Source organism: Miscanthus floridulus, chromosome 7 (genome assembly GCF_019320115.1).
Source record: "Miscanthus floridulus cultivar M001 chromosome 7, ASM1932011v1, whole genome shotgun sequence".
Classification (NCBI taxonomy): domain Eukaryota; kingdom Viridiplantae; phylum Streptophyta; class Magnoliopsida; order Poales; family Poaceae; genus Miscanthus; species Miscanthus floridulus.
Window position 1 is genome coordinate 62,522,402 of NC_089586.1, and position 72,089 is coordinate 62,594,490.

Here is a 72,089-nt window from a genome sequence, read left to right on the forward strand (position 1 = left end):
TGGTGCAAGATAGGTGTATGGTTCGCACTGGACATATCATTGGCTCAGAAATCATTTTAGACGCACTCGATGGTACCACTAGGTGACGAGGCTCAAGTGGTAGCTCATTTCGGTCCTTTCGGACATAGTGCTAATCTTGACACAAGATAGGTGCATGGTTTGCGTCGGACGTACCATAGGCTCGGACATCGTTTTGGACGCACCCGATAGAACTCTTAGGAGATGTGGGTCGTGTGGAATCTTACTTCTTCTCGTTTGGAGACTATGTTAGTACCGGTGCAAGATAGGTGCATGGTTTGTACTAGACGTACCATAGGCTTAGAAATCATTTTGGACGCACCTGATGGTACCACTATGTGATGAGGCTCAAGTGGAAGCTCGTTTTGGTTCTTTCGGGCATAGTGCTAATCCTGACGCAAGATAGGAGCACGGTTTGCGTCGAACGTACCATAGGCTCGGAAATCATTTTGGACACACCCGAGGGATCTCCTTGTGGACGTGGGTCATGTGGAATCTTACTTCTTTCTCTTTGGAGACAGTGTTAGTGTCAGGGCAAGATAGGTGCATGGTTTGCGCCAAATGTACCATAGGCTCAGAAATCGTTTTGGACGCACTCGATGGTACCACTAGGTGATGAGGCTCAAGTGGAAAGTTGTTTCGGTTTGTTTAGAGATAGTGTTAATCTTGACGCAAGATAGGTGCACAGTTTGCGTCGAATGTACGATAGGCTCAAACATCATTTTGGATGCACCCGATGGAACTCATAGTTGATGTGGGTCATTTGGAATGTCACTTCCTTCCATTTGGATACAGTTGTAGTGTCGGTGCATGATAGTTGCATGGTTTGCACTAGACATACCATTGGCTCAGAAATCATTTTGGACGCACTCGATGGTACCACTAGGTGACAAGCCTCAAGTGGAAGCTCATTTCGGTCCTTTTCGGACATAGTGTTAATCTTGACGCAAGATCGGTGCTTGGTTTGCGTCGTGCGTAACATAGGTTCGAAAATAATTTTGGACGTACCCGATGGAACTCCATGGTGACGTGGGTCATGTGCAATCTCACTTCTTTCTCTTTGGATATAGTGTTAGTGTTAGTGCAAGATAGGTGTATAGTTTGCGCCAAACGTACCATCGGCTCAGAAATCATTTTGGACCCACCCGTTGGTTTGCGTCGAACGTACCATAGGCTCGGACATCATTTTGGATGCACCAGACGGAGCTCCTAGGAGGCACTCGATGGTACCACTAGGTGCATGGTTTGCGCTAGACGTACCAAAGGCTCAGAAATCATTTTGGACGCACCTGATGGTACCACTATGTGATGAGGCTCAAGTGGAAGCTCGTTTCGGTCCTTTCGGACATAGCACTAATCCTGACGCAAGATAGGAGCATGGTTTGCTTCGGACGTACCATAGGCTCGGACATCATTTTGGACGCGTTCGAGGAACTCCTAGGTGATGTGGCTCATGTGGAATCTCACTTCTTTCCATTTAGAGACAGTGTTAGTGTCGGTGCAAGGTAGGTGCATGGTTTGCGCCAATAGTACCATAGGATCAGAAATCATTTTGGACGCACTCGATGGTATCACTAGGTGATGTGGCTCAAGTGGAAAGTTGTTTCGGTCCGTTTGGAGATAGTGTTAATCTTGATGCCAGATAGGTGCACAGTTTGCGTTGAATGTACGATAGGCTCGAACATCATTTTGGACGCACCCGATGGAACTCATAGTTGATATGGGTCATTTGGAATCTTGCTTCTTTCCATTTGGAGATAGAGTTAGTGTCGGTGCAAGATAGGTGCATGGTTTGCACTTGACATACCATTGGCTCAGAAATCGTTTTAGACGCACTCGATGGTACCACTAGGTGATGAGGCTCAAGTGGTAGCTCATTTCGGTCCTTTCGGACATAGTGCTAATCTTGACGCAAGATCGGTGCATGGTTTGAGTCGAGCGTAACATAGGCTCAGAAATCATTTTGGATGTGCCCGATGGAACTCCATGTTGATGTGGGTCATGTGGAATCTCACTTCTTTCTCTTTGGATATAGTGTTAGTGTCGGTGCAGGATAGGTGCACAGCTTGCGCCAAACGTACCATCGGCCTAGAAATCATTTTGCATGCACCCGTTGGTACTCCGAAGTGACGAGGCTCAAGTGAAAGCTCGGTTTGGTCCATTTGGAGATTGTGCTAATCTTGACACAAGATAGGTGCATGGTTTGCGTCGGACGTACCATAGGCTCAGACTTCGTTTTCGACGCACCCGATGGAGCTCCTAGGAGACGTGGGTCGTGTGGAATCTTACTTCTTTCCGTTTGGAGATAGTGTTAGTATCGGTGCAAGATAGGTGCATGGTTTGCACTAGACGTACCATAGGCTTAGCAATCGTTTTGGATGCACCCGATGGTACCACTAGGTGACAAGGCTCAAGTGGAAGCTCATTTCAGTCCGTTTGGAGATAGTGCAAATCTTCATGCAAGATAGTTGCACGGTTTGCATCGAACGTACCTTACGCTCAAAAATCATTTTGGACACGCCCGACGGAACTCCTAGGTGATGTGGGTCGTGTGGAATCTCACTTCTTTCCATTTAGATACAGTGTTAGTGTCGGTGAAAGATAGGTGCATGGTTTGCGCTAGATGTACCATAGGCTCAAAAATCATTTTGGATGCACCTGATGGTACCACTATGTGATGAGCCTCAAGTGGAAGCTCGTTTTGGTACTTTCGGACATAGCACTAATCCTGACGCAAGATAGGAGCATGGTTTGCTTCGGACATACCATAGGCTCGGACATCATTTTGGACGCACCCGACGAAGCTCCTAGGGGACATGGGTCTTGTGGAATCTCACATCTTTCTCTTTGGAGACAGTGTTCGTGTCGGTGCAAGATAGGTGCACGGTTTGCACCAAACGTACCATAGGCTTAGAAATCGTTTTGGACGCACTCGATGGTGCCACTAGGTGATGAGGCTCAAGTGGAAAGTTGTTTTGGTCCATTTAGAGATACTGTTAATCTTGACGTAAGATAGGTGCACAATTTGTGTCAAATGTACGATAGGCTCAAACATCATTTTGGACGCGCCCGAAGGAACTCATAGTTGATGTGGGTCATTTGGAATCTCGGTTCTTTCTATTTGGAGATAGTGTTAGTGTCGGTGCATGATAGTTGCAAGGTTTGCACTAGACATACCATTGGCTTAGAAATCATTTTGGACGCACTCGATGGTACCACTAGGTGACGAGGCTCAAGTGGAAGCTCATTTCGGTCCTTTTTGGACATAGTGTCAATCTTGATGCAAGATCGGTGCATGGTTTGCGTCGTGCGTAACATAGGCTTGAAAATCATTTTGGACGTACCCGATGGAACTCCATGGTGACGTGGGTCATGTGCAATCTCACTTCTTTCTCTTTGGATATAGTATTAGTGTCAGTGCAAGATAGGTGCACAGTTTGCGCCAAACATACCATCGGCTCAGAAATCATTTTGGACCCACCCGTTGGTTTGCGTCGGATGAACCATAGGCTCGGACATCATTTTGGACGCACCCGATGGAGCTCCTAGGAGGCATGGGTCATGTGGAATCTCACTCCTTTCCATTTGGAGATAGTGTTAGTATCGGTGCAAGATAGGTGCATGGTTTGCGCTAGACGTGCCATAGGCTTAGCAATCATTTTGGATGCACCCGATGGTACCACTAGGTGACAAGGCTCAAGTGGAAGCTCGTTTTAGTCCGTTTGAAGATAGTGCAAATCTTCATGCAAGATAGTTGCACGGTTTGCATCGATCGTACCTTATGCTCAAAAATCATTTTGAACGCGCCCAACGGAACTCCTAGGTGACGTGGGTCGTGTGGAATCTCACTTCTTTCCATTTAGATATAGTGTTAGTGTCGGTGCAAGATAGGTGCTTGGTTTGCGCTAGACGTACCATAGGCTCAGAAATCATTTTGGACGCACCTGATGGTACCACTATGTGATGAGGCTCAAGTGGAAGCTCATTTCGGTCCTTTCGGACATAGCACTAATCCTGACGCAAGATAGGAGCATGGTTTGCTTCGGACGTACCATAGGCTTGGACATCATTATGGATGCACCCGACGAAGCTCCTTGGGGACGTGGGTCATGTGGAATCTCACTTCTTTCTCTTTGGAGACAGTGTTAGTGTCGGTGCAAGATAGGTGCACGGTTTGCACCAAACATACCATAGGCTTAGAAATCATTTTGGACGCACTCGATGGTGCCACTAGGTGATGAGGCTCAAGTGGGAAGTTGTTTCGGTCCATTTAGAGATACTGTTAATCTTGACGCAAGATAGGTGCAAAGTTTGCGTCGAATGTACGATAGGCTCAAACATCATTTTGGACTCACCTGATGGAACTTATAGTTGATGTGGGTCATTTGGAATCATGGTTCTTTCTATTTGGAGACAGTGTTAGTGTCGGTGCACGATAGTTGCATGGTTTGCACTAGACAGACCATTGGCTCATAAATCATTTTGGACACACTCGATGGTACCACTAGTTGACGAGGCTCAAGTGGAAGCTCTTTTTGGTCCTTTCGGACATAGTGTTAATCTTGACGCAAGATCGGTGCATGGTTTGCGTCGTGCGTAACATAGGCTTGAATATCATTTTGGACGCACCCGATGGAACTCCATGGTGACGTGGGTCATGTGCAATCTCACTTCTTTCTCTTTGGATATAGTGTTAGTGTCAGTGCAAGATAGGTGCATAGTTTGCGCCAAACGTACCATCAGCTCATAAATCATTTTGGACCCACCCATTGGTTTGCATCAGACGTACCATAGGCTCGGACATCATTTTGGACACACCCGACGGAGCTCCTAGGAGGCGTGGGTCATGTGGAATCTCACTTCTTTCCGTTTGGAGACAGTGTTAGTATCGGTGCAAGATAGGTGCATGGTTTGTACTAGACGCACCATAGGCTTAGCAAACGTTTTGGACGCACCCAATGGTACCACTAGGTGACGAGGCTCAAGTGGAAGCTTGTTTCAATCCGTTTGGAGATAGTGCTAATCTTCATGCAAGATAGGTGCACGGTTTGCGTAGAACGTACCTTACGCTCAAAAATCATTTTGGACGCGCCCGACAGAACTCCTAGGTGACGTGGGTCGTGTGGAATCTCACTTCTTTCCATTTAGAGACAGTTTTAGTGTCGGTGCAAGATAGGTGCATGGTTTGCGCTAGACGAACCATAGGCTCAGAAATCATTTTCGACGCACCAGATGGTACTACTATGTGATGAGGCTCAAGTGGAAGCTCATTTCGGTCCATTTGGAGATAGTGCTAATCTTGACAGAAGATAGGTGCACGGTTTGTGTCGGACGTACCATAGGCTCAGACATCATTTTGGACGCACCCGATGAAGCTCCTAGGCGACATGGGTCATGTGGAATCTCACTTCTTTCTCTTTGGAGACAGTGTTAGTGTCAGTGCAAGATAGGTGCACGGTTTGTGCCAAACGTACCATAGGCTTAGAAATCATTTCGGACGCACTCGATGGTGCCACTAGGTGATGAGGCTCAAGTGGAAAGTTGTTTCGGTCTGTTTAGAGATATTGTTAATCTTGACGCAAGATAGGTGCACAGTTTGCATCGAATGTACGATAGGCTCAAACATCATTTTGGATGCACCCGATGGAACTCATAGTTGATGTGGGTCATTTGGAATCTCACTTCTTTCTATTTGGAGACAGTGTTAGCGTCGGTGCACGATAGTTGCATAGACATACCATTGGCTCAGAAATCATTTTGGACGCACTCGATGGTACCACTAGGTGACAAGGCTCAAGTGGAAGCTCATTTCGGTCCTTTCGGACATAGTGTTAATCTTGACGCAAGATCGGTGCATGGTTTGCGTCGTGCGTAACATAGGCTCGAAAATCATTCTGGACGTACCCGATGGAACTCCATGGTGACGTGGGTCATGTGCAATCTCACTTCTTTCTCTTTGGATATAGTGTTAGTGTCAGTGCAAGATAGGTGCACAGTTTGCGCCAAACGTACCATCGGCTCAGAAATCATTTTGGACCCACCCGTTGGTTTGCGTCGGACGTACCATAGGCTCGGACATCATTTTGGACGCACCCGACGGAGCTCCTAGGAGGCGTGGGTCATGTGGAATCTCACTTCTTTCCATTTGGAGACAGTGTTAGTATCGGTGCAAGATAGGTGCATGGTTTGTGCCAGACGCACCATAGGCTTAGCAAACATTTTGGACGCACCCAATGGTACCACTAGGTGACGAGGCTCAAGTGGAAGCTCGTTTCAGCCCATTTGGAGATAGTGCTAATCTTCATGCAAGATAGGTGCACGGTTTGCGTCGAACGTACCTTACGCTCAAAAATCATTTTGGACGCGCCCGACGGAACTCCTAGGTGACGTGGGTCGTGTGGAATCTCACTTCTTTCCATTTAGAGAAAGTTTTAGTGTCGGTACAAGATAGGTGCATGGTTTGCGCTAGACGTACCATAGGCTCAGAAATCATTTTTGACGCACCTGATGGTACCACTATGTGATGAGGCTCAAGTGGAAGCTCATTTCGGTCCATTTGGAGATAGTGCTAATCTTGACACAAGATAGGTGCACGGTTTGCGTCAAACATACCATACGCTCAAAAATCATTTTGGACGCGTTCGACGGAACTCCTAGGTGATGTGGGTCGTGTGGAATCTCACTTCTTTCCATTTAGAGATAGTGTTAGTGTTGGTGCAAGATAGGTGCATGGTTTGCGCCAATAGTACCATAGGTTCATAAATCATTTTGGACGCACTCGATGGTACGACTAGGTGATGAGGCTCAAGTGGAAAGTTGTTCCGGTCCGTTTGGAGATAGTGTCAATCTTGATGCCAGATAGGTGCACAGTTTGCGTTGAATGTACGATAGGCTCAAACATCAGTTTGGACGCACCCGATGGAACTCATAGTTGATATGGGTCATTTGGAATCTTGCTTCTTTCCATTTGGAGACAGAGTTAGTGTTGGTGCAAGATAGGTGTATGGTTCGCACTGGACATATCATTGGCTCAGAAATCGTTTTAGACGCACTCGATGGTACCACTAGGTGACGAGGCTCAAGTGGTAGCTCATTTCGGTCCTTTCGGACATAGTGCTAATCTTGACACAAGATAGGTGCATGGTTTGTGTCGGACGTACCATAGGCTCGGACATCGTTTTGGACGCACCCGATAGAACTCTTAGGAGATGTGGGTCGTGTGGAATCTTACTTCTTCTCGTTTGGAGACTATGTTAGTACCGGTGCAAGATAGGTGCATGGTTTGTACTAGACGTACCATAGGCTTAGAAATCATTTTGGACGCACCTGATGGTACCACTATGTGATGAGGCTCAAGTGGAAGCTCGTTTTGGTTCTTTCGGGCATAGTGCTAATCCTGACGCAAGATAGGAGCACAGTTTGCGTCGAACGTACCATAGGCTCAGAAATCAATTTGGACACACCTGAGGGATCTCCTAGGGGACGTGGGTCATGTGGAATCTCACTTCTTTCTCTTTGGAGACAGTGTTAGTGTTAGGGCAAGATAGGTGCATGGTTTGCACCAAACGTACCATAGGCTCAGAAATCGTTTTGAACGCACTCGATGGTACCACTAGGTGATGAGGCTCAAGTGGAAAGTTGTTTCGGTTTGTTTAGAGATAGTGTTAATCTTGATGCAAGATAGGTGCACAGTTTGCGTCGAATGTACGATAGGCTCAAACATCATTTTGGATGCACCCGATGGAACTCATAGTTGATGTGGGTCATTTGGAATGTCACTTCCTTCCATTTGGATACAGTGTTAGTGTCGGTGCAAGATAGGTGCATGGTTTGCACTAGACATACCATTAGCTCGGAAATCATTTTGGACACACTCGATGGTACCACTAGTTGACGAGGCTCAAGTGGAAGCTCATTTCGGTCCTTTTGGACATAGTGCTAATCTTGACACAAGATAGGTGCATGGTTTGCGTCGAGCATAACATAGGCTCAGAAATCATTTTGGACGTACCCGATGGAACTCCATGGTGATGTGGTCATGTGGAATCTCACTTCTTTCCCTTTGGATATAGTGTTAGTGTCTATGCAAGATAGGTGCACAGTTTGCGCCAAACGTACCATCGGCTCAGAAATCATTTTGGATGCACCCGTTGGTACTCCGAAGTGACGAGGCTCAATTGAAATCTCGTTGCGGTCCATTTGAAGATAGTGCTAATCTTGACACAAGATAGGTGCATGGTTTGCGTCGGATGTACCATAGGCTTAGACATTGTTTTGGACGCACCCGACGGAGCTCCTAGGAGACGTGGGTCGTGTGGAATCTCACTCCTTTCCATTTGGAGACAGTGTTATCGGTGCAAGATAGGAGCATGGTTTGCACTTGACGTACCATAGGCTTAGCAATCGTTTTGGATGCACCCGATGGTACCACTAGGTGACGAGGCCCAAGTGGAAGCTCGTTTCAGTCCGTTTGGAGACAGTGCTAATCTTCATGCAAGATAGGAGCACGGTTTGCGTCGAACGTGCCATACGCTCAAAAATCATTTGACACGCCTGACGGAACACCTAGGTGACATGGGTCGTGTGGAATCTCACTTCTTTCCATTTAGAGACAGTGTTAGTGTCGGTGCAAGATAGGTGCATGGTTTGCGCTAGACGCACCATAGGCTCAGAAATCATTTTGGACGCACCTGATGGTACCACTATGTGATGAGGCTCAAGTGGACGCTCGTTTCGGTCCTTTCGGACATAGTGCTAATCCTGACGCAAGATAGGAGCACGGTTTGCGTCGAATGTACCATAGGCTCAGAAATCATTTTGGACGCACCCGATGGAACTCCTAGGGGACGTGGATCTTGTGGAATCTCACTTATTTCCAATGTTTTCCCAAACGCTAAACGATAAACAATCGGTCACCTACCATTTAGCCTTTATTCGGGCTAAACAGTCCATTAAACGGGCTAAACGAACAATTAAACAGGGTAAATGGACGAATAAACGGACACGGAGCACCACCGTGTAGCGTTTACACGGTGTTTAAACAGGCTAAATGGCTGTTTTGGCGAACAGTGCTTATTTATCTTTGGAGACAGTGTTAGTGTCGGTGCAAGATAGGTGCACGGTTTGCGCCAAACATAACATAGGCTCACAAATCGTTTTGGAGGCACTCGATGGTACCACTAGGTGATGAGGCTCAAGTGGAAAGTTGTTTTGGTCCATTTAGAGATAGTGTTAATCTTGATGCAAGATCGGTGCATAGTTTGCCTCGAATGTACGATAGGCTCGAACATCGTTTTGGACGCACCCGATGGAACTCATAGTTGATGTGGGTCATTTGGAATCTCGCTTCTTTCCATTTGGAGACAGTGTTAGAGTCAGTGCAAGATAGGTGCATGGTTTGCACTAGACATACCATTGGCTTAAAACTTGGTTTGGACGCACTCGATGGTACCACTAGGTGACGAGGCTCAAGTGGAAGCTCATTTCGGTCGTTTAGGACATAGTGCTAATCTTGACGCAAGATAGGTGCGTGGTTTGCGTCGAGCGTAACATAGGCTCAGAAATCATTTTGGGCGTACCCGATGGAACTCCATGGTGACGTTGGTCATGTGAATTTCTCTTTGGATATTGTGTTAGTGTCGGTGCAAGATAGGTGCATGGTTTGCGCTAGACGTACCATAGGTTCAGAAATCATTTTGGACGCACCTAATAGTACCACTATGTGATGAGGCTCAAGTGGAAGCTTGTTTCGGTCCATTTGGACATAGTGCTAATCCTAACGCAAGATAGGAGCACGGTTTGCGTCGAACGTACCATAGGCTCGGAAATCATTTTGGACGCACCCAATGGAACTCCTAGGGGATGTGGGTCATGTGGAATCTCACTTATTTCCAATGTTTTCCCAAACGCTAGACGACAAACAATCAGTCACCTACCGTTTAGCCTTTATTCGGGCTAACTAGTCCATTAAATGGGCTAAACAAACAATTAAACGGGTTAAACGGATGAATAAACGGATACGGAGCACCACCGTGTAGCGTTTACACGGTGTTTCAATAGGCTAAACGGCCATTTAGGCAAACAGTGCTTATTTCTCTTTGGTGATAGTGTTAGTGTCGGTGCAAGATAGGTGCACGGTTTGCGCCAAACATACCATAGGCTCAGAAATCATTTTGGATGCACTCGATGGTACCACTAGGTGACGCTCAAGTGGAAAGTTGTTTCGGTCCGTTTAGAGACAGTGTTAATCTTGACGCAAGATAGGTGCACCGTTTGCGTCGAATGTATGATAGGCTCGAACATCATTTTGGTTGCACCCGATGGAACTCATAGTTGATGTGGGTCATTTGGAATCTCGCTTCTTTCCATTTGGAGACAGTGTTAGTGTCGGTTGAAGATAGGTGCTTGGTTTGCGCTAGATGTTCCATAGGCTTAGAAATCATTTTGGACGCACCTGATGGTACCACTATGTGATGAGGCTCAAGTGGAAGCTTGTTTCGGTCCTTTCGGACATAGTGCTAATCCTGACGCAAGATAGGAGCATGGTTTGTGTCGAACGTACCATAGGATCAGAAATCATTTTGCACACACCCGATGGAACTCCTAGGGGATGTGGGTCATGTGGAATCTCACTTATTTCCAATGTTTTCCCAAACGCTAAATGATAAACAATCGGTCAACTACCGTTTAGCCTTTATTCGGGCTAAATAGTCCATTAAATGGGCTAAACGAACAATTAAATGGGTAAACGGATGAATAAACGAACACGGAGCACAACCGTGTAGCGTTTACACGGTGTTTAAATAGGGTAAACGGCTGTTTTGGCGAACAATGCCTATTTATCTTTGGAGACAGTGTTAGTGTCGGTGCAAGATAGGTGCACGGTTTGCGCCAAACGTACCATAGGCTCACAAATCGTTTTGGAGGCACTCGATGGTACCACTAGGTGATGAGGCTCAAGTGGAAAGTTGTTTCGGTCCATTTAGAGATAGTGTTAATGTTGATGCAAGATAGGTGCATAGTTTGCATCGAATGTACGATAGGCTCGAACATCATTTTGGACGCATCCGATGGAACTCATGGTTGATGTGGGTCATTTGGAATCTCGCTTCTTTCCATTTGGAGACAGTGTTTGAGTCGGTGCAAGATAGGTGCATGGTTTGCACTAGACATACCATTGGCTCAGAAATTGGTTTGGACGCACTCGATGGTACCACTAGGTGACGAGGCTCAAGTGGAAGCTCATTTTGGTCGTTCCGGACATAGTGCTAATCTTGACGCAAGATAGGTGCGTGGTTTGCATCGAGTGTAACATAGGCTTAGAAATCATTTTGGGCGTACCCGATGGAACTCCATGGTGACGTTGGTCATGTGAAATCTCACTTGTTTCTCTTTGGATATAGTGTTAGTGTCGGTGCAAGATAGGTGCATGGTTTACGCTAGATGTTCCATAGGTTCAGAAATCATTTTGGACCACCTGATGGTACCACTATGTGATGAGGCTCAAGTGGAAGCTTGTTTCAGTCCATTTGGACATAGTGCTAATCCTAACGCAAGATAGGAGCACGGTTTGCGTCGAACGTACCATAGGCTCAGAAATCATTTTGGACGCACCCGATGGAACTCCTAGGGGACGTGGGTCATGTGGAATCTCACTTATTTCCAATGTTTTCCCAAACGCTAGACGATAAACAATCGGTCACCTACCGTTTAGCCTTTATTCGGGCTAACTAGTCCATTAAACGGGCTAAACAAACAATTAAACAGGTTAAACGGATGAATAAACGGATACGGAGCACCACCATGTAGCGTTTACACGGTGTTTAAACAGGCTAAACGGCCATTTAGGCAAACAGTGCTTATTTCTCTTTGGTGACAGTGTTAGTGTCGGTGCAAGATAGGTGCATGGTTTGTGCCAAACATACCATAGGCTCAGAAATCATTTTGGATGCACTCGATGGTACCACTAGGTGATGAGGCTCAAGTGGAAAGTTGTTTTGGTCCATTTAGAGACAGTGTTAATCTTGACGCAAGATAGGTGCACTGTTTGCGTCGAATGTATGATAGGCTCGAACATCGTTTTGGATGCACCCGATGGAACTCATAGTTGATGTGGGTAATTTGGAATCTCGCTTCTTTCCATTTGGAGACAGTGTTTGATGTGCACACGCCTATGCAACGCGTGTAGCAAGTTTTGTGGCCCGATCTTCTCGTAGGATCCGCGAACTTGATAACTTGTCGCTGCGTGACCTGGTGAAGAGGCAGTGCACCGCGAGGCTGTCCACGCGACGAACTACCGAGACAATCACCCTTCCACGTACCGACGAAACAGCCCACGCAATCACGCCCTATAGACGTGAAGGCACGAACTGGGTGAACCGCGGTTCGGCGTTCTACAACTCCCTCAGGAATCGAAAGAACAAGTTTGCAAGCCTCTCAAGACTCACGCATAAACAAAACTCCACGAGTTTGTGTATTCTGAATTCAGCTAATCAAGGTCTGACCTTTCATTGTCTAGTACAAGATATATATAGGGATAGGGACGTTCAGCTTGGAGTAAATGGCAGCATGCGCATGCACCAGTGGATTTCGTGGCTGGTTCGCGCGTCTTTCAGCTTCTGATAGCAGTTACTAAAATGAGCATAACTCTTTATTGGGAAGTCCAAATAATGAGCCGTTTGATGGGCTGGAAAGTAGACTTGAAGACGCTTCCATCCACATATAGAACACCGTCTAACTCCTTGTATTCTGTCCGCGGTGATGCTTGGAATTCGTACCATGTATCAGTCATCTAGCTTCTGGTTGCATTTCCATGTAAAGGTGATGAACCACCATTTTATTCTTGCGCACCATAGGCTTCTTGGTTCAAATGTCTAGAGGCTTGAATCCATCTTCATCCCATGCTGGTTCATACACTCCATCATTCCTAAGGACATTGGAACAAGAACTCAAAAGCATAGGCTCATTCAACATAAACTGATTATTAAACATAAGGTTAGCGTTCACCTGAGAATGAATTTCCTTCTCCAATTGTTTAGCTCTACTTCTTGTAATTGGACCAGCTTTATCAAGTGGAGTTTCATTTGAAGATGAGTGAATGCTAGGAATGTCCTCATTAGCCTCCCCCTCTTGAGAAGGAGTCATCCTCGACTCAGGCTCACCAACAAATGGAAGCAAGTCTTTGACATTGAATGTTGTACTCACATTGGAATATTCAGGTGGCAGCTCAATTTTGTAAGCATTATCATTTATCTTGTGTAAAACCTTGAACGGACCATCACCCCTAGGAGATAACTTACTCTTGCGCTGTTGGGGAAATCGATCCTTGCGTAGATGCAACCACACGAGGTCTCCGGGCTGGAATGTAACCTTCTTACCTTTGTTCGCTTGCTTTGCATATTGTGCAGATTTCTTCTCGATATTCCTTCTTGTCTCATCATGTAGCTTCTTGAGAAAATCTGATCTCTTTGCTGCATCCAAGTTAACTTGTTCCTGTAATGGTAAAGGCAAAAGATCCATGGGAGTATGCGGTTTAAACCCATAAACAATTTCAAATGGACAAAAGTTTGTTGTGGAATGGATTGCCCTGTTATAAGCAAATTCAACATGTGGAAGGCAGTCTTCCCACTGCTTCAAATTCTTTTTCAACACAGCACGCAACATGGTGGACAAGGTACGGTTGACAACTTCAGTTTGCCCATCGGTTTGCGGATGACAAGTGGTGGAAAATAACAACTTTGTACCAAGTTTAGCCCATAACGTCTTCCAAAAATAGCTTAGAAATTTTGTATCCCTATCTGAAACAATAGTCCTTGGTACTCCATGTAAACGAACGATCTCCCTGAAAAACAAATCAGCAACGTGTGAAGCATCGTCGTTCTTATGACATGGAATAAAATGTGCCATTTTAGAGAATCGGTCAACAACAACAAAGATAGAATCCCTCCCCCTCTGAGACCGAGGTAACCCCAAAATAAAATCCATGGATATATCTTTCCAAGGTACATTCGGAACTGGTAATGGAGTATAAAGACCATGGGGATTAAGGTGGGACTTAGCTTTCAAGCAGATTATGCAGCGTGCAACATGTCGCTGGACATCACGTCGCATATGTGGCCAAAAGAAATGATTGGAGAGCATGTCCAATGTCTTTTTGATGCCAAAATGACCAGCTAAGCCACCAGCATGTGCTTCCTGCAAAAGAACTTGACGAATCGAGCAGGCTGGAATGCATAGTTTGTTAGTGCGAAATAAAAAACCATCATGCACATAATACTTGTCCCAGCCTTTTCCAGAAATGCAATGAGAGAAAGGTTCTTTAAAATCAGAATCAGCTGCATAGAGTGTTTTAATGGATTCCAAACCAAGCACTTTTGTATCTAATTGTGTAACCAAACCACATCTCCGTGATAAGGCATCGGCAACAATGTTATCTTTTCCATGCTTATGTTTTACAACATAGGGAAATGTTTCAATGAACTCAATCCATTTAGCATGTCTACGGTTCAGTTTGCCTTGACTTTTTAGATATTTCAAAGCTTCATGATCAGAATGGATGACAAATTCTTTAGGTAACAAATAATGTTGCCAAACTTCCAAAACTCAAACTAAGGCATAAAGCTCTTTATCATAGACAGAATAATTCAGATGTGGACCATTCAACTTTTCAAAAAAGTAGGCAACAGGTTTACCTTCTTGAAGTAGTACACCTCCTATGCCAATACCACTTGCATCACATTCGATCTCAAATGTCTTACCAAAATCAGGAAGTTGTAGCAGCGGTGCTTCACAAAGCTTTGTTTTCAGCTCATTGAAGGCTTGGTCTTGTTCATTACCCCACTTGAATGGAACATCCTTCTTTGTCAAATTGTTGAGGGGTGCAGCGATGGTGCTGAAATCTTTAACAAAACGCCTGTAAAAACCTGCAAGACCATGAAAACTTTGAACTTGACTCACATTTGTAGGTGTAGGCTAATCCTTTGTTGCTTTAACCTTTTCTTCATCAACCTGAATACCATCTGCGGAAACAACAAAGCCAAGGAAAACAACACGGTCTGTGCAAAAGGTGCACTTAGCAATGTTGCCATACAATTTCTCTTCCCTCAAAACAGCAAGTACTTGACGGATATGATCAAGATGTTCATCAAATGATTTGCTATATATCAGAATATCATCAAAATAAACAACTACAAACTTGCCAATGAAAGCTCGTAAAACATGGTTCATTAAGCGCATAAAAGTTGAAGGAGCATTTGTCAAGCCAAATGGCATCACAAGCCATTCATAGAGACCAATTTTAGTTTTAAACGCTGTTTTCCATTCATCACCAAGTTTCATGCGGATTTGATGATAGCCACTATGCAAATCAATCTTGGTGAAAATGATGGAACTACTCAATTCATCTAACATGTCATCAAGTCGTGGAATGGGATGGCGATATCGAACAGTTATAGCATTGATAGCACGACAATCAACACACATGCGCCAAGAGCCATCTTTCTTTGGAACTAAAAGAACGGGAACAGCACATGGTGATAAGGATTCACGAACATACCCTTTGTCCAAAAGCTCTTTTACCTGTCGCTGAATTTCCTTTGTCTCTGTGGGATTGGTGCGGTAGGCTAGACGATTTGGAAGAGAAGCACCTGGTACCAAATCAATTTGATGCTCAATTCCACGGAGTGGAGGAAGTCCAGCTGGTATCTCATCAGGAAAAACATCTTCGAAGTCCTGTAAGAGATCAAGAACAACACTAGGCAGCGATGAAGGTAAATCGTTAGTCGAAAGTAAGACCTCCTTGTGCAAGAGCACAAAGAATGGGGCTGTGGTGTTTCTCACTTCTCTCATATCACTCTTGCTCACAAAGAGACACTCAGTGTGGTGTGGCTGTTTAGGATTGGCATGAGTCTTTATGTGGCTGGATGGGTTAGAACTCTCTCCCTTACTTGTGTTGGGGATCTCACTCAATTTTCTTTTGTCAGATTCCTCTCTTTTCTTGCGAGCCATATCTGAAGCATGTATCTCCTCTGGAGATAATGGAATAAGAACCACCTTCTTGTCATTGTGAATGAAAGTGTGTTTGTTAGACTGTCCAAAATGCACCGAGTCCACATCAAATTGCCAGGGCCGACCAAGCAGCAAATGGCATGCTTGCATGGGGACAATATCACAATCCACCTCTCCATGATAATCACCAATGGAAAATGACAAACGAATCATGGCTGAAACCTTAACTGTCCCAGAATTATTCAACCATTGCATATGGTATGGATGTGGATGGCGACGTGGCTGCAAGCCAAGCTTCTCAATAAGCAAAGCACTAACAATATTATTGCAGCTCCCACCATCTATGATGAAACGGCACACTTGTCCTTTCACTTTGCATCTGGATTGAAACAAATTATGGCGTTGTCCTTGTTCAGCAGCAACAAATTGAGTGGAAAGAACTCGCCTCACCACCAAAGAAGGAGATGGTGTGTTCATTATAGAACACGTCAAATCAGGAAAATCAGCAAGCAACTCATCAAAATCATCACTAGTAATCTCGTCGAAAGATGGAGAAACAACATCTTGTAATAGGTCATTGTGAGCAAAAGTTGGAATAGGTTGAATGGCTAAACAATTTAGACCTAGCTCAAATGTGCCATCCTCTGCTGAATACTCACAAGTGTTAAGATTAAGATCTGCAAATACATTGTTAAACTCGTCCTCCTCTTCACTTTGGGAATCATAAGAACCATCAGCAAGTGCAATAATAGTACGACGATTGGGACATTCAGCTTGCTTATGCCCATGACCACCACACTTAAAACACTCAATCTTGCTTGTCTTGTGTTGGGTGGCTGCAGTAGAAGAAGTGGGCTGACTTGAACTCACAGCTTTACCTTTCACATCCAATTGTTTGGAAGAAGTTGGAAGATATCTATTTGCTCCACGAGATGAGGATTTGGGCGTTGCAGCTCCTTGCTGTTGGAATTGAGGCGTGACATCCCCTTGCTGTTGGGAATGACGCCATGAAGCATTGTATTTGTAAGACGTAGCAATTTGCCTTTCAGCCCTCTTTGCAAAATGAACCAACTCGGTGAGACATGTGTAGGTTGTCATATCCACTTTATCAGCAATGGGTTTATTGAGGCCAACTAGAAACCAAGCCATTGTGGATTCCTCATCTTCAGTTATCCCTGTACGAAGTACACACATTTCCAATTCTTGAAAATATTCATCAACAGTACGAGTACCTTGCACAAGACGTTTCAGCTTCAAATGTAGATCACGAGAGTAATATGCTGGAACAAAACGACGTCGCATTTCTCTCTTCATGTCTTCCCAAGTTATACGAACATGCCCAACTCTCTGATATTCAGTACGGACCTGATTCCACCAAGTTATGGCATAGCCTTTAAACTCAATGGCTGCAAGCTTTGCCTTCTTTTCAGCAGAGTATTCATACAAATCAAATATTTGTTCCACCTTGGTCTCCCATTCAAAATAAGCATCAGCATTCTCCTGTCCGCTGAAAGGGGGAATAGACACTTTCATGTTTCTTAAACCATCATCATTACGACAACGATGGCGGTCACGATAACCATGATGGCCACCACCATGTCGATGATCATCCATGTCGGACAACATATCATCATCACCATCATAATCTCTTCCTCCAACTAGAATGCGCCGAGCACGACCAAAACCATGGCCAAACCCACCACGTCCATGTCCATGACCAGCAGCACGACGTGGTGCCTCGTTATCCTCATTGTCATCATCCTCATTTGGTGGTGGTTCTCTATGAGGCATGTTCAATTGGAGAGTTTGTAGTTGTTGCATCAAATCATTCATTTGTGTACGCAGCTCCTGGAATTCCTCCACCGAAACAGCGGCACCATCTCCACGTCCTGTCATATTAGTAGAGGGGAAAAATGACAATATATATGTGGAATATATGTGGAATCACTCCCGCACCACTTGCTGAACAAGTTCTTTCTCTTCCTGGAAAGGGCAAGAACCAGGGCTGCAATCTGTAGTGGAAGAGTGAAGAGACTACGGTGCAACAGCTCACGGTGCTTTTAAGTGGAGCTTGGTGGGGTAATATGTAAATGGAATGTGCTGAAATGTAGTAATGCAAAACCGAATAATAATCCAAGAACTCAAGTCTAAGTTGCTGAATATAAAGGAAAAGATGCTCAAAGAAAGGAACAAGATGTAGGAAGTGGATAGATGAACACCAATTGCACCAACCGAAACTTGTTGCTGCCCAAACCCCTTTGTGGTGTGCTGAACACAATTCTCTTTTACTTCTTTTCTTTCCCTTTTTTTTTGAACAAGAACTCGTTGTTTTCAGTCCTTCTTTTGACCCATATACATCTTTTCTTTTAACCTTTGTGAGAAACGCAGCACAACTTTCAACTAAAGGGGCACATAAGGATCAACTAAGATGGACGGCGCAGCACAAAAACAAGAAACTCGCGTGGGGAATTTGTGGCGGGTAGAAAACAAGGGTGGAACGGGTGGGGTTTTTTTTTTGATTTATATATATGCAGCAAGCAATGACGATCAGAACAAGGGTGGGATGGGTGGGTACATGCAGCAAGCGATTTGATGATTAGAACAATGATAACAACTAGAATGATGTGGAAAAGAAAAATTCAGCAACTAGACAAATCTTAAAGGATTAAAACTCGATAAAGCAAACTACAAAATCAGTAGCACGTATGAATTTGGGCTGTAGGTTTTCTTTTTTGGCTATTAGTGGACAGTAGGTATATAAACTCTATCCTACCAAAAACAAGAACAATCCTAATGAGTAAACGGAGGCTCTGGTACCAGATGATGTGTGAACGTGTAGAGAACACACGACTGCAACTTGTATGGCCTGATCTTCATAGTAGAGCATAAGTAAACTTGATAACTATCGTTGCATGACCTGATGGAGAGGTAGCGCACCACGAGATCTTGCACCTGCGACGAACTGCCGCGACATCCACCCTTCCATGCGCCAACAAAACCAGTCCACGCAATCACGCCATATAGACATGAAGGCACGAACTGGGTGAACCAAAGTTCGGTGTTCTACAACCCCCTCAGGAGTCGAAAGAACGAATGTTGCAAAGCACTCATGCCTTACCAAAGATTCCAAATATTCTCTCCATGAGAGGAGAAACACACACACAAGGTGGCTGTATTTTAACCAAAAGAGACTCTTACATAGAAGGATTACATGGGTATTTATACAATGACGAAAAGCATGCGAAATGTTGACACTTAATCTGGGTGCTAACCACCATTCCAAAGGTCCTCTTTACTTTTGGCTAACTGAAGTGGGAACTCAATTAATCTCTTCAATTCTCGCGCAGGTGCTGGGCTGCATGTGCACCTTCCACTAAAACGATCATAACTCTTAGCTCGGAAGTCCAAAAGATGCACCGTTTGTTGCGTTGGAAACTAGGCTTCAATATCTTTCTGCTGATATGGAATAAAGATGCAGAAACATGGCCCAGTTTTGCAGGTACAGCTGTAACAAACTGTTGAATCATAGTTGAGGTTGAGTTATCCTTGTCCACATCAGTGTTAGTGTCGGTGCAAGATAGGTGCTTGGTTTGCGCTAGACGTTCCATAGGCTTAGAAATCATTTTGGACGCACCTGATGGTACCACTATGTGATGAGGCTCAAGTGGAAGCTTGTTTCGGTCCTTTCGGACATAGTGCTAATCCTGACGCAAGATAGGAGCACGGTTTGTGTCGAACGTACCATAGGATCAGAAATCATTTTGCACACACCCGATGGAACTCCTAGGGGACGTGGGTCATGTGGAATCTCACTTATTTCCAATGTTTTCCCAAACGCTAAATGATAAACAATCGGTCACCTACCGTTTAGCCTTTATTTGGGCTAAACAGTCCATTAAATGGGCTAAACGAACAATTAAATGGGTAAACGGAAGAATAAACGGACACGGAGCACAACCGTGTAGCGTTTACACGGTGTTTAAATAGGGTAAACGGCTGTTTTGGCGAACAATGCCTATTTATCTTTGGAGACAGTGTTAGTGTCGGTGCAAGATAGGTGCACGGTTTGCGCCAAACATACCATAGGCTCACAAATCGTTTTGGAGGCACTCGATGGTACCACTAGGTGATGAGGCTCAAGTGGAAAGTTGTTTCGATCCATTTAGAGATAGTGTTAATCTTGATGCAAGATAGGTGCATAGTTTGCATCGAATGTACGATAGGCTCGAACATCATTTTGGACGCACCCGATGGAACTCATAGTTGATGTGGGTCATTTGGAATCTCGCTTCTTTCCATTTGGAGACAGTGTTAGAGTCGGTGCAAGATAGGTGCATGGTTTGCACTAGACATACCATTGGCTCAGAAATTGGTTTGGACGCACTCGATGGTACCACTAGGTGACGAGGCTCAAGTGGAAGCTCATTTTGGTCGTTTCGGACATAGTGCTAATCTTGACGCAAGATAGGTGCGTGGTTTGCGTCGAGCGTAACATAGGCTCAGAAATCATTTTGGGCGTACCCGATGGAACTCCATGGTGACGTTGGTCATGTGAAATCTCACTTCTTTCTCTTTGGATATAGTGTTAGTGTCGGTGCAAGATAGGTGCATGGTTTGCGCTAGACATACCATAGGTTCAGAAATCATTTTGGACGCACCTGATGGTACCACTATGTGATGAGGCTCAAGTGGAAGCTTGTTTTGGTCCATTTGGATATAGTGCTAATCCTAACGCAAGATAGGAGCACGGTTTGCGTCGAACGTACCATAGGCTCGGAAATCATTTTGGACGCACCCGATGGAACTCCTAGGGGACGTGGGTCATGTGGAATCTCACTTATTTCCAATGTTTTCCCAAACGCTAAACGATAAACAATCGGTCACCTACCGTTTAGCCTTTATTCGGGCTAACTAGTCCATTAAACGGGCTAAACAAACAATTAAATGGGTTAAACGGATGAATAAACGGATACGGAGCACCACCGTGTAGCATTTACATGGTGTTTAAACAGGCTAAATGGCCGTTTAGGCAAACAGTGCTTATTTCTCTTTGGTGACAGTGTTAGTGTCGGTGCAAGATAGGTGCATGGTTTGCACCAAACGTACCATAGGCTCCGAAATTGTTTTGGATGCACTCGATGGTACCACTAGGTGATGAGGCTCAAGTGGAAAGTTGTTTCGGTCCGTTTAGAGACAGTGTTAATCTTGACGCAAGATAGGTGCACTGTTTGCGTCGAATGTATGATAGGCTCAAACATCGTTTTGGATGCACCCGATGGAACTCATAGTTGATGTGGGTCATTTGGAATCTCGCTTCTTTCCATTTGGAGACAGTGTTAGTGTCGGTGCAAGATAGGTGCTTGGTTTGCGCTAGACGTTCCATAGGCTTACAAATCATTTTGGACGCACCTGATGATACCACTATGTGATGAGGCTCAAGTGGAAGCTTGTTTCGATCCTTTCGGACATAGTGCTAATCCTGACGCAAGATAGGAGCACGGTTTGTGTCGAACGTACCATAGGATCAGAAATCATTTTGCACACACCCGATGGAACTCCTAGGGGACGTGGGTCATGTGGAATCTCACTTATTTCCAATGTTTTCCCAAACGCTAAACGATAAACAATCGGTCACCTACCGTTTAGCCTTTATTTGGGCTAAACAGTCCATTAAATGGGCTAAACGAACAATTAAATGGGTAAACGGATGAATAAACGGACACGGAGCACAACCGTGTAGCGTTTACACGGTGTTTAAATAGGGTAAACGGCTGTTTTGGCGAACAATGCCTATTTATCTTTGGAGACAGTGTTAGTTGATGGAACATCATTTTGGACGCACCCGATGGAACTCATAGTTGATGTGGGTCATTTGGAATCTCGCTTCTTTCCATTTGGAGACAGTGTTAGAGTCGGTGCAAGATAGGTGCATGGTTTGCACTAGACATACCATTGGCTCAGAAATTGGTTTGGACGCACTCGATGGTACCACTAGGTGACGAGGCTCAAGTGGAAGCTCATTTCGGTCGTTTTGGACATAGTGCTAATCTTGACGCAAGATAGGTGCGTGGTTTGCGTCGAGCGTAACATAGGCTCAGAAATCATTTTGGGCGTACCCGATGGAACTCCATGGTGACGTTGGTCATGTGAAATCTCACTTCTTTCTCTTTGGATATAGTGTTAGTGATGAGGACATCATTGGCTCAAATATGACCATGCCAACCACTTCTATACCAAAGGTGCAACCATTCTATATGAGGCTTATCATTGATGCATTTGATGAATTGATGCTGCACCATGATGTGTGTTCATTCTCATTTTTGGAATTACTTACATGGATCAAGGGAAGGTTTGATTGCATATGGAAAGCATGGAAGGTTAATGAAGTTGATTGGGGACCAAATCCAAGTATTCCTAACGTCCTCCGCTAGGCCACCACGTCACTTTGGTTCCAAGGACAGAAAGAGTCCAAGTCCAACACGTTTTGGAAGTTGAATTCGGACTGCAAAATAGTCCCAAATTGCGACGGTCACCACAACTTCATATGGACTCCGATTGGGACGTTCTAGCACTTTTTGGAAAGCTTATCAAGTCTATTTTCCAACGGATCTGGACTCATGGCTATATCTTATCCGATGCTTCTGCAGTCATCGTTTCAACGCCGGGACCTTTTCTGCCTTTGGTGCTGCATCACCCTATTTTGGGCCGATGGTCCATGTATCAAGTTGGGTCCATTAGGGACGCGTCCTAGGGTTGGAGAATGACCCCAACACCCCCTGGTTGTTCCCCTAGGTATTAATAAGGATTAGAGCCGCCACAAACAGATTGGGTTTTGTTTAGATCAAGTTTAGCATTGCTACTTCCTTGTAGATGCGTGTGTCGACTAGACCATCTGTTCTACTCGATTCAGAACCCCAACTTTGTGATTTCAGATTGGTTTTTTCACCTCCATACTTGCAATTGAGTTGCTTGTTCTACTTGTTCTTGCTTGTTCCTCGATTGCTTGCAGGAATTACCCTAGTGGTTTGGTTGATCGTGCTCCACAAGATCGCGACGGCCGTTGGAGGTGGTGTATCGGTTGCTAAGGCGCAGCATCCTTGGATGGTTGTAGTCAGGCCGTGAACGTCATCTCCATCCCCAAATCGAGTTATCCACCTTCTCTCATCGAAAGATCGGGATTCAACCCTAGCGGGTTCATATCAGTTGGTAGTCAGAGCAAGGTTTATCGGTGAGAGACTTCGAATCCTTCGCTGTTTTTTAATTTTTCCTATAGTCTAGAAAAGCCAAAAAAAGTAGATTCGTTTACCCACAATCCTATAAACCCTTTGAGCCTTTGCTAGCGCTGCTTAGTTAGGGCTTGCTGAGTTTTCAGTTGCATCGGTTGTGTCGAGTTGCTGGTCTTAGTGTCTATTCCTTTAGAGTTTTGAGTTCTATCACGTTTTAGTCACCACGAGATCCACCATCACCATATACATTGTTGTTGTGTTTCTGCCACCACGGATCCATATGATGCCAGATTTGGGAGTTTAAATACAATCTAGAAACTTGAAATTGTCTTCTTTCCAACAGATCTGACCTTGCAGCAAAATTCGATCTGAGCACTCCACAATCATCTTAGAGATTTCAGCATCTGTGGTATTAACAAGAGTTGTTAAATCTGAATTCGAATGGGCTGTGTATAATAGCCTTATTATTTGGGTTGTCATAGTACCAAATAAAGCATGTAGGCCTCTGCAAAAAAGAAAAAGAAGAAAAAAAGAAAAAAAAAGACAAGAGAAGGAGAAGAAAGAAGGGGCTGAGTCTGTTGTTTTCTTCATGCTATGCTAGTTGCTCTTTTTCAGTGACTACCTTTGTGCCTAGGCTCACATCTCTAGCATGGTTTAGCCTAGAACCAGCACAGTACCGCCATTGAATGATTATTTAGCTTGCTTTTGTGATTAACGTGGTGCTAGTACTTCCTTGCTTTAGCCCACCTATAGCTCCACATATTTTGACTATAGCTTGACAGTTTGTTTTGTTGCTGCGGCACCGATACACTTCGCTCCACGGTTGCAGACTTGTTGGTTGCCGTCACCTCCTGTTTGGCTTGGTAAGAACTTGTAAGGGCTTGTTTTAACAAGTTGAGTTTGAGAGAATTACAACCGACACATCCTAGTAGTTGATAGGAGGATACATATTATTTTTGTGTTTCTTGTTTTCTACTAATCATGGCAGGTGATATGGAGATTTTTGAGCTGTTGAAACTAGACCCTCATATTCAGGATGTCATTCAACACTTGCCGTTATATGATGGTAAGTTTGATCCTCAAGCTTACATTGATTGGGAGTTAAAAGTAGACAATGAATTTGATGAGCATGACCTATCCGAGAAACAAAAGATTCATATTGCCTCTAATATTTTGATTGAATATGCTTTGCTAGAATGGAAACACATTTGTAGGCACAACAAAGTTCCAGAATCTTGGAAAGACTTCAAATTTCTTTTTAGAGATGCATTCATTCCTGCATATTATGTTGATTATTTGCTTGCAAAATTAGACAACTTGAAGCAGGGTAGTAAGACTGTGAAACAATACTACCATAATTTTAAGATTTGTATAATGTTTGGTGGATTGGATGAATGCATGGAAGATGTTATGAGTAGATTCATGAGAGGGCTCAATTCTGAAATTCAAACCTTGTTAATTAGCAAATCATATTGCCATATTGGTCAATTGTTTTGTCTGGCTCTCAATGCTGAAAAAGAGATTCTATTATCTGTGAATACATGCCAGAATGATGTGACCCATAATGTCCAAAATTTGTCCACTCTGCATGCTAATGAAGAGCAACAAATAGTGGAACCCACTACTGATTTTCCTTTGTCACAAAATGAATTACTCGCTGTTCCTTGTGACAAAGAGGACTTGTGTGCTGATGATTCTTTTACTTCTATGCCACAAGTAGCGAATAAGTGTGATACTTTTGGTTTGGAACCATACAAATGTGCTGAAGATAAGCTTTTTCATCCTATTACATGTGCACAAGATGAACTGAATTTGCTGTCCTCTTTAAATACTTTGGGTTATATTGAATTTGATATTCTATGTAATCTAAATTGTCTAAAAGAGAAACTTAAATTTGATTCTGGTTTGCCGAGTTTTAATCATTGTTCGCTTCATGCAATTGGCAAATATGACAGCAAAGGAGAATATTTGGTGCATAAAGTTTATATTTGCTCTAATCTGAAATATCCTTTTGGGCCACAATACCATGATCAAATTGAGGGCAGCACTAACACTAATGATGTCTTGCAAAGTTTTCCTAGTTTTTCCCATATGCAACAGGATAAATATCAAGAAGGGGAGCACGGTTCACTTTTACGTACAACACATACTCCAACAAAGGTCAAACCGAGGACGGTTTGCTGTCAAGAAGGGGAGAATGATGAGGACATCATTGGCTCAAATATGACCAAGCCAACCACTTCTATACCAAAGGTGCAACCATTCTATATGAGGCTTATCATTGATGCATTTGATGAATTGATGCTGCACCATGATGTGTGTTCATTCTCATTTTTAGAATTACTTACATGGATCAAGGGAAGGTTTGATTGCATACGGAAAGCATGGAAGGTTAATGAAGTTGATTGGGGACCAAATCCAAGTATTCCTAACGTCCTCTGCTAGGCCACCACGTCACTTTGGTTCCAAGGACAGAAAGAGTCCAAGTCCAACACGTTTTGGAAGTTGAATTCGGACTGCAAAATAGTCCCAAATTGCGACGGTCACCACAACTTCATATGGACTCCGATTGGGACGTTGAATTCAGACTGCAAAATAGTCCCAAATTGCGACGGTCACCACAACTTCATATGGACTCCGATTGGGACGTTCTAGCACTTTTTGGAAAGCTTATCAAGTCTATTTTCCAACGGATCTGGACTCATGGCTATATCTTATCCGATGCTTCTACAGTCATCGTTTCAACGCCGGGACCTTTTCTGCCTTTGGTGCTGCATCACCCTATTTTGGGCCGATGGTCCATGTATCAAGTTGGGTCCATTAGGGACACGTCCTAGGGTTGGAGAACGACCCCAACACCCCCTGGTTGTTCCCCTAGGTATTAATAAGGATTAGAGCCGCCACAAACAGATTGGGTTTTGTTTAGATCAAGTTTAGCCATTGCTACTTCCTTGTAGACGCGTGTGTCGACTAGACCATCCGTTCTACTCGATTCAGAACCCCAACTTTGTGATTTCAGATTGGTTTTTTCACCTCCATACTTGCAATTGAGTTGCTTGTTCTACTTGTTCTTGCTTGTTCCTCGATTGCTTGCAGGAATTACCCTAGTGGTTTGGTTGATCGTGCTCCACAAGATCGCGACAACCGTTGGAGGTGGTGTATCGGTTGCTAAGGCGCAGCATCCTTGGATGGTTGTAGTCGGGCCGTGAACGTCATCTCCATCCCCAAATCGAGTTATCCACCTTCTCTCATCGAAAGATCGGGATTCAACCCTAGCGAGTGCATATCAGTTAGTGTCGGTGCAAGATAGGTGCATGGTTTGCACTAGACATACCATTGGCTTAGAAATTGGTTTGGACGCACTCGATGGTACCACTAGGTGACGAGGCTCAAGTGGAAGCTCATTTCAGTCGTTTCGGACATAGTGCTAATCTTGACGCAAGATAGGTGTGTGGTTTGCGTCGAGCGTAACATAGGCTCAGAAATCATTTTGGGCGTACCCGATGGAACTCCATGGTGACGTTGGTCATGTGAAATCTCACTTCTTTCTCTTTGGATATAGTGTTAGTGTCGGTGCAAGATAGGTGCATGGTTTGCGCTAGACATACCATAGGTTCAGAAATCATTTTGGATGCACCTGATGGTACCACTATGTGATGAGGCTCAAGTGGAAGCTTGTTTTGGTCCATTTGGACATAGTGCTAATCCTAACGCAAGATAGGAGCATAGTTTGCGTCGAACGTACCATAGGCTCGGAAATCATTTTGGACGCACCCGATGGAACTCCTAGGGGATGTGGGTCATGTGGAATCTCACTTATTTCCAATGTTTTCCCAAACGCTAAACGATAAACAATCGGTCACCTACCGTTTAGCCTTTATTCGGGCTAACTAGTCCATTAAACAGGCTAAACAAACAATTAAACGGGTTAAACGGATGAATAAACGGATACGGAGCACCACCATGTAGCATTTATATGGTGTTTAAATAGGCTAAATGGCCGTTTAGGCAAACAGTGCTTATTTCTCTTTGGTGACAGTGTTAGTGTCGGTGCAAGATAGGTGCACAGTTTGCGCCAAACGTACCATAGGCTCAGAAATCGTTTTGGATGCACTCGATGGTACCACTAGGTGATGAGGCTCAAGTGGAAAGTTGTTTTGGTCCATTTAGAGACAGTGTTAATCTTGACGCAAGATAGGTGCACTGTTTGCGTCGAATGTATGATAGGCTCGAACATCGTTTTGGATGCACCCGATGGAACTCATAGTTGATGTGGGTCATTTGGAATCTCGCTTCTTTCCATTTGGAGACAGTGTTAGTGTCGGTGCAAGATAGGTGCTTGGTTTGCGCTAGACGTTCCATAGGCTTACAAATCATTTTGGATGCACCTGATGGTACCACTATGTGATGAGGCTCAAGTGGAAGCTTGTTTCGGTCCTTTCGGACATAGTGCTAATCCTGACGCAAGATAGGAGCACGGTTTGTGTCGAACGTACCATAGGATCAGAAATCATTTTGCACACACCCGATGGAACTCCTAGGGGACGTGGGTCATGTGGAATCTCACTTATTTCCAATGTTTTCCCAAACGCTAAACGATAAAGAATCGGTCACCTACCGTTTAACCTTTATTTGGGCTAAATAGTCCATTAAATGGGCTAAACGAACAATTAAATGGGTAAACGGATGAATAAACGGACACGGAGCACAACCGTGTAGCGTTTACACGGTGTTTAAATAGGGTAAACGGCTGTTTTGGCGAACAATGCCTATTTATCTTTGGAGACAGTGTTAGTGTCGGTGCAAGATAGGTGCACGGTTTGCGCCAAACATACCATAGGCTCACAAATCGTTTTGGAGGCACTCGATGGTACCACTAGGTGATGAGGCTCAAGTGGAAAGTTGTTTCGGTCCATTTAGAGATAGTGTTAATCTTGATGCAAGATAGGTGCATAGTTTGCATCGAATGTACGATAGGCTCGAACATCATTTTGGACGCACCCGATGGAATTCATAGTTGATGTGGGTCATTTGGAATCTCGCTTCTTTCCATTTGGAGATAGTGTTAGAGTCAGTGCAAGATAGGTGCATGGTTTGCACTAGACATACCATTGGCTCAGAAATTGGTTTGGACGCACTCGATGGTACCACTAGGTGACGAGGCTCAAGTGGAAGCTCATTTCGGTCGTTTCGGACATAGTGCTAATCTTGACGCAAGATAGGTGCGTGGTTTGCGTCGAGCGTAACATAGGCTCAAAAATCATTTTGGGCATACCCGATGGAACTCCATGGTGACATTGGTCATGTGAAATCTCACTTCTTTCTCTTTGGATATAGTGTTAGTGTCGGTGCAAGATAGGTGCATGGTTTGCGCTAGACATACCATAGGTTCAGAAATCATTTTGGACGCACCTGATGGTACCACTATGTGATGAGGCTCAAGTGGAAGCTTGTTTCGGTCCATTTGGACATAGTGCTAATCCTAACGCAAGATAGGAGCACGGTTTGCGTCGAACGTACCATAGGCTCGGAAATCATTTTGGACGCACCCGATGGAACTCCTAGGGGACGTGGGTCATGTGGAATCTCACTTATTTCTAATGTTTTCCCAAACGCTAAACGATAAACAATCGGTCACCTACCGTTTAGCCTTTATTTGGGCTAACTAGTCCATTAAACGGGCTAAACAAACAATTAAACGGGTTAAACGGATGAATAAACGGATACGAAGCACCACCGTGTAGCATTTACATGGTGTTTAAACAGGCTAAATGGCCGTTTAGGCAAACAGTGCTTATTTCTCTTTGGTGACAGTGTTAGTGTCGGTGTAAGATAGGTGCATGGTTTGCGCCAAACATACCATAGGCTCAGAAATCATTTTGGATGCACTCGATGGTAGCACTAGGTGATGAGGCTCAAGTGGAAAGTTGTTTCGATCCGTTTAGAGATAGTGTTAATCTTGACGCAAGATAGGTGCACCGTTTGCGTCGAATGTATGATAGGCTCAAACATTGTTTTGGATGCACCCGAAGGAACTCATAGTTCATGTGGGTCATTTGGAATCTCGCTTCTTTCCATTTAGAGACGGTGTTAGTGTCGGTGCAAGATAGGTGCATGGTTTGCACTAGACATACCATTGGCTCAGAAATCGTTATGGACGCACTCGATGGTACACTTGGTGACAAGGCTCAAGTGGGAGCTCATTTCGGTCCTTTCGGACATTGTGGTAATAGGTGCATGGTTTGCGTCGAGCGTAACATAGGCTCAGAAAATCATTTTGGGCGTACCCGATGGAACACCATGGTGACGTGGGTCATATGGACTCTAACTTCTTTCTCTTTGGATATAGTGTTAGTGTCGGTGCAAGATAGGTGCACAGTTTGTGCCAAACATACCATCAACTCAGAAATCATTTTGGACGCACCCGTTGGTACTCCGAAGTGACGAGGCTCAAGTGAAAGCTCGTTTCGGTCCATTTGGAGATAGTGCTAATCTTGACACAAGATAGGTGCATGGTTTGCATCGGACATACCATAGGCTCAGACATTGTTTTGGATGCACCCGGTGGAGCTCCTAGGAGATGTGGATCATGTGGAATCTCACTTCTTTCTGTTTGGAGACAGTGTTAGTATCGGTGCAAGATAGGTGCATGGTTTGCGCTAGACGTACCATAGGCTTAGCAATCATTTTGGACGCACCCGATGGTACCACTAGGTGATGAGGCTCAAGTGGAAGCTCATTTCAGTCCATTTGGAGATAGTGCTAATCTTCATGCAAGATAGGTGCACGGTTTGCGTTGAACGTGCCATATGCTCGAAAATCATTTTGGACACACCTGACAGAACTCCTAGGTGACGTGGGTCTTGTGGAATCTCACTTCTTTCCACTTAGAGACAGTGTTAGTGTCGGTGCAAGATAGGTGCATGGTTTGCGCTAGATGTACCATAGGCTCAGAAATCATTTTGAACGCACCTGATGGTACCACTATACGATGAGGCTCAAGTGGAAGCTCGTTTCGGTCCTTTCGGACATAGTGCTAATCCTGACACAAGATAGGAGCACGGTTTGCGTCGAACGTACCATAGGCTCAGAAATCATTTTGGACACACTCGATGGAAATCCTAGGGGACGTGGGTTATGTGGAATCTCACTTATTTCCAATGTTTTCCCAAACGCTAAATGATAAACAATCGGTCACCTACCGTTTAACCTTTATTCGGGCTAAACAGTCCATTAAACGGGCTAAACGAACAATTAAACGGGGTAAACGGACGAATATGATGAGGACATCAACACCGATCATACATCCACGCCGTCCACGCCGACACCTGCTGGTCCTATTACTCGTGCTCGTGCTCGAAAAGTTAATCATCAAGTGAGTTCCTTCTTGAGCTCTTGTCCATCCTGTTTAGATCTTGGAGACACGTGCACTCTTGTTTTGATTAGGAATCAAGGAGAAGACCGAAAGGGAAAAGGACTCGCGTAGGCTGGATTTGGACTGCAGCACACCTCCAACTTGCGACGGTCGCCACGGTTACATACGAAGTCGGATTGGGGTGATTCTGGACTTGTTGGAAAGCTAATAAAGTCTACTTTCATACGGATCTGACCTCGTACTCATACCTGCTCAGAAGCGGCGTCAACAGTCCAAAAATCACCGAGAGGTCTATTCTGTCCAGGGTGCTGCGCCACCTTAAGTTAGCCCAATGGGCTTGTATCGTTTAGAGTCCAGTAGGGACGCATCCTAGGGTTGGAGCATGACCCAAACTCTCTTGTGGTCGTCCTCCACACGTCATATACCCCTTAGCCACCACCAGGAACACTTGGGTTTTGTTTAGATCAAGTTTGGCCTTTGCTACTTGCTTGTAGGCACGCGTGCTGATGCAGCTGCCCGTCTCCTTGTCTTCGGAACCCCACTCATAATAAGATTCAGTTTAAGGCTTCCAATTTCATCTTGCAAATTCAGTGCTTGTTTCGTTGTTCTTGCTAGTTCTTCGATTGCTTGCAGGACGGGAGCCCTAGTGGCTGGTTGTCGCGCTCCACAATATCGTGACGGCCTTTGGAGGTGGTGTATCGGTTGCTAAGGCGCAGTCTTGGAAGGCAGTAATCGGGCCGTGAACGTCATCTCCATCCACCAAATCAAGTTGTCTCACGCCTCTCATCGAAAGATCATCCATAAACCCTAGTGGGTTCTTATCAGAATAAATGGACACAGAGCATCACCGTGTAGCGTTTACACGGTGTTTAAACAGGCTAAACGGCCGTTTAGGCGAACAATGCTTATTTCTCTTTGGAGACAGTGTTAGTGTCGGTGCAAGATTGGTGCACGGTTTGCGCCAAACGTACCATAGGCTCAAAAATCGTTTTGGACGCACTCGATGGTACCACTAGGTGATGAGGCTCAAGTGGAAAGTTGTTTCGGTCTGTTTAGAGATAGTGTTAATCTTGATGCAAGATAGGTGCCCAGTTTGCGTCGAATGTAGGATAGGCTCGAACATCGTTTTGGTGCACCCGACGGAGCTCCTAGGAGACGTGGGTCATGTGGAATCTCACTTCTTCCCGTTTGGAGACAGTGTTAGTATCGGTGCAAGATAGGTGCATGGTTTACGCTAGATGTACTATGGCTTAGCAATCATTTTGGACGCACCTGATGGTACCACTAGGTGACGAGGCTCAAGTGGAAGCTCGTTTCAGTCCGTCTAGAGATAGTGCTAATCTTCATGCAAGATAGGTGCACGGTTTGCTTCGAACATGCCCTGTGCTAGAAAATCATTTTGGACGCGCCTGACGGAACTACTAGGTGACGTGGGTCGTGTGGAATCTCACTTCTTTCCAATTAGAGATAGTGTTAGCATCGGTGCAAGATAGGTGCATGGTTTGCGCTAGTTGTACCATAGGCTAAGAAATCATTTTGGACGCACCTGATGGTACCACTATGTGATGAGGCTCAAGTGGAAGCTCGTTTTGGTCCTTTTGGACATAGTGCTAATCTTCATGCAAGATAGGTGCACGGTTTGCGTTGAACGTGCCATATGCTCGAAAATCATTTTGGACACACCTGACAGAACTCCTAGGTGATGTGGGTCGTGTGGAATCTCACTTCTTTCCACTTAGAGACACTGTTAGTGTCGGTGCAAGATAGGTGCATGGTTTGCGCTAGATGTACCATAGGCTCAGAAATCATTTTGAACGCACCTGATGGTACCACTATATGATGAGGCTCAAGTGGAAGCTCGTTTCGGTCCTTTCAGACATAGTGCTATTCCTGACGCAAGATAGGAGCATGGTTTGCGTTGAACGTACCATAGGCTCGGAAATCATTTTGGACACACTCGATGGAAATCCTAGGGGATGTGGGTCATGTGGAATCTCACTTATTTCCAATGTTTTCCCAAACGCTAAATGATAAACAATCGGTCACCTACCGTTTAACCTTTATTCGGGCTAAACAGTCCATTAAACGGGCTAAACGAACAATTAAACGGGGTAAACGGACGAATAAATGGACACAGAGCACCACCATGTAGCGTTTACACGGTGTTTAAACAGGCTAAACGGCCGTTTAGGCAAACAGTGCTTATTTCTCTTTGGAGACAGTGTTAGTGTCGGTGCAAGATTGGTGCACGGTTTGCGCCAAACGTACCATAGGCTCAAAAATCGTTTTGGACGCACTCGATGGTACCACTAAGTGATGAGGCTCAAGTGGAAAGTTGTTTCGGTCTATTTAGAGATAGTGTTAATCTTGATGCAAGATAGGTGCCCAGTTTGCGTCGAATGTACGATAGGCTCGAACATCGTTTTGGACGCACCTGATGGAACTCATAGTTGATGTGGGTCATTTGGAATCTTGCTTCTTTCCATTTGGAGACAGTGTTAGTGTCTATGCCAGATAGGTGCATGGTTTGCACTAGACATACCATTGGCTCAGAAATCATTTTGGACGCACTGCATGGTACCACTAGGTGACGAGGCTCAAGTGGAAGCTTATTTCGGTCCTTTCGGACATAGTGCTAATCTTGACGCAAGATAGGTGCATGGTTTGCGTCGAGCGTAACATAGGCTTAGAAATCATTTTGGGCATACCCAATGGAACTCCAGGGTGACGTGGGTCATGTGGAATCTCACTTCTTCCTCTTTGGATATAGTGTTAGTGTCAGTGCAAGATAGGTGCACAGTTTGTGCCAAATGTACCGTCGGCTCAGAAATCATTTTGGACGCACCCGTTGGTACTCCGAAGTGACGAGGCTCAAGTGAAAGCTCGTTTTGGTCTATTTGGAGATAGTGCTAATCTTGACACAAGATAGGTGCATGGTTTGCGTCAGACATACCATAGGCACGGACATCGTTTTGGCGCACCCAACGGAGCTCCTAGGAGACGTGGGTCATGTGGAATCTCACTTCTTCCCATTTGGAGACAGTGTTAGTATCGGTGCAAGATAGGTGCATGGTTTGCGCTAGACGTACCATAGGCTTAGGAATCGTTTTGGACGCACCTGATGGTACCACTAGGTGACGAGGCTCAAGTGGAAGCTCATTTCAGTCCGTCTAGAGATAGTGCTAATCTTCATGCAAGATAGGTGCACGGTTTGCTTCAAACATGCCATGTGCTAGAAAATCATTTTGGACGCGCCTGACAGAACTCCTAGGTGACGTGGGTCGTGTGGAATCTCACTTCTTTCCAATTAGAGATAGTGTTAGCAGCGGTGCAAGATAGGTGCATGGTTTGCGCTAGTTGTACCATAGGCTAAGAAATCATTTTGGACGCACTTGATGGTACCACTATGTGATGAGGCTCAAGTGGAAGCTCGTTTCGGTCCTTTTGGACATAGTGCTAATACTGACACAAGATAGGACCACGGTTTACGTCGAATGTACCATAGGCTCGGAAATCATTTTGGGCACACTCGATGGAACTCCTAGGGGACGTGGGTCATGTGGAATCTCACTTATTTCCAATGTTTTCCCAAACGCTAAATGATAAACAATCGGTCACCTACCGTTTAGCGTTTATTCGGGCTAAACGAACAATTAAACGGGGTAAATGGATGAATAAGTGGACACAGAGCACCACCGTGTAGCGTTTACACGGTGTTTAAATAGGCTAAACGGCCATTTAGCTGAACAGTGCTTATTTCTCTTTGAAGATAGTGTTAGTGTTGGTGCAAGATAGGTGCACGTTTTGCGCCTAACGTACCATAGGCTCAGAAATCGTTTTGGACGCACTCGATGATACCACTAGGTGATGAGGCACAAGTGGAAAGTTGTTTTGGTCCATTTAGAGATAGTGTTAATCTTGACGCAAGATAGGTGCACAGTTCGCGTCGAATGTACGATAAGCTCGAACATCGTTTTGGACACACCCGATGGAACTCAAAGTTGATGTGGGTCATTTGGAATCTCGCTTCTTTCCATTTGGAGACAGTGTTAGTGTCGGTGCAAGATAGGTGCATGGTTTGCACTAGACATACCATTGGCTCATAAATCGTTTTGGATGCACTCGATGGTACCACTTGGTGACGAGGCTCAAGTGGAAGCTCATTTCGGTCGTTTCGGACATAGTGCTAATATTGACGTAAGATAGGTGCATGGTTTGCGTTGAGCATAACATAGGCTCAGAAATCATTTTGGGCGTACCCGATGGAACTCCATGGTGACGTGGATCATGTGGAATCTCACTTCTTCCTCTTTGGATATAGTGTTAGTGTCGGTGCAGGATAGGTGCACAGTTTGCGCCAAATGTACCATCGGCTCAGAAAATCATTTTAGACGCACCCATTGGTACTCCGAAGTGATGAGGCTCAAGTGAAAGCTCGTTTCGGTCCATTTGGAGATAGTGCTAATCTTGACACAAGATAGGTGCATGGTTTGCGTCAGACGTACCATAGGCTCGGACATTGTTTTGGACAAACCCGATGGAGCTCCTAGGAGACGTGGGTCGTGTGAAATCTCACTTCTTTCTATTTGGAGGCATTGTTAGTATCGGTGCAAGGTAGGTGCATGGTTTGCGCTAGACGTACCATAGGCTTAGCAATCGTTTTGGACGCACCCGATGGTACCACTAGGCGACGAGGCTCAAGTGGAAGCTCGTTTCACTCCGTTTGGAGATAGTGCTAATCTTCATGCAAGATAGGTGCACGGTTTGCGTCGAACATGCCATATGCTCGAAAATCGTTTTGGACGCGCCTGACGGAACTCCTAGGAGACGTGGGTCGTGTGGAATCTCGCTTCTTTCCATTTGGAGACAGTGTTAGTGTCGGTGCATGATAGGTGCTTGGTTTGCACTAGACGTTCCATAGGCTTAGAAATCATTTTGGACGCACCTGATGGTACCACTATGTGATGAGGCTCAAGTGGAAGCTTGTTTCGGTCCTTTCAGACATAGTGCTAATCCTGACGCAAGATAGGAGCACGGTTTGTGTCGAACGTACCATAGGCTCAGAAATCATTTTGCACACACCTGATGGAACTCCTAGGGGACGTGCGTCATGTGGAATCTCACTTATTTCCAATGTTTTCCCAAACACTAAACGATAAACAATCAGTCACCTACCGTTTCACCTTTATTCGGGCTAAACAGTCCATTAAATGGGCTAAACAAACAATTAAATGGGTAAACGGATGAATAAACGGACACGGAGCACAACCGTGTAGCCTTTACATGGTGTTTAAATAGGGTAAACGGCTGTTTTGGTGAACAATGCTTATTTATCTTTGGACACAGTGTTAGTGTCGGTGCAAGATAGGTGCACGGTTTGCGCCAAACGTACCATAGGCTCCCAAATCATTTTGAAGGCACTCGATGGTACCACTAGGTGATGAGGCTCAAGTGGAAAGTTGTTTCGGTCCATTTAGAGATAGTGTTAATCTTGACGCAAGATAGGTGCATAGTTTGCATTGAATGTATGATAGGCTCGAACATCGTATTGGACGCACCCGATGGAACTCATAGTTGATGTGGGTCATTTGGAATCTCGCTTCTTTCCATTTGGAGATAGTGTTAGAGTCGGTGCAAGATAGGTGCATGGTTTGCACTAGACATACCATTGGCTCAGAAATTGGTTTAGACACACTCGATGGTACCACTAGGTGACGAGGCTCAAGTGGAAGCTCATTTTGGTCGTTTCGGACATAGTGCTAATCTTGACGCAAGATAGGTGCGTGGTTTGCGTTGAGCATAACATAGGCTCAGAAATCATTTTGGGCGTACCCGATGGAACTCCATGGTGACGTTGGTCATGTGAAATCTCACTTCTCTCTTTGGATATAGTGTTAGTGTCGGTGCAAGATAGGTGCATGGTTTGTGCTAGACGTACCATAGGTTCAGAAATCATTTTGGACGCACCTGATGGTACCACTATGTGATGAGGCTCAAGTGGAAGCTTATTTCGGTCCTTTTGGACATAGTGCTAATCCTAACACAAGATAGGAGCATAGTTTGCGTCGAACGTACCATAGGCTCAGAAATCATTTTGGACGCACCCAATGGAACTCCTAGGGGACGTGGGTCATGTGGAATCTCACTTATTTCCAATGTTTTCCCAAACGCTAAACGATAAACAATCGGTCACCTACCGTTTAGCCTTTATTCAGGCTAAACCGTCCATTAAACGGGCTAAACGAATAATTAAACGGTGTAAACGGATGAATAAACGGACACGGAGCACAACCGTGTAGCGTTTACATGGTGTTTAAACTGGCTAAATGGCTGTTTAGGCGAACAGTGCTTATTTCTCTTTGGAGACAGTGTTAGTGTCGGTGCAGGATAGGTGCACGGTTTGCGCCAAACGTACCATAGGCTCAGAAATCATTTTGGACGCACTCGATGGTACCACTAGGTGACGAGGCTCAAGTGGAAGCTCATTTTGGTCGTTTCGGACATAGTGCTAACCTTGGCGCATGATTGGTGCATGGTTTGCGTCGAGCGTAACATAGGCTCAGAAATCATTTTGGGCATACCCGATGGAACTCCATGTTGACGTTGGTCATGTGAAATCTCATTTCTTTCTCATTGGATATAGTGTTAGTGTTGGTGCAAGATAGGTGCACAATTTGTGCCAAACATACCATCGGCTCAGAAATCATTTTGGACGCACCCATTGGTACTGCGAAGTGACGAGGCTCAAGTGAAAGCTCGTTTCGGTCCATTTGGAGATAGTGCTCATCATGACACAACATAGGTGCATGGTTTGCGTCGGACGTACCATAGGCTCGGACATCGTTTTGGACACACTTGACGGAGCTCCTAGGAGACGTGGGTCGTGTGGCATCTCACTTCTTTCCATTTAGAGACAGTGTTAGTATCGGTGCAAGATAGGTGCATGGTTTGCGCTAGACGTACCATAGGCTTAGCAATCGTTTTGGACGCACCCATTGGTACTCTGAAGTGACGAGGCTCAAGTGAAAGCTCGTTTCGGTCCATTTGGAGATAGTGCTAATCTTGACACAAGATAGGTGCATGGTTTGCGTCGGACATACCATAGGCTCGGGCATCATTTTGGATGCACCCAACGGAGCTCCTAGGAGACGTGGGTCATGTGGAATCTCACTTCTTTCCATTTGGAGATAGTGTTTGTATCGGTGCAAGATAGGTGCATGGTTTGCGCTAGACGTACCATAGGCTTAGCAATCGTTTCGGACGCACATGATGTTACCACTAGGTGACGAGGCTCAAGTGGAAGCTCGTTTCAGTTTGTTTGGAGATAGTGCTAATCTTCATGCAAGATAGGTGCACGGTTTGCTTCGAACATGCCATACGCTGGAAAATCATTTTGGACGCGCCTGACAGAACTCCTAGGTGACGTGGGTCGTGTGGAATCTCACTTCTTTCCAATTAGAGATAGTGTTAGCATCGGTGCAAGATAGGTGCATGGTTTGCGCTAGTTGTACCATAGGCTCAGAAATCATTTTGGTCGCACCTGATGGTACCACTATGTGATGAGGCTCAAGTGGAAGCTCGTTTCGGTCCTTTCGGACATAGTGCTAACCCTGACACAAGATAGGACCACGGTTTACGTCGAACGTACCATAGGCTTGGAAATCATTTTGGGCACACTCGATGGAACTCCTAGGGGACATGGGTCTTGTGGAATCTCACTTATTTCCAATGTTTTCCCAAACGCTAAACGATAAACAATCGATCACCTACCGTTTAGCGTTTATTCGGGCTAAACGAACAATTAAACGGGGTAAATGGATGAATAAATGGACGCAGAGCACCACCGTGTAGCGTTTACACGGTGTTTAAATAGGCTAAACGGCCATTTAGGCGAACAGTGCTTATTTCTCTTTGAAGACAGTGTTAGTGTCGGTGCAAGATAGGTGCACGTTTTGCGCCTAACGTACCATAGGCTCAAAAATCGTTTTGGACGCACTCAATGATACCACTAGGTGATGAGGCACAAGTGGAAAGTTGTTTCGGTCCGTTTAGAGATAGTGTTAATCTTGACGCAAGATAGGTGCACAGTTTGCGTCGAATGTACGATAGGCTCGAACATCGTTTTGGACACACCCGATGGAACTCATAGTTGATGTGGGTCATTTGGAATCTCCCTTCTTTCCATTTGGAGATAGTGTTACTGTCGGTGCAAGATAGGTGCATGGTTTGCACTAGACATACCATTGGCTCAGAAATCGTTTTGGACGCACTCGATGGTACCACTTGGTGACAAGGCTCAAGTGGAAGCTCATTTTGGTCTTTTCGGACATAGTGCTAATATTGATGTAAGATAGGTGCATGGTTTACGTCGAGCATAACATAGGCTTAGAAATCATTTTGGGCGTACCCGATGGAACTCCATGGTGACGTGGGTCATGTGGAATCTCACTTCTTCCTCTTTGGATATAGTGTTAGTGTCGGTGCAGGATAGGTGCACAGTTTGCGCCAAACGTACCATCGGCTCAGAAATCATTTTGGACGCACCCGTTGGTACTCCGAAGTGACGAGGCTCAAGTGAAAGCTCATTTCGGTCCATTTGGAGATAGTGCTAATCTTGACCCAAGATAGGTGCATGGTTTGCGTCAGACGTACCATAGGCTCGGACATCGTTTTGGACACACACGACGGAGCTCCTAGGAGACGTGGGTCATGTGGAATCTCACTTCTTTCCATTTGGAGACAGTGTTAGTATCGGTGCAAGATAGGTGCATGGTTTGCACTAGACGTACCATAGGCTTAGCAATCGTTTTGGACGCACCCGATGGTACCACTAGGCGACGAGGCTCAAGTGGAAGCTCGTTTCAGTCCATTTGGAGATAGTGCAAATCTTCATGCAAGATAGGTTCACGGTTTGCGTCGAACATGCCATATGCTCGAAAATCATTTTGGACGCGCCTGACGGACCTCCTCGGTGACGTGGGTCGTGTGGAATCTCGCTTCTTTCCATTTAGAGACAGTGTTAGTGTTGGTGCAAGATAGGTGCTTGGTTTGCGCTAGACGTACCATAGGCTTAGAAATCATTTTGGATGCACCTGATGGTACCACTATGTGATGAGGCTCAAGTGGAAACTTGTTTTGGTCCTTTTGGACATAGTGCTAATCCTGACGCAAGATAGGAGCACAGTTTGTGTCGAACGTACCATAGGCTCAAAAATCATTTTGCACACACCCGATGGAACTCGTAGGGGACGTGGGTCATGTGGAATCTCACTTATTTCCAATGTTTTCTCAAACGCTAAACGATAAACAATCGGTCACCTACCGTTTAGCCTTTATTCGGGCTAAATAGTCCATTAAATGGGCTAAGCGAACAATTAAACGGGTAAATGGATGAATAAACGAACACGGAGCACAACCGTGTAGCGTTTACACGGTGTTTAAATAGGGTAAACGTCCGTTTAGGTGAACAGTGCTTATTTATCTTTGGAGACAGTGTTAGTGTCGGTGCAAGATAGGTGCACGATTTGCGCCAAACGTACCATAGACTCACAAATCGTTTTGGAGGCACTCGATGGTACCACTAGGTGATGAGGCTCAAGTGGAACGTTGTTTTGGTCCATTTAGAGATAGTGTTAATCTTGACGCAAGATAGGTGCATAGTTTGCATCGAATGTACGATAGGCTCGAACATCATTTTAGACGCACCCGATGGAACTCATAGTTGTTGTGGGTCATTTGGAATCTCGCTTCTTTCCATTTGGAGACAGTGTTAATGTCGGTGCAAGATAGGTGCATGGTTTGCACTAGACATACCATTGGCTCAAAAATCGTTTTGGACACACTCGATGGTACCACTAGGTGACGAGGCTCAAGTGGAAGCTCATTTCGGTCGTTTCAGACATAGTGCTAATCCTAACGCAAGATAGCAGCATGGTTTGCGTTGAACGTACCATAGGCTCGGAAATTATTTTGGACACACCCGACGGAACTCCTAGGGGACATGGGTCATGTGGAATCTAACTTCTTCCTCTTTGGATATAGTGTTAGTGTCAGTGCAAGATAGGTGCACAGTTTGCGCCAAACGTACCGTTAGCTCAGAAATCATTTTGGACGCACCCGTTGGTACTCCGAAGTGACGAGGCTCAAGTGAAAGCTCATTTCGGTCCATTTGCAGATAGTGCTAATCTTGACACAAGATAGGTGCATGGTTTGCGTTAGACGTACCATAGACTCGGACATCGTTTTGGACGCACCCGACGGAGCTCCTAGGAGACGTGGGTCGTGTGGAATCTCACTTCTTCCTGTTTGGAGACAGTGTTAGTATCGGTGCAAGATAGGTGCATGGTTTGTGCTAGACGTACCATAGGCTTAGCAATCGTTTTGCACGCACCTGATGGTACCACTAGGTGACGAGGCTCAAGTGGAAGCTCGTTTCAGTCCGTTTGGAGATAGTGCTAATCTTCATGCAAGATAGGTGCACGGTTTGCTTCGAACATGCCATATGCTCGAAAATCATTTTGGACGCGCCTGACGGAACTCCTAGGTGACGTGGGTCGTGTGGAATCTCACTTGTTTTCAATTAGAGATAGTGTTAGCGTCGGTGCAAGATAGGTGCATGGTTTGCACTAGTTGTACCATAGGCTCAGAAATCATTTTGGACGCACCTGATGGTACCACTATGTGATGAGGCTCAAGTGGAAGCTCGTTTCGATCCTTTCGGACATAGTGCTAATCCTGACGGAAGACAGGACCACAGTTTACGTCGAACGTACCATATGCTCGGAAATCATTTTGGCCACACTCGATGGAACTCCTAGGGGACGTGGGTCATGTAGAATCTCACTTGTTTCCAATGTTTTCCTAAATGCTAAACGATAAACAATCGGTCACCTACTGTTTAGCCTTTATTTGGGCTAAACGAACAATTAAACGGGGTAAACGGATGAATAAATGGACATAGAGCACCACCGTGTAGCGTTTACACGGTGTTTAAATAGGCTAAACGGCCATTTAGGTGAACAGTGCTTATTTCTCTTTGAAGACAGTGTTTGTGTCGGTGCACATTTTGCGCCTAACGTACTATAGGCTCAGAAATCATTTTGGACGCACTCGATGATACCAGTAGGTGATGAGGCTCAAGTGAAAGCTCGTTTTAGTCCATTTGGAGATAGTGGTAATCTTGACACAAGATAGGTGCATGGTTTGCGTCGGACGTACCATAGGCTCGGACATCATTTTGGACGCACCCGACGGAGCTCCTAGGAGATGTGGGTCATGTGGAATCTCAGTTCTTTACGTTTGGAGATAGTGTTAGCATCGGTGCAAGATTGGTGCATGGTTTGTGCTAGACGTACCATAGGCTTAGCAATCATTTTGGACGCACCCGATGGAACCACTAGGTGGCGAGGCTCAAGTGCAAGCTCATTTTGGTCTGTTTGGAGATAGTGCTAATCTTCATGCAAGATAGGTGCACGGTTTGCATTGAACATGCCATACGCTCGAAAATCATTTTGGACGCGCCTGACGGAACTCCTAGGTGATGTGGGTCGTGTGGAATCTCACTTCTTTCCATTTAGAGATAGTGTTAGTGTCGGTGCAAGATAGGTGCATGGTTTGCGCTAGATGTACCATAGGCTCAGAAATCATTTTGGACACACCTAATGGTACTACTATATGATGAGGCTCAAGTGGAAGCTTGTTTCGGTCCTTTCGGACATAGTGCTAATCCTGACGCAAGATAGGAGCACGGTTTGCGTCGAACGTACCATAGGCTCGGAAATCATTTTGGACACACTCGATGGAACTCCTAGGGGACGTGGGTCATGTGGAATCTCACTTATTTCCAATGTTTTCCCACATGCTAAATGATAAACAATCGGTCACCTACCGTTTTTCCTTTATTCGGGCTAAACAGTCCATTAAACGAGCTAAATGAACAATTAAACAGTGTAAACGGACGAATAAACGGACATGGAGCACAACCGTGTTGCGTTTACATGGTGTTTAAACTGGCTAAACAGCCGTTTAGGTGAACAGTGCTTATTTCTCTTTGGAGACAGTGTTAGTGTCGGTGCAAGATAGGTGCACAGTTTGCGCCAAACATACCATCGGCTCAGAAATAATTTTGGACGCACCCACTGGAACTCCGAAGTGACGAGGCTCAAGTGAAAGCTCATTTCGGTCCATTTGGAGATAGTGCTAATCTTGACACAAGATAGGTGCTTGGTTTGCATCGGACGTACCATAGGCTCGGACATCGTTTTGGATGCACCCGATGGAGCTCCTAGGAGACATGGGTCGTGTGGAATCTCACTTCTTTCCGTTTGGAGACAGTGTTAGTATCGGTGCAAGATAGGTGCACGGTTTGCGCTAGACATACCATAGGCTTAGCAATTGTTTTGGACGCACCCGATGGTACCACTAGGTGACGAGGCTCAAGTGGAAGCTCGTTTCAGTCCATTTGGAGATAGTGCTAATCTTCATGCAAGATAGGTGCATGGTTTGCGTCGAACATGCCATACGCTCAAAAATCATTTTGGACGCAGCTGACAGAACTCCTAGGTGACGTGGGTCGTATGGAATCTCACTTCTTTCCATTTAGAGACAGTGTTAGTGTCGGTGCAAGATAGGTGCATGGTTTGCGCTAGATGTACCATAGGCTTAGAAATCATTTTGGACGCAACTGATGGTACCACTATATGATGAGGCTCAAGTGGAAGCTCGTTTCGGTCCTTTCGGACATAGTGCTAATCCTGACACAAGATAGGAGCACGGTTTGCGTCGAACGTACCACAGGCTCAGAAATCATTTTGGACACACTCGATGGAACTCCTTGGGGACGTGGGTCATGTGGAATCTCACTTATTTCCAATGTTTTCCCAAACGCTAAATGATAAACAATCGGTCACCTACCGTTTAGCCTTTATTCGGGCTAAACAGTCCATTAAACAGGCTAAACGAACAATTAAACAGGGTAAACGGATGAATAATTGGACACAAAGCACCACTGTGTAGCGTTTACACGGTGTTTAAATAGGCTAAACGGCCGTTTAGGCGAACAATGCTTATTTCTCTTTGGAGACAGTGTTAGTGTCGGTGCAAGATTGTGCACGGTTTGCGCCAAACGTACCATAGGCCCAGAAATCATTTTGGACGCACTCGATGGTACCACTAGGTGATGAGGCTCAAATGGAAAGTTGTTTCGGTCCGTTTAGAGATAGTGTTAATCTTGACGCAAGATAGGTGCAGAGTTTGCGTCGAATGTACGATAGGCTCGAACATTGTTTTGGACGCACCCGATGGAACTCATAGTTGATGTGGGTCATTTGGAATCTCGCTTCTTTCCATTTGGAGACAGTGTTAGTGTCGGTGCAAGATAGGTGCATGGTTTGCACTAGACATACCACTGGCTCAGAAATCATATTGGACGCACTCGATGGTACCACTAGGCGACGAGGCTCAAGTGGAAGCTTATTTCGGTCCTTTTGGACATAGTGCTAATCTTAACGCAAGATAGGTGCATGGTTTGCGTTGAGCGTAACATAGGCTCGAAAATTATTTTGGAAGTACCCGATGGAACTCTAGGGTGACGTGGGTCATGTGGAATCTCACTTCTTCCTGTTTTGGGTGATAGTGTTAGGTTCGGTGTAAGATAGGTGCATGGTTTGCGCTAGACGTACCATAGGCTTAGCAATTATTTTGGACGCACCCGATGGTACCACTACGTGATGAGGCTCAAGTGGAAGCTCATTCCAGTGTGTTAGGAGATAGTGCTAATCTTCATGCAAGATAGGTGCACGGTTTGCGTCGAACGTACCATACGCTCGAAAATCATTTTGGATGCGCCCGACGGAACTCCTAGGTGACGTGGGTCATATGGAATCTCACTTCTTTCCATTTAGAGACAGCGTTAGTGTTGGTGCAAGATAGGTGCTTGGTTTGCGCTAGACTTACCATAGGCTCATAAATCATTTTGGACGCACCTGATGGTACCACTATGTGATGAGGCTCAAGTGGAAGCTCATTTCGGTCCTTTCGAACATAGTGATAATCCTGATGCAAGATAGTAGCACGGTTTGCATCGAACGTACCATAGGCTTGGAAATCATTTTAGACACACCAGATGGAACTCCTAGGGGAGATGGGTCATGTGGAATCTCACTTCTTTCTCTTTAGAGACAGTGTTAGTGTCGATGCAAGATAGGTGCACGGGTTGCGCCTAACGTACCATAGGCTTAGAAATCATTTTGGATGCACTCGATGGTACCACTAGGTGATGAGGCTCAACTGGAAAGTTGTTTCGGTCTGTTTAGAGAAATTGTTAATCTTGACGCAAGATAAGTGCACAGTTTGCGTCGAATGTATGATAGGCTTGAACATCATTTTGGATGCACCCGATGGAACTCATAGTTGATGTGGGTCATTTGGAATCTTGCTTCTTTCTATTTGGAGACAGTGTTAGTGTCGCTGCAAGATAGGTGCATGGTTTGCACTAGACATACCATTGGCTTAGAAATCATTTTGGACGCACTCGATGGTAGCACTAGGTGACGAGGCTCAAGTGGAAGCTCATTTTGGTCCTTTCAGACATAGTGCTAATCTTGATGCAAGATAGGTGCATGGTTTTGCGTCGAGCTCAACATAGGCTCGGAAATCATTTTGGACGTACCCGATGGAACTCCATGGTGACGTGGCTCATGTGGAATCTCACTTCTTTCTCTTTGGATATAGTGTTAGTGTCGGTGCAATATTGGTGCACAATTTTGTAACACCCTAGGTGTTAGCCTTGCATAAATTGACTTGCATAGCATGAGCATGAGCATCATGCATTCATATATAAGCATTTTCACTTGAAACATTTGATTGAAACATATGCAACATTGCTTATTATTTCATGTTTCCATGTGTATATGCATATGATCATGAGTGTATACATGTAATTGGTTGATATGAGTCACAAAAACATATTAACAACACTTAGGTTAACAAATGGAACATTGTTCATGAATGTCACCTTTAATGATCAAGCACTTAAGTAATGTTACGTGTTGACCTAGATAGCCCTATGTGTGACCAATGCATGAAATGATTGTGTGATGTTGCAATTAGCTTAAACATGTTTAGAGTATCGTTATGAACTTTGGTATTCATGGTTAAGGGCAATTTGGTCACTAAGTCCTAGTTTGAATGTATACCATCATTTGAATGTAGCATGTTTGACCAAGTTTGAACTATGTGCTAGAGACCTTGCATGTAGGTGGTCACTAAAGCAAAGTTGTAGTATTTGATATGGGGAACAACTTTTATTTTTGGGTCATGTGATGATAAGGTGCATAGCTTAGTCTTTTGGAGCTCACAAAAATCACTAATGCACTGATTTCTACACTTAGAAAATTTTTTCTAAGTCTGGATGTTAGACAGTCTGACGAGCTGACCTTTAGGATGATTTAACTCGGTTTTGGTTGCGAGTTACCACATGATCCTTGAAGAGAATATGTAACTGGTACATAGATCTACCACATTTGTTTAGATAGTGTGCACTGATACTTCACGGTTTAAGAGAATGAACGTCACCAAAGTACGCTGTAAGGCATTACCATCTCGTGACTGAACGAACTGAATTGGACGATTTAGTGGCTGACATCGGTAGAGCTCGCGCGCCACGTGGAAGCAAGCATGGTCGCGTGTCACCGGCGCCCTGCTCCGTGCGGCCAAGCTAGGCCAGAGCACACCTTATCACTCCCTGCGCCTGCCTACACTGCCCTGCGCTTGCCATTATCATTTCCTCAGCTTCCTTCTTCACTGCAGCAGCAGCCGTAGCGCCGAGCGCTCGCCACCGTCGCCATTGCCGGCGCCAGCTCGCCCTTGCCGCTCCTTCACCGTCGCAAGCCCTCCACCATCTTCCCCGAGCATCACCGCATCAGCCCGTGCTCGCTGACCACACTCGGTAAGCTTCTGTGCCACGCTTGGCCTCACCAAAGCATCACCGCCGTGACCGTCACCGTGGCCGGAGTGCCACCATCCACCTCTCCATGCGTTAGCTAGTGCGTTGAGTTTGTCTTGGGTAGTAGATGCTCGTCCAAGCTTGAACTTGCGTTGCTGTGGCCACCGCCGACGTAGCACCACCAAGCCACCATGGCCATCGCTACCGTCCTTCGCGTCGGTTATCCGCCCACCTAGATAGCCCAAAGTGTGCGCCGGGTCGAGGGGTTCACCGTAGAACAGGTGCCATCGCCGGTGAAGCTCGCCATCGATGAGCCGTGGCCACGCAATGTCATGCAGCACCGCTGCCCTGTTCTGAGTCACTGACGTGTGGGGTCCACTGTCAGGCGAGTCCCGCCTATGAGCGACTGGAGAGTATAGGATAGCTCATTTAATACCAGATTTCATACAGTTTTGTAAATTTTATATCTAGAGTTTGGGAGAACCAAAATTTGTAGTTCAAATTTGGTTAAGATCTTGGTGAAGTGTAGTATTTAGGAAAAATATGATATTAGCATTTTCAGTAAAGTTTTTGAAGATTTAAATTGAAACTGGAAATATGTTTTTGAATGCATGCAAACTTGTTTATTTTATATCTAGAGTTCCTCTAATCCAAAAATTATGAGATTTTTGTGGTAAGCTATTCTTGACATGTATGAGCTCTGGTAAAAAATTGAGGGTTAGTGCATGTATAGGTTTGTAGTTATAGATTTTTCTTTTATAATTAGTTAATCCTTGTATGAATTTTTATAAATTATTTATGAATCCAATATTCATGAAATTTGTTGGAGGTTATCCTAGTACCATATGTATGTTAAGAAAAATATAAAATCTATTGCTTGACACTGTTCACTAGGGTTTTCTATTTATGCTATTTTAAGACCTTTTGCCTTGTTATTTTTGCATAGAATGTTTAACTTGGTAAAATGCCATGAAACTTTTACAGTAGTCTTTTGGTAGCATTAGTAAGGCACTGTAAATTTTTGAGAATTTATGATGCACATTTGGTATATGTTTATTATTTAACCTAAGTATCTAAGTAAAATAATAAAGGCATTTAAATAAATAGTTTTGGCTTTACCATTATGTTTTCTTGAGTGTATTTGGTATTCTTAAACTGTTGGTAGACTTTGTGTTGTAAAAATTTGAATGCTTACATGAAGTAAAAGTGTTGTTGCTTTATAATTCGAGTTGAAAGGGTTTTTGGACAGATTTGGTAGTTTGGTGTGTGGCATAGTGAAAATGATGTTTGCTGTAAAATGGTTAATAACAAAGTTGTAGATAACTTATTCATTTATCTTGTGTTAAAATTTCAGAGCAATAGGCCAAAGAATTTGGGAGTTATAGCTGTTTAAAGTTAGTATTTCCGAATTGCTTACTCTCTGGAATTTCTAGACAGCACTGGGTTGCTTGTCTGTTTTGGTTAAGATAATTTGTGAATTAGCTTTTGGTGATTAAATAAGAGTTGTAGAAAATTTTATAAGCTTTCCAGAAAGTCCAAGATCACAGCATTTGGATAAGTAGAACTTCAGTTATGAGTAAAATGAGTAACTGTTGTTTGGTGATATAGTAGATGCATTGTTGAAGTAGTTAATTAAATAATCAAGAAGAGATATGCACATACTCAGTAAAACATGATACACTTGTTATTCCTTAAACAACATGCTATTAAGAATACTTACAGGAATGCATTCATCACTGATCATGCAACTATACTTGTCAACATATACGCATTCGCAATACCTTATGCCATATTCATGCATCTAGGATTGGAGGAAGAAATAACGTTGCTGGAGTTCGACGAAGTAGAAGAAGGGGACCAGTAGGAGAATCCTCAAGCCGCAGCTCTCGAAGGTGAGGAGTAGAACCCAGAAGAGTTTTCGAAGTGCCCTGATCACTGCCCCACTTCCTTTCTGAAAGGCAAGCCCCAGAGCATTCTAAGTCTCCTAGTATTTTACAAATGATTACTTAAGTCCTTATGATTGATGCATTAGGTTATAAGAGTTGATTGGAACCACTTGATGCATATAAATTCCTTGTCTAGATATATACACTGTTAACCCTGTGTTGGTCCAGGATCGAATATATGCTTAGCCATGCTTAGACCGGTAGAAGTCAGGTGATTTCCTATCACCTGCGAGATATAGGTGGATACTGGACCACGGTTGGCTATATTTGCTATCATGGAACATAACCATGGGGTAAAAGAAAATCAAGACCGGGTGGAGTCTATGCGTAGGTTGACTCATGTGATTCTGTCTGTGTCGGTTAAGGACTGTCCCGTTGTTGGCGCTTCTGACAAGATTGAACGCATGCCTATCACTTAGCTGGCCGGATAACTCGTTCCGACCATGAAGCCAAGTAGCTCGACTCAGGCCAGGTCCCGTTCTGTTGTGCGCTCCTTGTGGGTAGCCAGACTGAGCCCAAGGGCAGGCTGGACCTGAATGTCCTGGCATTTGGTGTCCTCAATTATGCGACGCGGTATGAACCCATAAAATGTGGACCTGAGTTGTACCAAAGGTGACCTAAGGCGACTAATGATCTGGTCTACCTGGGTTTGTGTTAGGAATAAATTCCCAGCTGGTTGAAATCGATTTGAATCGCCGTCTCTCCTGGATAGTGAAAAACTTGGCTAGTCCCAACATTGTAGTAATTGTATCATGGAACATGATGGTTCGAATGAGTATGGGAATTACAATACCGGCTATGGTTACTATTGTATGCTTTTAAATGATATACCACATGTTTGGCACAGGTTAGTTGCTAATTTAGAGATGGACAGTTATAATTAACTTGATAAGAAAATCATAATTATATAACTGAGTTAATCGCATTTATGCAAAATGTTGTCAAGCTATCTCCACTTATACAGCCTTGCATGATCCTTGGAGTCATTTTATTTCTGGTTTATGATGGGTAAGTCTAGCTGAGTACCTTCTCGTACTCAGGGTTTATTTCCCATTGTTGCATATGGCACTGTGTATCATAGTTATTGCAAGAGTTGCTTCTATCCCGCTGTGGATGAGGAGTAAGCCTTGGGCAGGCTTCTTTATTAATCCCTCTACATGCTTTTGTGGATTGTGATCATATTTTGGGCACTGTATTAAACTATGTTGGAAACTTTACTTTCAAACTTAAATTGCTTCCGCTTTTGTCTATCAAACTCGGTTTGTAATAACTTTGTTTCATACTCTGATGATGGAAATGTATCTGTGAACTTTATGTAATATGTGACATCTATGTTGAATCATATACGATCTTGGTTGTTATAAATCATTTATCGAGACCCGTCATGGTACTCGACGGACTACTGGGTTTATATGGGTTCAAGTATGACAGTGCAACCGCTTGCAGGCTGCCATTGTACTTGTACTTTTATAAATTGGTTGGTTCTGCGACAACTGGTATCAGAGCAAGATTCAACGTTAATTGTCACATGTGTATTTAAAACAAAAGTTTTTGTTTTTCTAAAACCCTTCTCTAGCAACTAATAGCTATATAAATAGGTATTTGAAATCTAAAGTGTGCCAATGATCACTTTTCTTATGCCCAAATTAAGGACTATTTGATGACTATTTAAGTACTAACATGGTGGTTTTTATTTCGTCGTCCATACGGCGTGCTATTGTATGGATGCCATTCACATGAATGGTAATGTATGGATCAAATGCCTCTACGCTAAGGTAAGTTGATGAGTGGCATGACCGTAAGATGTGAGTGTGCGGTCAGGGAGAGTTAGCTTGGTATGACTATGTATGCATGCTTGCTTGTGTATATGGTGTGTATTTAATTGTGGGTATACACTGTTATCGGGTAGCTTGATATGGAAGTATATGTGTGGGTACACATATATGGAAGTATTTAGATTTACATTCTGCATATTTAATTATGGGATGGGCTGAAATGAAACTTTTATGCAGGTACACTAACAACAAAACATGTAGCTCGACTAGTTATGCTATATATGAGAGAATGTATGTATGCCACCGTGTCTACCGTTAGAAACATTTTTTTCCTAAGTTTGTGAAGACGTACGGAATGAGCATGCATCATGATATTATCATTCAAATAATTAAATTGTTCCTCCCCTTATAAATTTCTTACTCGGTTATGTAACTCTTATCCATTATGGCCTTATCTCACATAGAGTTGTACATGTTGATGGTACAGATGGCAGCACCAGTTGGATGTGAGAATTTCTTGATGGTTTTTGGAACGCCTACACTATTGTGGAGAGTTATGCACTTTGCAGGGTACTAGGAACCACCCCTTTATCATTGGATTGAAGAGTACTTGGAGGGACAGCCATGGTATGAGGTGCGGCTAACTATACCAGCCCGCACACAACCGCCCTTCTGGTAGGAGTGGAAGGCAGAATCGGAAGGGAAAACTCCTTGGGAGGCTGCCCAAATTGTGGTCTTTGAGGTTTTGAGGCAAATCTGCTAGCAGCATGGAGACGCACTCACTGGCAGTGCAGCGAGTATGTTTCCTTGGGTGGATCTATCCACCACAAATTGGGAACAACGTAACCAAAATGCATTGATTAGAGATCGGGATGAGAGAGAAAATAGCTCTAGTCCCTCCATGAGTGCAATGTTTGCGGTGATGAAGATGTTTTGTGCACACCAGGACACCAGGGATTTCTGGCAGGAATCATACACCACTTGCATGGACAAACTCATGAGAGTTGAAGCCGTGCAGCATTAGCTCAAGAAGTGTGTGCGCAAGCAAAAGAAAGCCACAAGTAAAGCCCGATGGGAATCTGACCAAGCCTATGCAGCTTTGGGCACTCTCCATGCCCAAATGGAGCAAGTGGATCAGCAGAGGGTAGCAGCTCAAGAAGCTAGAGCTAATGATCAAGTAGTGCTTGTAGGGCTATGGGAGTAGTTGGAGACCGCCCGTCCAGAGGTGTCCACAGCTAGACATCAGCATGATGTGGTAGAAAACCATGTTGCTACAATAAGGATAGAGCGAGATAGGCACCACGACATGAGTAACGCCCAGAACCGTGCCGAAAGGGGCTTACGCCAGTAGCTTGCATAGGCTCAATTTCAAGTAATGAACCTTCAGCATGAAGTGCACTATTTGAACAACTAGCTGAACCTAGTCCTAGATGGGGAAGAAGATAGTCCAAATATGGAAGAAGATGATGATGAGGACGAGGAAGAGGAAGAGGTGGAGCCTGAGGAAGGAGATGATCCTATCTCTAACCTCGATAGTGATCATGATGAGGATTAAATTGCTTAGTACTTAGTAGAAGTGCTTAATGTATCATCGTTGGTTGTGTGATGGACCTGTAGTTTGAGTTTGGTGTTGGTGATTTGAACTATCATGTAATATTGTTATTTGCATGACTATCGCACGTTCAGTTAAACGCTAATTCCAGTCGATTTATCTAAGATCATGATTTGAATATTAATGTGTTATGAGTCCGATAAGCGATCAAATTGGTGGTGTCATGTTGCGAGAATGAATTGTTATGCCTCTGTTTTTATTGTAAATTTGAGCTTTGTCTCCAGTAATTTTAGTTTGGCATGATTATAAATTCATCTACAATCTTATGGCATCAACCAATAATCGTGTATTATCGCAACTTCGCAGATGACGCGCACCCGTGCAGGAGCTAGTAGCAGCCAGGATGGTAATGGTGATGACTTACCACCGCCACAACCGCTGTCCGCTCAGGAGTTCTTTGCCCAATTCTTGGGGAGCCAAAGGATAATGGAGGAAGCTCTGCGCCTCATCGCGCAGAACACCGCTCATGGCCACCCTCAGCAACAAGGGCCTGAGCCAAATCAGTACAGTACATTCAAGGAATTTCTAGATACAAAGCCTCCTATCTTCAAGGTGGCTAAGGAACCACTATAGGCTGACGAGTGGCTCAACACCATTGAGCAGAAGTTTCGTCTGCTAAGGGTCACCGAGCATCTGAAGGCTGAGTATGCTTCTCACCAGTTGCAAGGACCAGCAGGGATCTGGTGGACACATTTCTTGTCCTCTCTACCTGCTAATGCACGAGTAACATGGGAGCAGTTCAAGTTGGCTTTTCGGGGACATCATATTCCCCCAGGCCTAATGCGCATGAAAGTGGCTGAGGCTCAAGTGGAAAGTTGTTTCGGTCTGTTTAGAGATAGTGTTAATCTTGATGCAAGATAGGTGCCCAGTTTGCGTCGAATGTATGATAGGCTCGAACATCGTTTTGGTGCACCCGACGGAGCTCCTAGGAGACGTGGGTCATGTGGAATCTCACTTCTTCCCGTTTGGAGACAGTGTTAGTATCGGTGCAAGATAGGTGCATGGTTTGCGCTAGACGTACCATAGGCTTAGCAATCATTTTGGATGCACCTGATGGTACCACTAGGTGATGAGGCTCAAGTGGAAGCTCGTTTCAGTCCGTCTGGAGATAGTGCTAATCTTCATGCAACATAGGTGCACGGTTTGCTTCGAACATGCCCTGTGCTAGAAAATCATTTTGGACGCGCCTGACGGAACTACTAGGTGACGTGGGTCGTGTGGAATCTCACTTCTTTCCAATTAGAGATAGTGTTAGCATCGGTGCAAGATAGGTGCATGGTTTGCGCTAGTTGTACCATAGGCTAAGAAATCATTTTGGACGCACCTGATGGTACCACTATGTGATGAGGCTCAAGTGGAAGCTCGTTTCGGTCCTTTTGGACATAGTGCTAATCTTCATGCAAGATAGGTGCACGGTTTGCGTTGAACGTGCCATATGCTCGAAAATCATTTTGGACACACCTGACAGAACTCCTAGGTGACGTGGGTCGTGTGGAATCTCACTTCTTTCCACTTAGAGACACTGTTAGTGTCGGTGCAAGATAGGTGCATGGTTTGCGCTAGTTGTACCATAGGCTCAGAAATCATTTTGAACGCACCTGATGGTACCACTATATGATGAGGCTCAAGTGGAAGCTCGTTTCGGTCCTTTCAGACATAGTGCTATTCCTGACGCAAGATAGGAGCATGGTTTGCGTCGAACGTACCATAGGCTCGGAAATCATTTTGGACACACTCGATGGAAATCCTAGGGGATGTGGGTCATGTGGAATCTCACTTATTTCCAATGTTTTCCCAAATGCTAAATGATAAACAATCGGTCACCTACCGTTTAACCTTTATTCGGGCTAAACAGTCCATTAAACGGGCTAAACGAACAATTAAACGGGGTAAACGGACGAATAAATGGACACAGAGCACCACCATGTAGCGTTTACACGGTGTTTAAACAGGCTAAACGGCCGTTTAGGCAAACAGTGCTTATTTCTCTTTGGAGACAGTGTTAGTGTCGGTGCAAGATTGGTGCACGGTTTGCGCCAAACGTACCATAGGCTCAAAAATTGTTTTGGATGCACTCGATGGTACCACTAAGTGATGAGGCTCAAGTGGAAAGTTGTTTCGGTCTGTTTAGAGATAGTGTTAATCTTGATGCAAGATAGGTGCCCAGTTTGCGTCGAATGTACGATAGGCTCGAACATCGTTTTGGATGCACCTGATGGAACTCATAGTTGATGTGGGTCATTTGGAATCTTGCTTCTTTCCATTTGGAGACAGTGTTAGTGTCTATGCCAGATAGGTGCATGGTTTGCACTAGACATACTATTGGCTCAGAAATCATTTTGGACGCACTGCATGGTACCACTAGGTGACGAGGCTCAAGTGGAAGCTTATTTCGGTCCTTTCGGACATAGTGCTAATCTTGACGCAAGATAGGTGCACGGTTTGCGTCGAGCGTAACATAGGCTTAGAAATCATTTTGGGCATACCTGATGGAACTCCAGGGTGACGTGGGTCATGTGGAATCTCACTTCTTCCTCTTTGGATATAGTGTTAGTGTTAGTGCAAGATAGGTGCACAGTTTGTGCCAAATGTACCGTCGGCTCAGAAATCATTTTGGACGCACCCGTTGGTACTCCGAAGTGACGAGGCTCAAGTGAAAGCTCGTTTTGGTCTATTTGGAGATAGTGCTAATCTTGACACAAGATAGGTGCATGGTTTGCGTCAGACATACCATAGGCATGGACATCGTTTTGGCACACCCGATGGAGCTCCTAGGAGACGTGGGTCATGTGGAATCTCACTTCTTCCCATTTGGAGACAGTGTTAGTATCGGTGTAAGATAGGTGCATGGTTTGCGCTAGACGTACCATAGGCTTAGCAATCATTTTGGACGCACCTGATGGTACCACTAGGTGACGAGGCTCAAGTGGAAGCTCATTTCAGTCCGTCTAGAGATAGTGCTAATCTTCATGCAAGATAGGTGCACGGTTTGCTTCGAACATGCCATGTGCTAGAAAATCATTTTGGACGCGCCTGACGGAACTCCTAGGTGACGTGGGTCGTGTGGAATCTCACTTCTTTCCAATTAGAGATAGTGTTAGCATCGGTGCAAGATAGGTGCATGGTTTGCGCTAGTTGTACCATAGGCTAAGAAATCATTTTGGACGCACTTGATGGTACCACTATGTGATGAGGCTCAAGTGGAAGCTCGTTTCGGTCCTTTTGGACATAGTGCTAATCCTGACACAAGATAGGACCACGGTTTACGTCGAACGTACCATAGGCTCGGAAATCATTTTGGGCACACTCGATGGAACTCCTAGGGGACATGGGTCATGTGGAATCTCACTTATTTCCAATGTTTTCCCAAACGCTAAACGATAAACAATCGGTCACCTACCGTTTAGCGTTTATTCGGGCTAAACGAATAATTAAACGGGGTAAATGGATGAATAAATGGACATAGAGCACCACCATGTAGCGTTTACACAGTGTTTAAATAGGCTAAACGGCCATTTAGGCGAACAGTGCTTATTTCTCTTTGAAGACAGTGTTAGTGTTGGTGCAAGATAGGTGCACGTTTTGTGCCTAACGTACCATAGGCTCAGAAATCATTTTGGACGCACTCGATGATACCACTAGGTGATGAGGCACAAGTGGAAAGTTGTTTCGGTCCATTTAGAGATAGTGTTAATCTTGACGCAAGATAGGTGCATAGTTCGCGTCGAATGTACGATAAGCTCGAACATCGTTTTGGACACACCCGATGGAACTCAAAGTTGATGTGGGTCATTTGGAATCTCGCTTCTTTCCATTTGGAGACAGTGTTAGTGTCGGTGCAAGATAGGTGCATGGTTTGCACTAGACATACCATTGGCTCATAAATCATTTTGGACGCACTCGATGGTACCACTTGGTGACGAGGCTCAAGTGGAAGCTCATTTCGGTCGTTTCGGACATAGTGCTAATATTGACGTAAGATAGGTGCATGGTTTGCGTCGAGCATAACATAGGCTCAAAAATCATTTTGGGCATACCCGATGGAACTCCATGGTGACGTGGATCATGTGGAATCTCACTTCTTCCTCTTTGGATATAGTGTTAGTGTCGGTGTAGGATAGGTGCACAGTTTGCGCCAAATGTACCATCGGCTTAGAAAATCATTTTAGACGCACCCATTGGTACTCCGAAGTGACGAGGCTCAAGTGAAAGCTCGTTTCGGTCCATTTGGAGATAGTGCTAATCTTGACACAAGATAGGTGCATGGTTTGCGTCAGACGTACCATAGGCTCGGACATTGTTTTGGACAAACCCGATGGAGCTCCTAGGAGACGTGGGTCGTGTGAAATCTCACTTCTTTCTATTTGGAGGCAGTGTTAGTATCGGTGCAAGGTAGGTGCATGGTTTGCGCTAGACGTACCATAGGCTTAGCAATCGTTTTGGACGCACCCGATGGTACCACTAGGCGACGAGGCTCAAGTGGAAGCTCGTTTCACTCCGTTTGGAGATAGTGCTAATCTTCATGCAAGATAGGTGCACGGTTTGCGTCGAACATGCCATATGCTTGAAAATCGTTTTGGACGCGCCTGACGGAACTCCTAGGAGACGTGGGTCGTGTGGAATCTTGCTTCTTTCCATTTGGAGACAGTGTTAGTGTCGGTGCATGATAGGTGCTTGGTTTGCACTAGACGTTCCATAGGCTTAGAAATCATTTTGGACGCACCTGATGGTACCACTATGTGATGAGGCTCAAGTGGAAGCTTATTTCGGTCCTTTCGGACATAGTGCTAATCCTGACGCAAGATAGGGGCACGGTTTGTGTCGAACGTACCATAGGCTCAGAAATCATTTTGCACACACCTGATGGAACTCCTAGGGGACGTGCGTCATGTGGAATCTCACTTATTTCCAATGTTTTCCCAAACACTAAACGATAAACAATCAGTCACCTACCGTTTCGCCTTTATTCGGGCTAAACAGTCCATTAAATGGGCTAAACAAACAATTAAATGGGTAAACGGATGAATAAACGGACACGGAGCACAACCGTGTAGCGTTTACATGGTGTTTAAATAGGGTAAACGGCTGTTTTGGTGAACAATGCTTATTTATCTTTGGACACAGTGTTAGTGTCGGTGCAAGATAGGTGCACGGTTTGCGCCAAACGTACCATAGGCTCACAAATCGTTTTGAAGGCACTCGATGGTACCACTAGGTGATGAGGCTCAAGTGGAAAGTTGTTTCGGTCCATTTAGAGATAGTGTTAATCTTGACGCAAGATAGGTGCATAGTTTGCATTGAATGTATGATAGGCTCGAACATCGTATTGGACGCACCCGATGGAACTCATAGTTGATGTGGGTCATTTGGAATCTCGCTTCTTTCCATTTGGAGATAGTGTTAGAGTTGGTGCAAGATAGGTGCATGGTTTGCACTAGACATACCATTGGCTCAGAAATTGGTTTAGACACACTCGATGATACCACTAGGTGACGAGGCTCAAGTGGAAGCTCATTTTGGTCGTTTTGGACATAGTGCTAATCTTGACACAAGATAGGTGCGTGGTTTGCGTTGAGCGTAACATAGGCTCAGAAATCATTTTGGGCGTACCCGATGGAACTCCATGGTGACGTTGGTCATGTGAAATCTCACTTCTCTCTTTGGATATAGTGTTAGTGTCGGTGCAAGATAGGTGCATGGTTTGTGCTAGACGTACCATAGGTTCAGAAATCATTTTGGACGCACCTGATGGTACCACTATGTGATGAGGCTCAAGTGGAAGCTTGTTTCGGTCCTTTTGGACATAGTGCTAATCCTAACACAAGATAGGAGCATAGTTTGCGTCGAACGTACCATAGGCTCAGAAATCATTTTGGACGCACCCGATGGAACTCCTAGGGGACGTGGGTCATGTGGAATCTCACTTATTTCCAATGTTTTCCCAAACGCTAAACGATAAACAATCGGTCACCTACCATTTAGCCTTTATTCAGGCTAAACCATCCATTAAACGGGCTAAACGAATAATTAAACGGTGTAAACGGATGAATAAACGGACACGGAGCACAACCGTGTAGCGTTTACATGGTGTTTAAACTGGCTAAATGGCTGTTTAGGCGAACAATGCTTATTTCTCTTTGGAGACAGTGTTAGTGTCGGTGCAGGATAGGTGCACGGTTTGCGCCAAACGTACCATAGGCTCAGAAATCATTTTGGACGCACTCGATGGTACCACTAGGTGACGAGGCTCAAGTGGAAGCTCATTTCGGTCGTTTCGGACATAGTGCTAACCTTGACGCATGATTGGTGCATGGTTTGCGTCGAGCGTAACATAGGCTCAGAAATCATTTTGGGCATACCCGATGGAACTCCATGCTGACGTTGGTCATGTGAAATCTCATTTCTTTCTCATTGGATATAGTGTTAGTGTTGGTGCAAGATAGGTGCACAATTTGTGCCAAACATACCATCGGCTCAGAAATCATTTTGGACGCACCCATTGGTACTGCGAAGTGACGAGGCTCAAGTGAAAGCTCGTTTCGGTCCATTTGGAGATAGTGCTCATCATGACACAACATAGGTGCATGGTTTGCGTCGGACGTACCAGAGGCTCGGACATCGTTTTGGACGCACTTGACGGAGCTCCTAGGAGACGTGGGTCGTGTGGCATCTCACTTCTTTCCATTTAGAGACAGTGTTAGTATCGGTGCAAGATAGGTGGATGGTTTGCGCTAGACGTACCATAGGCTTAGCAATCGTTTTGGACGCACCCATTGGTACTCCGAAGTGACGAGGCTCAAGTGAAAGCTCGTTTCGGTCCATTTGGAGATAGTGCTAATCTTGACACAAGATAGGTGCATGGTTTACGTCGGACATACCATAGGCTCGGACATCGTTTTGGATGCACCCAACGGAGCTCCAAGGAGACGTGGGTCATGTGGAATCTCACTTCTTTCCATTTGGAGATAGTGTTTGTATCGGTGCAAGATAGGTGCATGGTTTGCGCTAGACATACCATAGGCTTAGCAATCGTTTTGGACGCACATGATGTTACCACTAGGTGACGAGGCTCAAGTGGAAGCTCGTTTCAGTTCGTTTGGAGATAGTGCTAATCTTCATGCAAGATAGGTGCACGGTTTGCTTCGAACATGCCATACGCTGGAAAATCATTTTGGACGCGCCTGACGGAACTCCTAGGTGACGTGGGTCGTGTGGAATCTCACTTCTTTCCAATTAGAGATAGTGTTAGCATCGGTGCAAGATAGGTGCATGGTTTGCGCTAGTTGTACCATAGGCTCAGAAATCATTTTGGTCGCACCTGATGGTACCACTATGTGATGAGGCTCAAGTGGAAGCTCGTTTCGGTCCTTTCGGACATAGTGCTAACCCTGACACAAGATAGGACCACGGTTTACGTCGAACGTACCATAGGCTTGGAAATCATTTTGGGCACACTCGATGGAACTCCTAGGGGACATGGGTCTTGTGGAATCTCACTTATTTCCAATGTTTTCCCAAACGCTAAACGATAAACAATCGATCACCTACCGTTTAGCGTTTATTCGGGCTAAACAAACAATTAAACGGGGTAAATGGATGAATAAATGGACGCAGAGCACCACCGTGTAGCGTTTACACGGTGTTTAAATAGGCTAAACGGCCATTTAGGCGAACAGTGCTTATTTCTCTTTGAAGACTGTTAGTGTCGGTGCAAGATAGGTGCACGTTTTGCGCCTAACGTACCATAGGCTCAAAAATCGTTTTGGACGCACTCAATGATACCACTAGGTGGTGAGGCACCAGTGGAAAGTTGTTTCAGTCCGTTTAGAGATAGTGTTAATCTTGACGCAAGATAGGTGCACAGTTTGCGTCGAATGTACGATAGGCTCGAACATCGTTTTGGACACACCCGATGGAACTCATAGTTGATGTGGGTCATTTGGAATCTCCCTTCTTTCCATTTGGAGATAGTGTTACTGTCGGTGCAAGATAGGTGCATGGTTTGCACTAGACATACCATTGGCTCAGAAATCGTTTTGGACGCACTTGATGGTACCACTTGGTGACGAGGCTCAAGTGGAAGCTCATTTTGGTCTTTTCGGACATAGTGCTAATATTGATGTAAGATAGGTGCATGGTTTACGTCGAGCATAACATAGGCTTAGAAATCATTTTGGGCGTACCCGATGGAACTCCATGGTGACGTGGGTCATGTGGAATCTCACTTCTTCCTCTTTGGATATAGTGTTAGTGTCGGTGCAGGATAGGTGCACAGTTTGCGCCAAACGTACCATCGGCTCAGAAATCATTTTGGACGCACCCGTTGGTACTCCGAAGTGACGAGGCTCAAGTGAAAGCTCATTTCGGTCCATTTGGAGATAGTGCTAATCTTGACCCAAGATAGGTGCATGGTTTGCGTCAGACGTACCATAGGCTCGGACATCGTTTTGGACACACACGACGGAGCTCCTAGGAGACGTGGGTCATGTGGAATCTCACTTCTTTCCATTTGGAGACAGTGTTAGTATCGGTGCAAGATAGGTGCATGGTTTGCACTAGACGTACCATAGGCTTAGCAATCATTTTGGACGCACCCGATGGTACCACTAGGCGACGAGGCTCAAGTGGAAGCTCGTTTCAGTCCGTTTGGAGATAGTGCAAATCTTCATGCAAGATAGGTTCACGGTTTGCGTCGAACATGCCATATGCTCGAAAATCATTTTGGACGCGCCTGACGGACCTCCTCGGTGACGTGGGTCGTGTGGAATCTCGCTTCTTTCCATTTAGAGACAGTGTTAGTGTCGGTGCAAGATAGGTGCTTGGTTTGCGCTAGACGTACCATATGCTTAGAAATCATTTTGGATGCACCTGATGGTACCACTATGTGATGAGGCTCAAGTGGAAACTTGTTTCGGTCCTTTTGGACATAGTGCTAATCCTGACGCAAGATAGGAGCACAGTTTGTGTCGAACGTACCATAGGCTCAAAAATCATTTTGCACACACCCGATGGAACTCGTAGGGGACGTGGGTCATGTGGAATCTCACTTATTTCCAATGTTTTCTCAAACGCTAAACGATAAACAATCGGTCACCTACCATTTAGCCTTTATTCGGGCTAAATAGTCCATTAAATGGGCTAAGCGAACAATTAAACGGGTAAATGGATGAATAAACGAACACGGAGCACAACCATGTAGCGTTTACACGGTGTTTAAATAGGGTAAACGGCCGTTTAGGTGAACAATGCTTATTTATCTTTGGAGACAGTGTTAGTGTCGGTGCAAGATAGGTGCACGGTTTGCGCCAAACGTACCATAGACTCACAAATCGTTTTGGAGGCACTCGATGGTACCACTAGGTGATGAGGCTCAAGTGGAACGTTGTTTTGGTCCATTTAGAGATAGTGTTACTCTTGACGCAAGATAGGTGCATAGTTTGCATCGAATGTATGATAGGCTCGAACATCGTTTTAGACGCACCCGATGGAACTCGTAGTTGTTGTGGGTCATTTGGAATCTTGCTTCTTTCCATTTGGAGACAGTGTTAATGTCGGTGCAAGATAGGTGCATGGTTTGCACTAGACATACCATTGGCTCAAAAATCGTTTTGGACACACTCGATGGTACCACTAGGTGACGAGGCTCAAGTGGAAGCTCATTTCGGTCGTTTCAGACATAGTGCTAATCCTAACGCAAGATAGCAGCATGGTTTGCGTCGAACGTACCATAGGTTCGGAAATTATTTTGGACACACCCGATGGAACTCCTAGGGGACATGGGTCATGTGGAATCTCACTTCTTCCTCTTTGGATATAGTGTTAGTGTCAGTGCAAGATAGGTGCACAGTTTGCGCCAAACGTACCGTTAGCTCAGAAATCATTTTGGACGCACCCGTTGGTACTCCGAAGTGACGAGGCTCAAGTGAAAGCTCATTTCGGTCCATTTGCAGATAGTGCTAATCTTGACACAAGATAGGTGCATGGTTTGCGTTAGACGTACCATAGACTCGGACATCGTTTTGGACGCACCCGACGGAGCTCCTAGGAGACGTGGGTCGTGTGGAATCTCACTTCTTCCTGTTTGGAGACAGTGTTAGTATCGGTGCAAGATAGGTGCATGGTTTGTGCTAGACGTACCATAGGCTTAGCAATCGTTTTGCACGCACCTGATGGTACCACTAGGTGATGAGGCTCAAGTGGAAGCTCGTTTCAGTCCGTTTGGAGATAGTGCTAATCTTCATGCAAGATAGGTGCACGGTTTGCTTCGAACATGCCATATGCTCGAAAATCATTTTGGACGCGCCTGACGGAACTCCTAGGTGACGTGGGTCGTGTGGAATCTCACTTGTTTTCAATTAGAGATAGTGTTAGCGTCGGTGCAAGATAGGTGCATGGTTTGCACTAGTTGTACCATAGGCTCAGAAATCATTTTGGACGCACCTGATGGTACCACTATGTGATGAGGCTCAAGTGGAAGCTCGTTTCGATCCTTTCGGACATAGTGCTAATCCTGACGGAAGATAGGACCACAGTTTACGTCGAACGTACTATATGCTCGGAAATCATTTTGGGCACACTCGATGGAACTCCTAGGGGACGTGGGTCATGTAGAATCTCACTTGTTTCCAATGTTTTCCTAAATGCTAAACGATAAACAATCGGTCACCTACTGTTTAGCCTTTATTCGGGCTAAACGAACAATTAAACGGGGTAAACGGATGAATAAATGGACATAGAGCACCACCGTGTAGCGTTTACATGGTGTTTAAATAGGCTAAACGGCCATTTAGGCGAACAGTGCTTATTTCTCTTTGAAGACAGTGTTTGTGTCGGTGCACGTTTTGCGCCTAACGTACTATAGGCTCAGAAATCATTTTGGACGCACCCGATGATACCAGTAGGTGATGAGGCTCAAGTGAAAGCTCGTTTTAGTCCATTTGGAGATAGTGGTAATCTTGACACAAGATAGGTGCATGGTTTGTGTCGGACGTACCATAGGCTCGGACATCGTTTTGGACGCACCCGATGGAGCTCCTAGGAGATGTGGGTCGTGTGGAATCTCAGTTCTTTACGTTTGGAGATAGTGTTAGCATCGGTGCAAGATTGGTGCATGGTTTGTGCTAGACGTACCATAGGCTTAGCAATCATTTTGGACGCACCCGATGGTACCACTAGGTGGCGAGGCTCAAGTGCAAGCTCATTTTGGTCTGTTTGGAGATAGTGCTAATCTTCATGCAAGATAGGTGCACGGTTTGCATTGAACATGCCATACACTCGAAAATCATTTTGGACGCGCCTGACGGAACTCCTAGGTGACGTGGGTCGTGTGGAATCTCACTTCTTTCCATTTAGAGATAGTGTTAGTGTCGGTGCAAGATAGGTGCATGGTTTGCGCTAGATGTACCATAGGCTCAGAAATCATTTTGGACACACCTAATGGTACTACTATATGATGGGGCTCAAGTGGAAGCTTGTTTCGGTCCTTTCGGACATAGTGCTAATCCTGACGCAAGATAGGAGCACGGTTTGCGTCGAACGTACCATAGGCTCGGAAATCATTTTGGACACACTCGATGGAACTCCTAGGGGACGTGGGTCATGTGGAATCTCACTTATTTCCAATGTTTTCCCACATGCTAAATGATAAACAATCGGTCACCTACCGTTTTTCCTTTATTCGGGCTAAACAGTCCATTAAACGAGCTAAACGAACAATTAAACGGTGTAAACGGACGAATAAACGGACACGGAGCACAACCGTGTTGCGTTTACATGGTGTTTAAACTGGCTAAACGGCCGTTTAGGTGAACAGTGCTTATTTCTCTTTGGAGACAGTGTTAGTGTCGGTGCAAGATAGGTGCACGATTTGCGCCAAAAGTACCATAGGCTCAGAAATCATTTTGGACGCACTCAGTGGTACCACTAGGTGACGAGGCTCAAGTGGAAGCTCATTTCGGTCGTTTCAGACATAGTGCTAACCTTGACGCAAGATAGGTGCATGGTTTGTGATATGCACCCGCTAGGGTTGAATCCCTATCTTTCGATGAGAGAAGGTGGATAACTCGATTTGGGGATGGAGATGACACTCACAGCCCGACTACAACCATCCAAGGATGCTGCGCCTTAGCAACCGATACACCACCTCCAACGGCCATCGCGATCTTGTGGAGCACGATCAACCAAACCACTAGGGTAATTCCTGCAAGCAATCGAGGAACAAGCAAGAACAAGTAGAACAAGCAACTCAATTGCAAGTATGGAGGTGAAAAAACCAATCTGAAATCACAAAGTTGGGGTTCTGAATCGAGTAGAACGGATGGTCTAGTCGACACACGCGTCTACAAGGAAGTAGCAATGGCTAAACTTGATCTAAACAAAACCCAATCTGTTTGTGGCGGCTCTAATCCTTATTAATACCTAGGGGAACGACCAGGGGGGTGTTGGGGTCGTTCTCCAACCCTAGGACGCGTCCCTAATGGACCCAACTTGATACATGGACCATCGGCCCAAAATAGGGTGACGCAGCACCAAAGGCAGAAAAGGTCCTGGCGTGAAAACGACGACTACGGAAGCATCGGATAAGATATAGCCATGAGTCCAGATCCGTTGGAAAATAGACTTGATAAGCTTTCCAAAAAGTGCTAGAACGTCCCAATCCGAGTCCGTATGCGACCGTGGTGAACATCACAAGTTGGAGCTGTCCTGGAGTCCGAATCCAGCCCCAAAACGTGTTGGATTTGATCTCTTTCTTTCCTTGGACCAAAAGTGACGTGGTGTCCAGGTGGAGGACGTTAGGAATACATGGATTTGGTCCCCAATCAACTTCATTAACCTTCCATGCTTTCCATATGCAATCAAACCTTCCCTTGATCCATGTAAGTATTTCTGAAAATGACAACGAACACACATCATGGTGCAGCATCAATTCATCAAATGTATCAAATACAATCATGGTAAAGGATTGTTTCACCTGTGAATCAAAAGTTGCTAATGTGGTTGTATCCAGGCAGGTGATGTCCTCATCACTGATATGCACCCGCTAGGGTTGAATCCCTATCTTTCGATGAGAGAAGGTGGATAACTCAATTTGGGGATGGAGATGACACTCACAGCCCGACTACAACCATCCAAGGATGCTGCGCCTTAGCAACCGATACACCACCTCCAACGGCCATCGCGATCTTGTGGAGCACGATCAACCAAACCACTAGGGTAATTCCTGCAAGCAATCGAGGAACAAGCAAGAACAAGTAGAACAAGCAACTCAATTGCAAGTATGGAGGTGAAAAAACCAATCTGAAATCACAAAGTTGGGGTTCTGAATCGAGTAGAATGGATGGTCTAGTCGACACACGCGTCTACAAGGAAGTAGCAATGGCTAAACTTGATCTAAACAAAACCCAATCTGTTTGTGGCGGCTCTAATCCTTATTAATACCTAGGGGAACGACCAGGGGGGAGTTATCCACCTTCTCTCATCGAAAGATAGGGATTCAACCCTAGCGGGTGCATATCAGTTGGTATCAGAGCAAGGTTTATCGGTGAGAGACTTCGAATCCTTCGCTGTTTTTTAATTTTTCCTATAGTCTAGAAAAGCCAAAAAAAAGTAGATTCGTTTACCCACAATCCTATAAACCCTTTGAGCCTTTGCTAGCGCTGCTTAGTTAGGGCTTGCTGAGTTTTCAGTTGCATCGGTTGTGTCGAGTTGCTGGTCTTAGTGTCTATTCCTTTAGAGTTTTGAGCTCTATCACGTTTTAGTCACCACGAGATCCACCATCACCATATACATTGTTGCTGTGTTTCTGCCACCACGGATCCATATGATGCCGGATTTGGGAGTTTAAATACAATCTGGAAACTTGAAGTTGTCTTCTTTCCAACAGATCTGACATTGCAGCAAAATTCGATCTGAGCACTCCACAATCATCTTAGAGATTTCAGCATCTGCGGTATTAACAAGAGTTGTTAAATCTGAATTCGAAGGGGCTGTGTATAATAGCCTTATTGTTTGGGTTGTCATAGTACCAAATAAAGCATTTAGGCCTCTGCAAAAAAAAGAAAAAGAAGAAAAAAAGAAAAAAAAGACAAGAGAAGGAGAAGAAAGAAGGGGCTGAGTCTGTTGTTTTCTTCATGCTGTGCTAGTTGCTCTTTTTCAGTGACTACCTTTGTGCCTAGGCTCACGTCTCTAGCATGGTTTAGCCTAGAACCAGCATAGTACCGCCATTGAATGATTATTCAGCTTGCTTTTGTGACTAACATGGTGCTAGTACTTCCTTGCTTTAGCCCACCTATAGCTCCACATATTTTGACTACAGCTTGACAGTTTGTTTTGTTGCTGCGGCACCGATACACTTCACTCCACGGTTGCAGACTTGTTGGTTGCCGTCACCTCCTGTTTGGCTTGGTAAGAACTTGTAAGGGCTTGTTTTAACAAGTTGAGTTTGAGAGAATTACAACCGACACATCCTAGTAGTTGATAGGAGGATACATATTGTTTTTTGTGTTTCTTGTTTTCTACTAATCATGGCAGGTGATATGGAGATTTTTGAGCTGTTGAAACTAGACCCTCATATTCAGGATATCATTCAACACTTGCCGTTATATGATGGTAAGTTTGATCCTCAAGCTTACATTGATTGGGAGTTAAAAGTAGACAATGAATTTGATGAGCATGACCTGTCCGAGAAACAAAAGATTTGTATTGCCTCTAATGTTTTGATTGAATATGCTTTACTAGAATGGAAACACATTTGTAGGCATAACAAAGTTCTAGAATCTTGGGAAGACTTCAAATTTCTTTTTAGAGATGCATTCGTTCCTTCATATTATGCTGATTATTTGCTTGCAAAATTAGACAACTTGAAGCAAGATAGTAGGACTGTAAAAGAATACTACCATGATTTTAAGATTTGCATCATGTTTGGTGGATTAGATGAATGCATGGAAGATGTTATGAGTAGGTTCATGAGAGGGCTCAATTCTGAAATTCGAACCTTGTTAATTAGTAAATCATACAAACATATTGGTCAATTGTTTTGTCTTGCTCTCAATGCTGAAAAGGAGAGTCTATTATCTGTGAATACTTGCAAGAATGATGTGACCCATAATGTCCAAAATTTGTCCACTCTGCATGCTAATGAAGAGCAACAAATAGTGGAACCCACTACTGATTTTCCTTTGTCACAAAATGAATTACTTGTTGTTCCTTGTGATAAAGAGGAGTTGTGTGCTGATGATTCTTTTACTCCTATGCCACAAGTAGCGAATAAGTGTGATACTTTTGGTTTGGAACCATACAAATGTGCTGAAGATAAGCTTTTTCATCCTATTACATGTGCACAAGATGAACTGAACTTGCTATCCTCTTTAAATACTTTGGGTTATATTGAATTTGATATTCTGTGTAATCTAAATTCTCTAAAAGAGAAACTTAAATTTGATTCTGGTTTGCCAAGTTTTAATCATTGCTCGCTTCATGCAATTGGCAAATATGACAGCAAAGGAGAATATTTGGTGCATAAAGTTTATATTTGCTCTAATCTAAAATATCCTTTTGGGCCACAATACCAAGATCAAATTGAGGGCTGCACTAACACTAATAATGTCTTGCAAAGTTTTCCTAGTTTTTCCAATATGCAACAGGGTAAGGCCAAAGAAGGGGAGCATTGCTGGTTGTGGCCATGCAGCATAGTCATCGCTCCATGCTCCAACATCAAAGCAAGCACCTTTGAATGCCATTGGGGCAAGTCGAGGACGACTTGCAGCCAAGAAGGGGAGAATGATGAGGACATCACCTGCCTGGATACAACCACATTAGCAACTTTTGATTCACAGGTGAAACAATCCTTTACCATGATTGTATTTGATACATTTGATGAATTGATGCTGCACCATGATGTGTGTTCGTTGTCATTTTCAGAAATACTTACATGGATCAAGGGAAGGTTTGATTGCATATGGAAAGCATGGAAGGTTAATGAAGTTGATTGGGGACCAAATCCATGTATTCCTAACGTCCTCCACCTGGACACCACGTCACTTTTGGTCCAAGGAAAGAAAGAGATCAAATCCAACACGTTTTGGGGCTGGATTCGGACTCCAGGACAGCTCCAACTTGTGATGTTCACCACGGTCGCATACGGACTCGGATTGGGACGTTCTAGCACTTTTTGGAAAGCTTATCAAGTCTATTTTCCAACGGATCTGGACTCATGGCTATATCTTATCCGATGCTTCCGTAGTCGTCGTTTTCACGCCAGGACCTTTTCTGCCTTTGGTGCTGCGTCACCCTATTTTGGGCCGATGGTCCATGTATCAAGTTGGGTCCATTAGGGAAGCATCGGATAAGATATAGCCATGAGTCCAGATCCGTTGGAAAATAGACTTGATAAGCTTTCCAAAAAGTGCTAGAACGTCCCAATCCGAGTCCGTATGCGACCGTGGTGAACATCACAAGTTGGAGCTGTCCTGGAGTCCGAATCCAGCCCCAAAACGTGTTGGATTTGATCTCTTTCTTTCCTTGGACCAAAAGTGACGTGGTGTCCAGGTGGAGGACGTTAGGAATACATGGATTTGGTCCCCAATCAACTTCATTAACCTTCCATGCTTTCCATATGCAATCAAACCTTCCCTTGATCCATGTAAGTATTTCTGAAAATGACAACGAACACACATCATGGTGCAGCATCAATTCATCAAATGTATCAAATACAATCATGGTAAAGGATTGTTTCACCTGTGAATCAAAAGTTGCTAATGTGGTTGTATCCAGGCAGGTGATGTCCTCATCAGTTTGCGTCATGCGTAACATAGGCTCAGAAATCATTTTGGCGTACCCGATGGAACTCCATGCTGACGTTGGTCCTGTGAAATCTCACTTCTTTCTCTTTGGATATAGTGTTAGTGTCGGTGCAAGATAGGTGCACAGTTTACGCCAAACATACCATCGGCTCAGAAAATAATTTTGGACGCACCCACTGGAACTCCGAAGTGACGAGGCTCAAGTGAAAGCTCATTTCGGTCCATTTGGAGATAGTGCTAATCTTGACACAAGATAGGTGCATGGTTTGCATCGGACGTACCATAGGCTCGGACATCGTTTTGGATGCACCCGATGGTGCTCCTAGGAGACATGGGTCGTGTGGAATCTCACTTCTTTCCGTTTGGAGACAGTGTTAGTATCGGTGCAAGATAGGTGCACGGTTTGCGCTAGACGTACCATAGGCTTAGCAATTGTTTTGGACGCACCCGATGGTACCACTAGGTGACGAGGCTCAAGTGGAAGCTCGTTTCAGTCCATTTGGAGATAGTGCTAATCTTCATGCAAGATAGGTGCATGGTTTGCGTCGAACATGCCATACGCTCAAAAATCATTTTGGACGCAGCTGACAGAACTCCTAGGTGACGTGGGTCATATGGAATCTCACTTCTTTCCATTTAGAGACAGTGTTAGTGTCGGTGCAAGATAGGTGCATGGTTTGCGCTAGATGTACCATAGGCTTAGAAATCATTTTGGACGCAACTGATGGTACCACTATATGATGAGGCTCAAGTGGAAGCTCATTTCGGTCCTGTCGGACATAGTGCTAATCCTGACACAAGATAGGAGCACGGTTTGCGTCGAACGTACCACAGGCTCAGAAATCATTTTGGACACACTCGATGGAACTCCTTGGGGACGTGGGTCATGTGGAATCTCACTTATTTCCAATGTTTTCCCAAACGCTAAATGATAAACAATTGGTCACCTACCGTTTAGCCTTTATTCGGGCTAAACAGTCCATTAAACGGGCTAAACGAACAATTAAACAGGGTAAACGGATGAATAATTGGACACAAAGCACCACTGTGTAGCGTTTACACGGTGTTTAAATAGGCTAAACGGCCGTTTAGGCGAACAATGCTTATTTCTCTTTGGAGACAGTGTTAGTGTCGGTGCAAGATTGTGCACGGTTTGCGCCAAACGTACCATAGGCCCAGAAATCGTTTTGGACGCACTCGATGGTACCACTAGGTGATGAGGCTCAAATGGAAAGTTGTTTTGGTCCGTTTAGAGATAGTGTTAATCTTGACGCAAGATAGGTGCAGAGTTTGCGTCGAATGTACGATAGGCTCGAACATTGTTTTGGACACACCCGATGGAACTCATAGTTGATGTGGGTCATTTGGAATCTCGCTTCTTTCCATTTGGAGACAGTGTTAGTGTCGGTGCAAGATAGGTGCATGGTTTGCACTAGACATACCATTGGCTCAGATATCATATTGGACGCACTCGATGGTACCACTAGGCGACGAGGCTCAAGTGGAAGCTTATTTCGGTCCTTTCGGACATAGTGCTAATCTTGACGCAAGATAGGTGCATGGTTTGCGTTGAGCGTAATATAGGCTCGAAAATTATTTTGGAAGTACCCGATGGAACTCTAGGGTGACGTGGGTCATGTGGAATCTCACTTCTTTCTCTTTGGATTTAGTGTTAGTGTCGGTGCAAGATAGGTGCACAGTTTGAGCCAAACATACCATCGGCTCAGAAATCATTTTGGACACACCCGTTGGTACTCCGAAGTGACGAGGCTCAAGAGAAAGCTCATTTCGGTCCATTCGGAGACAGTGCTAATCTTGACAAAAGATAGGTGCATGGTTTGCGTCGTACGTACCATAGGCTCGAACATCATTTTGGATGCACCCGATGGAACTCCTAGGAGACGTGGGTCGTGTGGAATCTCACTTCTTCCTGTTTTGGGTGATAGTGTTAGGTTCGGTGTAAGATAGGTGCATGGTTTGCGCTAGACGTACCATAGGCTTAGCAATCATTTTGGACGCACCCGATGGTACCACTATGTGATGAGGCTCAAGTGGAAGCTCGTTCCAGTGTGTTAGGAGATAGTGCTAATCTTCATGCAAGATAGGTGCACGGTTTGCGTCGAACGTACCATACGCTCAAAAATCATTTTGGATGCGCCCGACGGAACTCCTAGGTGACGTGGGTCATATGGAATCTCACTTCTTTCCATTTAGAGACAGCGTTAGTGTTGGTGCAAGATAGGTGCTTGGTTTGTGCTAGACTTACCATAGGCTCAGAAATCATTTTGGACGCACCTGATGGTACCACTATGTGATGAGGCTCAAGTGGAAGCTCATTTCGGTCCTTTCGAACATAGTGATAATCCTGATGCAAGATAGTAGCACGGTTTGCATCGAACGTACCATAGGCTTGGAAATCATTTTAGACACACCAGATGGAACTCCTAGGGGAGATGGGTCATGTGGAATCTCACTTCTTTCTCTTTAGAGACAGTGTTAGTGTCGATGTAAGATAGGTGCACGGGTTGCGCCTAACGTACCATAGGCTTAGAAATCATTTTGGATGCACTCGATGGTACCACTAGGTGATGAGGCTCAACTGGAAAGTTGTTTCGATCTGTTTAGAGAAATTGTTAATCTTGACGCAAGATAGGTGCACAGTTTGCGTCGAATGTATGATAGGCTTGAACATCATTTTGGATGCACCCGATGGAACTCATAGTTGATGTGGGTCATTTGGAATCTTGCTTCTTTCTATTTGGAGACAGTGTTAGTGTCGCTGCAAGATAGGTGCATGGTTTGCACTAGACATACCATTGGCTTAGAAATCATTTTGGACGCACTCGATGGTAGCACTAGGTGACGAGGCTCAAGTGGAAGCTCATTTTGGTCCTTTCAGACATAGTGCTAATCTTGATGCAAGATAGGTGCATGGTTTTGCGTCGAGCTCAACATAGGCTCGGAAATCATTTTGAACGTACCCGATGGAACTCCATGGTGACGTGGCTCATGTGGAATCTCACTTCTTTCTCTTTGGATATAGTGTTAGTGTCGGTGCAATATTGGTGCACAATTTTGTAACACCCTAGGTGTTAGCCTTGCATAAATTGACTTGCATAGCATGAGCATGAGCATCATGCATTCATATATAAGCATTTTCACTTGAAACATTTGATTGAAACATATGCAACATTGCTTATTATTTCATGTTTCCATGTGTATATGCATATGATCATGAGTGTATACATGTAATTGGTTGATATGAGTCACAAAAACATATTAACAACACTTAGGTTAACAAATGGAACATTGTTCATGAATGTCACCTTTAATGATCAAGCACTTAAGTAATGTTACGTGTTGACCTAGATAGCCCTATGTGTGACCAAT

The 72,089-nt window shown here is 44.6% G+C and overlaps 2 protein-coding genes across 2 annotated transcripts; both read right to left on the minus strand.

Annotated features, from left to right (window-relative positions):
- Window positions 1–12,882: 12,882 nt before the first annotated feature.
- LOC136463317 (uncharacterized) lies at window positions 12,883–13,536 on the minus strand. Its single transcript, XM_066462319.1, has one exon. It carries the CDS (start codon window positions 13,534–13,536, stop codon window positions 12,883–12,885), a length of 654 nt encoding a protein of 217 aa, XP_066318416.1.
- Window positions 13,537–14,619: 1,083 nt separating this feature from the next.
- On the minus strand, window positions 14,620–17,919 carry LOC136465574 (uncharacterized). The gene is made up of 2 exons (XM_066464252.1): window positions 15,033–17,919; window positions 14,620–14,939 (listed from the first exon to the last, which is right to left on the minus strand). Exons 1-2 carry the CDS (start codon window positions 17,917–17,919, stop codon window positions 14,620–14,622), a joined length of 3,207 nt encoding a protein of 1,068 aa, XP_066320349.1.
- Between the last annotated feature and the right edge of the window lie 54,170 nt (window positions 17,920–72,089).

What these genes read in the sequence shown, in the direction of transcription:
- LOC136465574 (XM_066464252.1), bottom strand. Translation starts at nt 17,919, where the DNA reads ATGACAGGACGTGGAGATGGTGCCGCTGTTTCGGTGGAGGAATTCCAG. An exon ending in CTTTGTTGTTTCCGCAGATG is followed by an intron (nt 14,940 to 15,032) that starts GTATTCAGGTTG and finishes ATGGTCTTGCAG; the next exon opens with GTTTTTACAGGCGTTTTGTT.
- LOC136463317 (XM_066462319.1), bottom strand. Translation starts at nt 13,536, where the DNA reads ATGGATCTTTTGCCTTTACCATTACAGGAACAAGTTAACTTGGATGCA.